Genomic DNA, 60,948 nt, shown 5'->3' on the forward strand with positions numbered 1-60,948 from the left:
CCCCCTCCCTTCCACTCAATCAAAAAAAATTAAAAAGTCAACAGAAAAACATCCTCAGGTGAGGATTAACAACAACAAATTAGTTCTAATTGTAATACAAGTTCTATGGGATTTTGTGTGTGTTTTGTTTTATTTTGTTTTTGTTTTGTTATTTGTGTGGTTGTTTTTGTTGTTGTTAATCTTCACCCAAGGATATTTTCCCATTGATTTTTAGAGAGAGTGGGAAAGACAGAAAGAAAGATAGATGTGAAAGAAACCCCTTGATTGGTTGCTTCCTGCACACTGCCTCCTGCATGAGCCCTGACTGGGCCTGGGCCGGCAGGATCCTGCCACCAAGGTATGTGCCCTTGACAAGAATCGAACCTAGAACCTTTGGTCCACAGGCCAATGCTCTATCCACTGAGCCAAATTGGTTAGGGCATAATATAAGTTATTTGAAAAGAAATACATCAAGAGTAAAAGCTACTATGAGTTCAATAATAATTTGAAATTCACTACCAACATCTCTGTAGTTACAGAGAGAATGGCATTTGGACAGTGTGGGGTCTGTAGACACTGCTTTTAACGAGTGTGGATTCATGGACCCCTGGCAGTATTGCTCTGACTCTGCAGAAGTTGATGGCCTCAAGGAAACTCTGGACTATAACCTTGTGGTACTTAGTAGGGATATTTCCCCAAAACCCCTGATTCTCTTCCTCCTGGGTGTAGGGTGGGATTGTACTTCCCTGACCCTTGGAGTTATGTTGAGCCGTATGACTTGCCTTGGCCAATCAAACGTGAGTGGAAGTTACATGTGCAATTTACTGGCAGAAACCTTTAAGAGCCTGTATGCGGCTCCCTCCTCTTTTCATCTCACTGTTACTAGCAAAGCTCTGGGTGGTAGGGGTCCCGTCAGTCTCTAATTAAGAAAAACATGGAGGAAAGTTCCAACCACTTTGGGCAAACTCAGATAAGTAGGAAGCATTCAATCAAATAAACCTATGTTCTGCAGTTGAGATGTTAAAGCTGTTTGTTATTGCAGCATTACCTAGTTGATGCTGACTTGCATGATCCTTGAGGATCGTTAGTTATTTGTGCTTTATGGATAGATCCTCGAACCCAGTGTCTCAACTACTTTACTTATTTCAAAGTCACATGCATCACTCAGTTAGTCCCAGTTCTTCCTTGTAACCTTTGATGGGCTCAGAAGATTTCCAAATATATTTCTAAACACCATTTTCTTTTTATAAATCTTCTACCTGAACCAGAAAGGTTTTTATACTCGGTAAATTTTTTCTAGTGGAGAGAAAAGGATGTGGGGAAGAAGTAATTAACAACAATAATAAAAGGTGCTGGGCAGATCATGGAGGGAGAGAATGAATACTCAACTCAGATGATACTCAGGTGCTTTGAGAACAGCTTGATCTGGGACCAATTCATTAGTATTTCTGAAGCCCATTTTTACTTAAGACACTTTGCCTGCAGAGAATAGATTTTAATACTCTTCACCATGGACTCTGGAGGGATGTGTTTCTCCCCACCAAGAAGCCTATACTCCACAGTAGAATCTCCTGGGCAACTTTGAGAAATACCGAGGCTTATATACCCCCTGAAAGCAATTAGACCAGACTCTCTGGGGTTATGAGTTTCTAAAAAAAAAATAAACTGTTTTGTTATCAATAGTCTTGAAAAATAACAGGCAATAATTCTGTCCCAACACGTTTTCCTTATTTGTAACTAAAGTTGAAGGAGGAATTCTGCCCCAGCTTCTCTCTAATGAGTTATCCCTTATGTATCTCTCCAGTCCTGGACCAAACTTCTCATCTACATATTACTTGGTTCTTTTTCAAGGTGTCTATTCCTACACAACAAAATATCACAAACTTAATGGCTTAAAACATATATGCAGTGACTCACAATTTCAACAGCCAGGCATCTGGGCCTTGTATTCAGTGTCTCCAAAGACTGCGATCAAGGTGATAGCTGGACTGTTTTCCTTTGTGGGACTCAGAGTCTTCCTCTCAGCCCTTGCTACTGTAGCTGCTCGCTCCTGTAGGACCGAGGTCCTCATTTCTTGTTCGCTCTCATCCAGGGGCTGCTCTCAGCTCCTAGAGACCACCACAGTCTCTCTCTGTGGCTCCCTCACAAGCTCTCCCACAGCACGGCAACGGACTGCTTCTCCTGCCCAAGGCAGGCCCAGCCAGGGCAAGCTCACTTTGCATTAACTCAAACTCAACTCATTTGGAGCTTTAATTACCTCTGGTCATCCGCCTCACCTTTTCTATTCTGTGGACAAGAAGCAAATCCTGAGTCTCATTCATCCTCAGAGAGAAGAGGTTATAGGAGCTCACTGGAGAGAGGGGGTCATTATAGCATGTATGCGCCACATTATTTTTCAAAATCACGATCATTTTTACATATTTTTCTAATATCGTGATGGCTCAAACTGGACACTATCATTATCATCCACATCATCATCATTATCCTTACCTGATCATCGTCGTCGGCATGATGGAGAGAGCTCTGGAGAGATAGATCAGCCCCTCCTTTCTGCCCCTGCTCCTGCTCCAGCTCCCAGCCGCTGCGTGTTGTATTGGGTTTATGGTCAACAGCTGTACGTTGCTGGCTTATATTCAACCTGTTCCCAATTACGACCGCCACCACCTCCCTGTCTTGCGAAAGTTCATATTTAAGATCCATGTGCAAGAATCAAAGATGTTTCCTCCAACTAAGAAGAACTCGCTTGCCTGATGAGACTCTAACAGACCGCTCATCCAATTGATGTTAGGAATCAATCAAAGTTAAATAACACAGATCCTGAAATGATTGTGTCTCCTACAATAGCAAAAGGGTGATGAGTACTGCTCAGCAGAGAAAACGCTAGTTATTCCTTTTTAAAAAAAAATGTATATTTTTTATTTATTTCAGAGAAGAAACATTAATGATGAGAGAGAATCATTGATCACCTGCCACCTGCATGCCCCCTACTGGGGATCGAGTCTGAAACTGGGCATGTGCCCTGACCAGGAATCGAGCTGTGTCCATGGGTTCAACCACTGAGCCACACTGGCCAGGCTGATACTACTTATTTCTTGTGAAAGGTCAGGGATACAGATTAGGAAAGATCTCAATGGACTGATTATAGATACTATTATAAGTAGCAAGAGGAATATTTTCCCTAGTTTTGTTTTGTTTTTTCCAATTTTTCCAATTGTTTTCCCACAAAATACAAAGCAAGGGGTGGGCAGGAATACAGATATTATATATTTGACACTCTAGTAGCAATCATGAAATACATAGCAGCCATTTCTATGTCTAATAACTGAGCAGGAGTAATTACGAAAATAAAGATAGAGAAACATGATAAAGATGTTAGACCATATGCTAAAAAATATTAACAACTGGGGGATTTCTTTTTAAAGTTTCCTCTTTTCTGAGATTCAACATAGATATGTTTTTCTCATTTAGGTTCACTAAGTAATGTTTATTATTAATCCAAATTCCCAATATTGAAGGGGAGATATTTCCCATATGGTTGACATGCTGCTCTGTAGGTTCATAAATTTGGAGGAGTTTTGATTAACACTGACAGAAAACCCTTTGAAAACATATGGCTGCATATACATCATGTCATTCCTAATAAGATGACACATACCTCTTTGCTTTTCCCTAATAAGATGAGTTCAGTCGTATTTAAGAAACATGATAATACTTTGTTGATTTTCCTTTCTGGGAGAGAAAAATTGAGTAAAAATAAACTGTTTGGTTGTTTCAGCAGACGCTGAAAGCATAGCAGAGAGTTTGTGGGAATTAAAAAAAAAGAGAGTGCTATCTCTAATTACTTTTTATAAACCCAATTAACATGTAAATGCGAGTGCTTTCTGACACTCTTTCCTTCTTGGTGACTCTGGTCCCTCGTTCCTTCCAGCTGACTGGGGACCCATCTCACCCTCCCCAGGCTTTTGAACTGCTTTCTACAGTCCTAGCTTTCCTACCATTTGGGCTCCAAAAACATTCTCATCCTTGGTAGCTTACATTTTTCAGATGAACCATTGTCTTGGTTTCTTGGACTGATCTGTTTCCATTTCTTCTGCATCCAGCCACAATAAATTCATCCTGAGAATCCGAACATGAGCTATTTGAAGTATACTTTAAAATATAACAAATATAGAAAGAACATTGGCAACTTGTACCAAGAATCTTTAAAAAAAACACACACAAGTCAATGCTTTTTGACCCAGTGATTCCCCTTTTAGAAATCCACCATAAGGAAGTAATTTAATATGTGCAAAGAGTTTATTATCAGGGATGTTCATAATAGTATTATAACAAAAAAAAAATCAGGAAAAACTTACATGGCCATAAAATGGAAGATGCTTAAATAAATGTCGAGGATCAATTATAAATCACTTGCAGGCTGCAGGACAATAATAAAAAATTAAAGCTGAATTGCTAGAACACATCCAACCGCAGGACCCAAGGAAACACACACAGTTTTTATAAAAGGCTAAAAATGTATCAGCAGCAATTAAACAAGAAAAGGGTTTAATTCCTGTCATAAGCAATTAAAGGTGGGGGCTGAAGAAGAAAGCACGTGATTCCACTGTGCTAGGACCACCTGCGCTCCTCCTCAGCACGGAAGAGAAGGAGGTAGTGAAATGCTGGCATGTCTTGCTTATCCCTTTCCATTTGGAGGGAAGACTTAGGGAGTGAGTAGGTGACCTGGAGAAGACCCTAGCAGAACTCATTTCAAATGGAATCCCATCCATACCACAGCATACCAGCAGAGGAGGGGAGAGGAGGTGCCAAGGCCTACCCTTCCCACTGGTCAGGGGGGAAACAAACTAGTCTACAGGGTACCCAACATGAACTCAGAAAGCAAGAACAGAACTAATTTTTCCCTTACAAGAGCTTCCTGTATTTTCTCAATTCACTCTATGCTGTTAGGCTGAGAAACACACACACACACACACACACACACACACACACACACACATGATTTACAATACTTTCAGAGAGTAGAACATGAAGGGGCCTCAGAAAAGCAGGAGAGGTCATAAAAGAGTAATCACACACTCACACTATCACCAAGCAAGGTCTGGGCAACCATGCAAATATGTGTGGCTCAGTGGTTGAGCATCGACCTATGAACTACTCTCCCCACCCTCCAAGGTCACTGTTCAATTCCTAGTCAGGGCACATGCCCGGTTGCTGGCTCAATCCCCATTGGAGGCTGTGCAGGAGGCAGCCAATTGATTCTCTCTCATCATTGACATTTTCATCTCTCTCTCCCTCTCCCTTCTCTCTGAAATCAATAAAAGTATATTTAAAGAAAAAGAAAAGAGAGGGTATAGATTTTCTGCTATAAGATGAATAAGGAAGGTCTGGGAATCTAATGTAAGACATGCTGGCTGTAATTAATAACACTATATTATAAAATGGAAATTTTGTTAACTGTTGTCACCAAAAATATAAAAATAAGAGAGATAAATGTGTTAGGTGATGATGGATATATTAATTCACTATACAGTGGGAATCATTTTACAATAGATGATAGATAGATAGATAGATAGATAGATACATACATACATACATAAATGAGAGAGAATAAAACACAGGTGATAAAATTCCATCTAGAAACAAAATTAACAGAAGAAATCATTAGGATTGTTTTATGCTATAGAAGAACATGATAAAAATCACTAAAATAAAATAGAATGAAAATAATAACAGAATGAGAAGAAAGCAAATGCTAAAGCAATAATTAAACATTGAGAAGTAAAACAACATCATTGCAATACATTAGACTCAGCAAGGAAAGGACTAGATGTAAATAAAAATTCCACTGCTGGAATGAAGAAAATCTTGAGATCATCATAGTGAACGCAGAGAAAATGTAGAGTAAAGCAAACAGGAAAGAAATGGAGGATGATGATAATCCAACATAAGGATAATTGGTCCCCCTGGAGTTTCTCTACAGAAGGACAGGATTTGTCCTTTTGAGACATCTTAGTGAAAAACAAAAGTATTTGAAAGGAAGAACTAGGTCTGCATATTGAAAGGGCACACTATGTTCCAGAAAGAGGATGAGTCCACCTGGAGATGTGTCTTGATTAAAACAACAAATTCAACACTTTGTCAAGCTGTGAGGAAGTAAAACAAGCTCCCAGCAAAGGGGAACTATGAGGTTGGTCTCAGACATGCTATAATTATCAATGTCAGAAAATGCAGAACAAATTTTACAAGATTCTAAAGAAAAGAAAATGATTTTCTAAACTGTCATATCAAGGCAATTTATTGTTTGCATATAACATAGAAAGACAGATATTCACAAACATGAAAAAACACACAGTGAAATATAATGTCCATAACCTGTTTTTGAAAAGAATTTCCAATAGAGGGAACCAGCCAACCAAGAGATGAACCAAATACAGAATTTATGCATAAAGGGGTTGTGGCTAAAATGACTGGCGATAAATGGTGACTCCAACTAAATATAGTCTAAGAGTCAAAGGGAGAGTTTAATTGCAGAATAAAATGTACACATTATTAACATATAAAAAAAAAAAAACTCTACAAAGCCATAAAACCAATGAAATCAGGAGGGTTGGGGAGAGAGTTAGGAATAAATACAAAGGAACTAACCTTTATAGAAGATGAACAAAATGTGTAATTAAAACACTGGATTCCAATCTCATAATATTTTTCATAATATTTATTTTAAAATTTAGAATGATCATTTAGGAAGCAAATTTTTTATGGTAGGGAAACATTAATCTGAGGCTTAGTATCACTATCTGTTTATTAATTTTTTTTTAATTCTGTTAAAAATAAGCAAAATGTATCTGGAGTGTGCTAAATACAGTATGGTATCCTGAACTGGGTCTTGGAACATAAAAAAAGACAGTTGTGGGAAAACTAGTAAAATCCAAAAAAATGATGAAGTTCAGTTAGTAGTAATGTACCAATGCTGATTTCTTCTATATGACAAATGTACCATCGTAACATATAATGTTCTTATTAGGGGAGTCTGGGTGAAGGGTAGATGGGAATTTTCTGTGCTATCTTTGCCACTTTACAGTAATTCTAAAATAATTCCAATATAAAATGTGTCTTAAAAATATTAGACATCATATCCTTTAGTCTACATCTTTGTGAAAATGTAGAACACCAAAACAAAATATCTTGTTTTGAATACTTTTTTGTATTATTTACAGCAGTTAACAATAGACAAAGTATATTTTGATTCCAAATGAATTTATTCCAAATTTTTAAAGAAATAAATAAAATAGCATCATAGATGAATATTCATATGAGGAATTCTTATGATAGAATTTTTATGGAAAAAATCAGAAGACACAAAATACAGTAGTCATATTTTTATTTTTTAAAGTCTATTTATAAACAAATGACTAGAAGGAAGTACATTAAATTATTGCCAGTGTTTGACTCTAGGCTAGTAAATTTACTTCTTTATTCATTTTCAATTTTTGTTTATTTAAACAATGAGTATACATTTATAATAACTGAAAAACAAACATTACCATTTTCCTGTTATTCAGTGAAGTCAAAACTGGCAGTTGGTGAGACAACTGGGAAAGTTAATTAAAGCAGTGAATCATAAAACGTGATACATACATACCTTAAAGATTTAATTTTAACCTGAAACATATGGATGCTCATTCACTTGCCACTCTTTTGATGTTGAGCCAGGGCCCTTTCTTTGTGTCAACGTCTGCTGATCTGAGTTCCACGCGGTCTTTCTTTCAAAACCACCCATAATGCATCATCCAGAAGCTCCAGGTTTGGAGGTTTGGTTCCTTGAAGGCAGAATGAGGTCTTGAAGACACTTACAAAACAATTTGTCCACAGTTTTACTCTCCCCCCTTTTCTTATGTGTGTTTTTTGAAATTTATTGTAGCAGCCTGTCAATACCAAATTTTTCACCAGTTTACATAGCAGTTATACCAATAGAAAGCATATAATGTTTGCATAAACAGCTGCCAGCACAACCAGCATAAAAAAGTTTGGGAATATAGATGGCTGATTCTTGATTATTACAACCGGGGGGAATAAACTTGGGGGGCTTAATAGAAAGTAGCCTTCACTTCCAGCAATGTTATGATGTGGTCATCCATGGGAAGCTTTTCAATTTTTAAACAATTTTAAACTCATTGTTTAAATAAACAAAAATTGAAAATGAATAAAGAAGTAAATTTACTAACCTAGAGTCAAACACTGGCAATAATTTAATGTACTTCCTTCTAGTCATTTGTTTATAAATATTTACATTAAATTATTACATTAGAGCTGGAACAGAGTTTTACCTTATTCAACAAATCGATGAAATGAAGAAAGTTATGAGAGCTTCTATAAATAGACATAAAAAATGGCAGAGCCCTGGCTGGTGGTGCTCAGTAGTTAGAGTGTTGGCTGACACACTGAAGGGTTCAGTTCCCGGTCAAAGGCGAATAACTGGGTTGCAAGTTCAATCCCTACCCCCAGTTGGGGCAGGTGCAGGAGGCAACCAATTGATGTGTCTCTCTCATGCCAATGTTTCCCTGTCTATCTATCATCTCCCTCCCTCCCTCCCACTCTCTTTAAAAAAATGGGGGGAAAAATCCTCAGATGAGAATTAACAAAAGAAAAATTTTTAAATGGCAGATTTGCCTGGCAAGTGTGGCCTAGAAGGTCATGGTTCAATTCTCCCCATCAGGGCACATGCCTAGGCTGTGGGCTCAATCCCCAGTGTGGGGTGTACAGGAGGCCGCTGATAGATGATTCTCTCTCAGCATTGATGTTTCATCTCTCTCTTTCTCGCCTCTCTCTTCATCTCTGAAATCAATAAAAATACATTTAAAATGGCAGACTCTACTATAAGTCTTGCTGCGTTAAGTGTAGCAGGAGTAGGTTAACATAAGATTTCTTCTTGATTTGCTATTCGCTCCACTTCTCACACTGGATGGCCATGATGCCCTCCTATGAGTCCTTCCACATCAGGGACAGATAAGTGGCAAATAGGTCATTTGGGACTTTCCCAGTTGGCCCCACTCTGTCGGTTGGTAATGATACTTCCATTGTACGGATGAGGAAACTGTGGCACTAAAAAGTGCCCAAGACCTTTGGCTACTAATTGACGGACCCAGGTTTCACACCCTGATCCATGTTCTGACTCCAGGTGCACTGCTCTGCCCCGTCACAGGGGCCTTTTTTTAACGCTCTGGGGTCAGACTCAATAAACACAGATATGTAAGTGCACAGAGAAGGCACTTGAAAAATCGTCATTTACATCTGTCACTGTAGAACAGCTTTGTCTCCATAATATCTGATAGCATCCCTTCATTTTTCTGAGTCAAATCATCAGCGATGCAGAAATAAGGTGAGTGCTATGCCATGTACCTCTGTCCTATATATTCAGAATAATTGTCTCCATCTTTCTATTTGTGGCCTGTCCCATGAGAATCCTATTCATTTTAGGACTATCCATATTGCAGGTGTCCTACATTCACACACACTGTCTGTGGTTCCAACTTATAATATCAGCCAGGGGATGTGCAGTGAGTGTCTCTGACCCCTTTGTTAAGCATCCTGTCAACTATCCAAGGTTTTCTCTAGATTTGCAGTTCTTATCTCTTCTGCATCACAAGTTCCATATCTCTCTCTCTCTCTCTCTCTCTCTCTCTCTCTCTCTCTCTCTCTCTCTCTCTCACACACACACACACACACACACACACACACATTCTCTCTCTCTCTCTCTCTCTCTCTCTCTCTCTCTCTCTCTCTCTCTCTCTCTCTCTCTCTCTTCTCTCTCTCTCAGTAAATCCTCACCCGAGGATTTTTTTTTTCCATTGAGTTTTAGAGAGAGTGGAAGGGAGAGGGAGAGAGAAACATCGATGTGAGAGAGAGAGACATTGATTGGTTGCCTCCTGCATGCACCTCAACCAGGGCCAGAGAACCTGCAACCAAGGTACGTGCCCTTGATCAGAATCAAACCTGTGACCCTCCAGTTTATGGGCTGACACTATCCACTGAGCCAAATCGGCTCGGGCCATCAGATCCACTTTTAAGTGTAGCCTGTGGATAGATTCTTCTTTCCACCAACCCAGGCTTCGTCTAATCCCAGGCAGCACCACCTCACACTGGACTCCAGCACTCACATCCTCTTTGCTGTCCCTGCTTCCCACTCTTGTTCCCTATTCTCCTCCCAGCATTAAGAGCGACCCTTTAAAAACGTGAGTTAGCTCATGCCAAGTCTCTACCCACCAGCTCCTCCCCTCACCTTTGCTGGCTCCCCACCTCCTTCCCAGTCAACACCTGAATCCTTAGAATCACTTAAGAGGGTTGTGCCCTCCTGACCAGACCTCCTCTCCCGCCACCTCCCTTGATCCCCGGGCACCCTGGTCTGCTTGCTCTTGAGACCTTTGTTCTTTGCTTGTCCTCTTCCCCTCCCCTAGAAAACTCTTCCCCCAGATACCACAGAGCAGCCCCCACTTCCTTCTGCTCTGCACATCCCCGCATCCCAGAAGCCTGTGATTCCTGCAACCTTCACTCTCCATCTGATGTCTGTTCATTTGTTTCCTCTCTGTCTACCCTGCTAGATTGCAGGGGGGCGGGGGTGAGGGGCTCTCTCTGGCTCACTAGCATGTCTTAAGAGTCTAGGGCACTGCTCTGTTATTTAGTCCTCACAATGACTGGGCAGGGTAGGTGCCGTTCTTACATCTATTCACAGATCGGGAACAGGAAGCACAGGGGACTGAGTAACTTGCTCCACATGACTGAGCCCTCGGGATGCAAAACGAGGTGGTCTGACCTCACAGCGGGTGCCATTAACCACCATCAACAAATGATTTCTAAAACGGTTGTCGATAATCTCTCCTTGCGCTATTGTCCTTAGGCCCATCATGCAGCGGATAAACAGCTGTTTCCTTTCCTATCCGCTCTGTTCGCTAGCAGAGTAGGAAAAGGCATTAGCCAATATCATATTGTATGAAGCATATTTCCTAAACCATTCATAAACATCACGCTAGGCCTTGAGAAAAAAGAATTAAACAAAGACTATATAGTTGAATTGCTTTCTTAAGGGTTAAAAGCTACCGATTTTCAAAAAGGAAACTCCTGTGTCCTAATTTATGCATATCTATCTATCAACTGTCAGGAGGAATGTGAGAGGTCAGCTCAGACTGCACCAATAGGTGTTTCATAAGCTAAATGGTGATCAAGAATTAGATCAGCCAAAACGCCAACCCAGCAATGGAAATGGATATGCACTTTCAGCAGGCCATTCCTCACAGGATATAAATTATAACCACTTCAAGATATAGTAGGTGTTCACTCAAGTTTCTCGGTGGGTTTTCATAGCCCTGCGACTATTGTGTTTGAAGTAAAAGTTAATAAAAGGCCAGAAACAAACCTGAAAAGGTATTGGTACCAAGAGATTAATTCAAGAGCTTTTAGGGAAAGTACCTTCCACCTTGAACGACTTTGGAATGAAAGAGGAGCGTCAGTGCACATCTGGTCGTCAGGAACGCTCTGGTGCAGAATGGAGGCACGCACGGCGCTCACCCACCTTCTCCCGCAGGAGAGATGCAGGCTGCTCTCCGGCACCGGCTCTTGGCAGCAGGCGCAGAGCACGGCTTACGTGTCCCTCACTCCACCAGGGAGGCTCCGTGGCCTGCGGCCCATCTGCAAAATCACTCTCCCAGCACAGTCAGGCCCACGGAGGCACAAGGCAGAAAGCAACTGAATTGACCTTGATGACCTGGCGACTAGCGGCAGGTTGTGTCAACGGAGCCCAAACACAGTGAGGAGCTGAGACAACGGCCAAGAAGATCATTTCAGCCAAAAGCAACAACACACCTCCCTGAATTCTGACCAACTTCCTCCCCCCAAAAAAACAAACACGTAGGAAAAGTATTGAGTAGCATAAATGACACCGGGGTCGCTGGTTGACTTCACTAGAAATGCAAGGCCAAACAGCGGCACAGTCCTGGTCTGGGGACCTAAAGGCTACTAGATGTCAGTGTTGCGTGGTTAAGAGGAAGCCCAGTGGAAGTGGCGGAGGCCCCACAGGGACCTCCACTGCGAGTAAAATAGACATTAAAATTGAACCAGGGCGGCCTTAGCTGGTTTGGCTCAGTGGATAGAGCTGTGGACTGAAGGGTCCTGGGTTTGATTCCAGTCAAGGGCACATGCAGGTTGCAGGCTCCATCCCCAATGAGGGGCATGCAGGAGGCAGCTGATCAGTGATTCTCTCCATCATGGATGGTTCTATCTCTTTCTCCCTCTCCTTTCCTCTCTGAAATCAATAATATATATATATATATATATATATATATATATATATATATATATATGTATATATGTATATATGTATATATGTATATGTGTGTGTGTGTGTGTGTGTGTGTGTGTGTGTATAAATTTTTTTTAATTGAATCAGTGTAGAAGAGTATGGGGCCAGGCTGGATATACCAACTCACAAACGAAGCTTCAATGAGAGGCAAGACCCAACAATTTTCACGTCATTCTTTCCCAATATGTAACAAATGTTCCAACCTGACACGGCATTTAAAACCTTCCGGCGCAGTGTTATGGGGACACAAAGGCAGCACAGCAAGGATGTGTCTAAGTAAGAGGTCAGCTTTGGAGTTTCACAGTCAAAGTTCGTTTGTAGTTGCCTAATTATAGAAAGAATCCCCCATCATGATTCCCTGAACCCAACATGCGGCTCGATTTAAATTTGAGGGAATTCAAGGTAAAGATGGAGCATCAGTAAGGTCTATGGAATTTTGCCCACATTTAAAACAGAGTCTTCTTCCCAAATCAGAACTCTGAGAACCCCGTGGTGCCGGGCTCTGGAGTCTACAACCAGCCTGGAGCCAGTGGGGGTGATGATCAAACTCCTTCCCAGCGATCTCCTAAAAGGGGAAGTGTCTCCCTCTTCTCTCCGAACGCAGGCCATGGCCACGTTCATCTCACAGAAATAGGAGACAGCCCGCACACGTATAATAATCGCACACACTTCTTCTTCTGTCAACTCTCTCCTAGGGCGCCCCTTGCCGCCACAGAGCTGGGCTGTCTTGGATTATGATCCGACAGTAATCTCTTCCGAGGCTTTCTCTTCGTTTTGTTACATTTATCTAGCGTGCCAGATTCACACTCCCACAGTCACCATATGGGGGAAAGCCACAAAAGCTGTTAAGTACATTTAATTACTGTTTTGATGAGCTCATATTTTAATTATGTTTATTGATTCTGTGTATATTGAAATAGTTTTCACATTTCTAGGAAAAGAGACAACGGAATCAATGTGCAGCAATTACGGAGCATTTGAGGATGGCTGTGTGTAATTAAAACTTTCATAAACTATTTTTGAAGAACACTACCCCCCTAATCCGCCAGCCGGCGGTTAACTGGGTTTCTCCCCTGCTCTTAGGTAAGCGTTGGTGTTTCTTCTCTGTGGCTGGAAAACAGAGTTCAGGGCAAAATATGTTTATAGTCAAATATTTCTGACTTAAAATGTCTCCCTTCCAAAACAGCAGAATGCGCATATTGTACCTTCCTCGATTTGCTAAAACACCGCTAACAATGATAGAACACAAATTTAAACTTCCTAACAATTCCACGCTGCCAGCTCCAAGATGACTCCAACTGTCAGCCATGCATATGTTGTTGCTAAGTGACAGGTTTTTAAAAAAGAAAAGAAAAAAACAGCAACTCAACTCGGCGGTGTCTGCCTCCTCGTGTCGGTTAACATTTTTCACAGTTCTTAGGGGATTTTTACTTGGGGGAAAAAAAAATGAAACTGCATAAGTCCAAGCCCCATGTGTGTCCAGAGAATGAAATTAGTCCCATTTTTGTTTTACCACTCCCAGTCTGTCCAGAAGAAAATGAAGCAAAAATAATAATAATAATAATAATAATAATAGGGAGTTGTCTCTTTGAAAAGTGAGGCCAGCTCCTCTGTCTAGAAATCAATGTTCCTAGAAAAAAAAAAAAAAAAAAAAAAAAAAAAGGCCCCTGGGTGCAGAGGTCAGCCCCTCCCACCTTCATGAGCATCCCCTGGAGCTCTGGAAAGTCAGATTCTTGGGCCCCTCCCAGGCCTCTGAATCCATCTCTAGAGAGCCACCCATCTGAAGGTCAAACACCATTTCCAGGTTAGCCACATGCTCACGGATGTTTAGAATCATTGACCTAAAAGGCTTCTAGTCATCATAACTTTCTCATTCTAAAGTGGACCTTTAAGTCTGCTCCTCAAACCTCCTGGCATTGAACTACCTTGGACAGATGGTCCCCGGAGACAGTTGAGTAGGGCACCTTCATTACCCCAAAAAAGGGCTCAATCTACCTCTGTCCCCCCACACACACTAGGAACTCACCCCAGAAAGGAATTGGGTGTGCCCCGACCTGACCAAAAGCCTCTTGAACACAAGGCTACTCATTTCCCGGGGCTGCCCTGGCACATGATCTTGTGTAGCTAAACGCATTGTCTCCGTTCTGAGGGTAAAAGTCTGAAATTAAGGTATCAGCAAGGTGGCTCCTTCCGGAGCCTCAGAGGGAGTCTGCTCCATGCCTCTCTCATCTGCTGGCAACTCTTGGCTTGTAGACAGGGCACTCCAATATCTGACTCTGTGGTTGGTGGTGTTCTGGTGTCCTCCTGGAAGTATATCCATCCGAATTTCCCTCTTCTTATGAAGACACCCGTGATCGGTGAGGGTCCACCTTAATCCAGGACAGCAGGTGGATTCACGTTGTTTCATTATAATTCTGATGAGTTGCTATAGGAACCTAACTCTTGTTTGTATCAGTTAGCCCAGGATAAAATTGCTTTTGTTATAGTCATTTTCTTAAAGTCACAGAACCCATCAATGACATTGAGTATAACCTCATTTTATCTTGATCACATCTGCAAAGACCCTGTTTCCAAATAATATCATGTTCTTAGGCACCAGGTTAGGATTTGAAGGAATAGTCGGGGAGGGGGACTCATTAATCATCAACGAGTGATGATTACAGTAGATTGGTTGATGAATGCATCTTCTATCCACTCTTCTCAAGTCCCCAGAAGACACATCTAGTCCATTAAAAACTGCCCACCAGGATCCTGGTGCTTTGGGGCCACAGAAATGCTCTCCTGAGCTGAGTTTTAGTCAATTCCCACTGGTCCTTGCTGGGGGTACTGGAGGAGGTGAGCGCCAGTCCAAGCGTGGTGTATAGATGGGTAGATGGGTATTAACTCATCTCAAGACAGTTACAGTATAATTATATATATATATATATATATATATATATATATATATATATGTATGTATTATGAAAATTTTCAAACAAAAAAGAGAGGTGTAACAAACCCTCATATATCCATCATTGAAATTTAAAAATTATCAGCACTTTGCTAATATCATTTACCTATACCCCCCCTTATTTGTGTTTTCTTTTTGCTTATACATTTTAATGTAAATCTCAGACACTTTGCAGTGCTATTGGTATGCATACCATTATCGTAACTAAAAATTAATAATTTCCTAAGAACCATATTCAAAGCTTCCAAAACCAAAGTTCGTTTTGTAGGTGGACTACACAGAGTACACACGTCACATTTGGTACTTTCAGCTCTTAAATCCCTTTTGTCCTGTGATAGTCATTCCTCTCTGTGAAACAGGCAAAAAAAAACAAAAAAAACAAACTGTTTTAACCACTATGTGGACCAAACAAAATGCAACTTTGGTTGGGTTAGTGCGAAAGGCTGACATTTTAGTCTCTGGTGTAGTCCTTTGGGACCCAGATATTTGCATTAAATTTTACTCCTCTGTTAATTTCTGCTTTCCCAAGTTCTGATTTTTAAATTTGACTTTTAGGTTACCAGTTCATTATGTGTGTTTTTGCTAAAGGTGCTCAATTCTTTAACAGGATAATTTGGGATATAAAGAAGTTAAATCATATTAATAACTAATATAAACTCAACATTTTCTTTTCAACTGTGTCTGAGATAAAGTTAGTAAGTTGAATCATGCTTAAAATTTAGAGATAGTAACCAGATTTTGGAATTGGGCATTTGCACATGAATTCAGCACTGAGTTTGATAATAAAATTCTACTGAAAGTAACAAAGGTGGGGTTAAGGAGCAAACATCTCATTTGTTGAAAATTTCCATATAGTATTAAACTGAAATATTAAAACAATGAGATCAAAACAAAAGCAAGACAAGACTTTTCAGCAAAGTTTCCCTGTTGCTTTTTTAAAAAATATTCTTATTGATTTTTAAAGAGAGAAAGGGAGAGGGTGAGAGAGAAATATTGATGTGAGAAGGAAACATGGGTCAGCTGCCTCTGATCAGCTGACTCTGGGCATTGAAAGGGAAACATGGTCATGAGCCTTGACCAGAATTGAACTGGCAGCCTTTCTGTGCATGGGACGATGCTGCCCAACCAATTGCAAACCCCCGGCCAGGGCCCTGTTGCTTCTTATTTTGAGGGCTGGGAGAGTTCCAAGCCAGGTGAGGACACATTCTGCTGGAGGGTTGACCGCTGTGGTAAACAGAGGGAAATCTTTCTTCACAGAAAGATTTGTCACTTCCTTCCTCTCAGGATTCATATGTAACAGATATACGTTTGATAGCCGCTTACAATCTGCTCATAAGGGAAGGACAATGAACACATGCATTGTTTTGACAACAAGCTTTCATTGGCCTCCTGCTGTGTGCTCAGCCTTATCCTAGGTTTTGTGAGGGATTTGAAAAGTAAGAGGTAATTTCTGCTGTCAAGGAATTGACAATCCACTTAAAGAGTGGAAAATAGCACATGGGGCTGAGTGGTTAGATAACATGCCTATTTACCTTTCCAGCTTCAGCTCCCATTTCCTGTTTTCTGTTCCTGTGACACGTAAGTGCACACACGCGCACACACACACACACACTCATACACACACACCTTAAATTTCCTGAAAATCCTCCTCCACAATTCTTATGCTTTTCACTTTCTGGATAGTTGACCAGTATCGTATAAGAAACAGAATAATCTTTGGACCCAAACAGTCCTGAATTTGAATTTTCATCATTTATGGGCCGTGTGACTTTAGGTTGATTTACTTAGATTCTCTCAGCCTCAATTTACCAATCTATAGAATGTGAATAAAAATAATACCCACTCTCAGAGTTGACGAGATCGGAATTTGTAATGTGTGTACTCTGTGGTCACTTGTGATCTTCAACCCGGTAGCCTATTTGATACTATCGGACTGATTTTATCAACACCACCCCCCCCCCCCCCCCCATTCACTCATATCTTTGGACGAAAGTTCAGGAGTGTAGCCTGAAAATGAATGAGGGAGGGTCCCAGACCTAAGAAGACAGAGCAGATGACCAAGTCAGGGAAAAGAAGGAAGCCGAGACATCAGGCTGGGCATGAGGTCAGAACGAGGAAAACAAGCTGGGTGACGGTGCCACAGCCCCAGGTGCTGGTTTCTCACGTTCCTGGCCTCTTGGCTCCTTCCTCTCCCTCATCCATCACCCCCAACCCCAGATGGGGCCATTTACGGCTCCCCAGCGCAACCTCCGCCAGCAAACCACGCTCTCTCGGGCCCTGACTCAGGCTGTTGACAGCCATTGACTTTGCCACTTGACTCCAGCTCTTTAAAAGTCCAATCTCATAACAGAATGTTGTGATCCCAGTGGCATCTGCGAGCCACGGCTGCTGGTGCCTAATCAGGCACAGACCAGCTCAATGTGCACGTCAGGGATTCTGTTCCACATTTTCTAAAAGTTTCCTGAACACCAGCCGACCAAAGAGCACAAGGCAGCAACACTGAAAGGCTTGAGGGTTGAGACAGAGATAGGAGGTGACAGGGGACTCAACCAAGAAACTGAACACGTGCTGAACAATTCTTCTGTGCTCAGAGACTACCTAGGACCCTCTCCCCTAAAATACACCTTTGCTTCCTATATGTCACTATGTGGCCTCGATGCACAAAGACCGTAGAGACAGCTAACCTTGCCACGCAACTCAACTCGTCTTCTGTGAGCTGGCTCCAGAAGCCTTCTCTCTGGTAATGGATAGCACACTTGTGCTCAGACATATAGGGCCAGAAATGATGAAACTGTGAGAAACAGAACCCCGGGGACCGCTGGCACAGGACTCTGATTGGATGCTGCTGCCTGAATTTGGACATGTCGCAGAATTAGCATTTGTGACCGAAGAGAACCATGGGTCTCGGTGTAGCTCAGCCTTCTGGCTTCCTTTCTGAAGTCGTTTTCATTCCCCAAGGGATCCAGTCAGGGCCAAATTTGGTCAAAGAGCCAGCCCAATTTCCCCCCCAGCGCACAACTGGCCAGCATCCTTCATGTAAATGGATTCTGCTCATCAGAAAGGGACCCAGGTCTCAGAGACTGTGCTCCTCACATTACTGGGCGTTTTTCTATAATAAGTGCAGCAGCTGCTATTCGCTGAGAACATAATATATGCCAAGCCCAGTACTAAGAGCCTGACATCATTGCAGTTAAGTCTAATGGCAGGACCATATTCTATTAGAATATATTATATTCAAGAAAGAGCTGTTATTAACATATTACAGATGAGAAAGCCAAGTTCATGGAGGTTAAGTAAAGGACACAGTTAATAAGAGGGGAAGTTGGAGATTCAAACTACACTCTCAATACCCTTGAAGAAGTTAGCCCAAGTACATTCTGTCTCTTGCAACCCACATGAGGCTTGGCTTCACCAGCTCGGAGTTTCCAAAAGTGGGCATATGTATGTCCTCCAAAATGACGTGGTAGGAAGACCTCAAGCCCAGTAGGCCATGGAAGAACTCAGTCCCCTAGAAAATTCCACCAGGTCTATGTTCCTCCCAAAGCAGGTTCCTCATGGTCACCTGGCCTCCTGTTCCAGCACCTTGTCCTTCCTTCTGCAACTCGTGACTTTGTCACCACTCACTGGGTGTTAGTAGTCTCTGCCAATGACTGCCCCTAACACCATGGCTCTGGGGAGGGTGTCCTACTCTCCCTTTCACTGTTCTAACCAAGTGTAAACCAGGCTTTGTTCTACAGAACCTTTAATCTCACTTCAATATTTTTGCCAAATGGAGACAGAATCCACATACATCTGGTACCCCACACAGTCTCTCCCGGAGAATCAGCCTGGGGCTCCAGGAAGGATGGCTGGTGAAAGGAAAGTAGATCCGGGGAAGTGAGCTTTGTACTGACTTTCAAAATTGATATTGGGCTTCCTCGTTGCTAAGATTGGGAGACAAAAAGGGTCCACTCACTGCCTCCATAGCTCACTCCAGAGTCTTGTCATGAGAATCTCTGCTCTGTATTACCTCTCCTCCTAGCTGTCTGATGCTACGGAAACGCATCCTCAGTGTCCTTCCTCTATCATTCTGTTCTCATCTTTCATGTCTCAGTTCTTTCTTAAACTCTCCTCCTGCAGTATATTTCAATATCATCCTCTGGAGTCATTCCTTGCATTCTTGTTTTCAGAATCACCCCTGGGATTTAGACGCTCACTCATTTCAGGTGCCTGGCACATTTGAGACATGATCCCTCTATATTGTAATATGCCTGGGCTTGCACTTTCTGTATGATTAATCAAGTCCTGACCTCAGCAAGGCAGGCCTGTTCCAGACTTTTATAAGATGCCTGGGAGTTCCAGCGCTATTTGGAGGAAGATATAAATAGGAATTGTTCATTTAAAAGTCCTCCCAGGTGTTGAAAAGCAATCACCCGGTAACACCGAGGTACAGTATTAATATTTTTTCCAGAAAGACTCTATTTCTACTTGCAGATTTGCAGATTTAGTACTTTGCAAAGCTGCATGGAAGTCTTCATATGCACATCAATCAACACGTATCTTTCAAACAGCCTTCTGGACCTGAGTCAGTGGAAAATTAATTTCATAATAGAACCACAGCTTTCTTCTTGGGAATTTGAGATGTTTGTTCAGTGCCAAGAGCACAGGGCAATAAAAGATAGACCCTCATGTAACAGATCCTACTTCATAACTTGAGATCAGGGTAATCCTTGAGAGTTTGGGAAAACATTTCCAAACCAGTGGGGCTAAGGGCCACCATAGTATGTCCTTCTTTGAGTGATTGCCCCGGGCAATGGCATAGCCACTTGGCAATGACTCAGCATCAATATCCATACTTGCCTCCTTCCCATCCATCACAAGTTCCCCACGTGAGAGTCCTTCCAATATTCATTAAGAGCCTGCCATGTGCTCAATGTGGTCAATGTCTTGAGCATTGGATGAGCAAGTGCTGTGACTTTTGCCTTGGAATGTCCCCATGTCTCCACCTCTAGCATCCTACTTGGTTTCCTTGACTTGCAGCTCTAGTTATTCCAGTAAATTAAACCAACTACTGCCATCTGCTACCATGGTGATCCCCCCAAACACTCATGGGATAAAATTGGCTTAAAGGCTTGTGTTTCTCCATAGCCTTCCCGAAAATATTAGAACTCCTACCTATATGGTCTTACCTATTCACAGCACCCATCTGACGCCCTCTGCTAGAACTCCAGGCTTAGGCAGTAAGAAGAACATACTATTCCTTCATGTACTATGTATTTTTACACCCACCTGGCCTCTGTCCATGCTATTTGCCCTACCTGAGATCCTTTTCCCTGTTTTCTACTTTTTATTACATCTGACCATCCTTCAAATGGGTTCAAATATTGCTTCCTGTGTCCATGCAGAAGAGAAAGAGTCATGGATGGAGAACCATTCCTTTCCTAAAATTTAATCTTTTAAAATAAACTTCTCGGTAAGCATGTGAGTTTTATCTCCCCTTGCTGAATAATATAAACCCTAAATCCCTCCAAATCAATTTATAATAGAGCTAAGTCACTCACTTTAGTGATTGTACAACATTTTAGAGATTGTACAATAATAGTCCATGATTCTACTATTGTTTTGCTACTGATCACCAATCACTTTACTTTGGTATGTATGTGTGTGTGTGTGTGTGTGTGTGTGTGTGTGTGTGTGTTTAAAAAGGATCTCATAGTAAGAATACTAGAGCTTTCATTTCCAGGAATGGGGTTGTGGAGGGTTTGGAAAGGTGGATTGAGCTGGATTTGAAATAGTCAAAGGCATGGACACTATCCCGTGATCTAACTGGGGTCAGATCACCCAATCCAGCTGCCACGTGGCAAATACTGAAATAGGCCCAGATGCATGCCTTGAGTGGTAGAACTGGCTTGATGCTAGGGCTTCTAGCTCTCTGTCCACGGCTCTTTCTCCTCTTCCACATCCCTACATCCTTGTCTGAACTGTCTGCCTTGATTTTCATGAATGTGAGCTGGTTGTGATGAGAGTAACCATTGTGCCCAACGCCGAAGGGGCATTTCCTCTGTGCTCCAGGTGCTTCCCATCTGATGACCCATTGGAGGGTCACACCTGGTACAGTGTGACATCACTACTGCCATTGTCCCCAGGTTTAAATGAGGGTGAGAGGTACAGAAAGGCCTTTAACTTGCCCGCGTCCCAACTCCTAGGTGGCAATGCCAGTCTGGATCCAGACTTAACCACTGGGCAAACCTGCCTTGCTAACTAGGAAAAGACATGAATGCCATCGCCACACTAGGAAAATGAAGGTTCTCCCTTCTCGGGGCTCCCCCTGGCTTGTGCCTTTCATGACCTGCCCCCACCCTGGCCCTGGGCACCGAGCTGGCTCTGTGTGAACGTTTACTTCAGTAGGCTTGCTAATCCTCACTCTCTCCTTCCAGCGAAAGGATGGAGCTGGGCACAGGGGAGGAAACCAAATAGCTCTTGGTTTATGGAGCTCATGTGCATGGAGAGGAGAAAAAAGGCCGATTTCTAATATGTACCCTATTAATGTTCTTACTGGGCTTTATATTGCATTGTGTAGACTGAGTCCAAAGACTAGAAAAAGCTATTAAGGCTTTATGGAGAATGGAAGTTGGTGTGTTTTTTTTTAATGTGTTTTTTTTTTAAATGCACCTTCTGTATAATGTGCACTTCTGTATAATTAGACCTGCCAGAGAAATGGGCCGTTTCTCAGTTAGCATTCCTGCCGACTTTAAGAGAAGGCCGACTTAACTGCTGCCCCTGCTTGCTCAGGGTACATATTATATATTACATATTACATATTACGTGTGTCACATGCACACTTCCAGCCAGGGCCTGGAAAGTCATAATTAACATTAACACGGGCCTAGACAAGACTTTCGGAGTCCCTTTAAAATTCGATTTCCAGGGCTCACGGGGCACGGGCTTTCTGCTAGGGGCCAGTGGGATCACACAATGAGGAAAGTACTTCAGTTTCAAGATAGAGATCAGAAAGGGTCAGACCTAGGACATCAGAGACATCAAAGCAAGGGAAGGAGGCAGGCAGTCCAGGGCAGGCTAGTGGAAGGCAAGCACCTTGTTTTGGGAGGTCCCCAAACAATCCTTACGGTGGTGCGAGGGAGACTGGAGGCCCAGGGCCTACTCCCGTCGATGGCCTTGAACCTCAGCTTCCCACCTGGGGGAGGTGACATGGTTGGATTATTGACAGCCAAAGGCCCCATCAGACTTGTCCTTCAGGAGCATTTCCAGCTCCTGAAGTTCGCCTTGGGTCCTGTCATGCAGTGGGAAGGACATGGCCTAGGAGCTGCATCCATGACCACCGACTTTCCCGACGACTCACTTCCTCTCTTCACCTCTGACACTGAACTATCACCCAGGTTAGGGTAATTTAGCTGAAGTGTCTAGCTCCGCATTGGCCCACAGTAAGTACTCCACCATTCATATTATTATTTTGGTATTATACTGAACGATTACACATTTAAAGCACGCGATTCTCAAAACATTGCAAAAGTAAAAGGTATACATTCCATTGCGGATACTTCCTAACTCCTCTAACTGTTAAGAAGACAAAGGCACGAGAACAAAATAAAACAAACAACCCTGGATGTCCATACAGGGTTCTAAGCGCTCCAAGAATTCATGCTGCAAACACCATTTCCCCCAACTTTGTAGAATGTAGCTGAAGGTGTGGTTGCATCTTCAGAAAATTCACAGCAAGCAGAGAGGGTCGAGGGCCAGCTAGTGCCTAGAAGTCACCCTGAGTGTCAAAATCCGGCACACCACCCCCGGTGTGTTGGTGCAAAAGAGCTCACTTTATAGTTGCTTTGAGTTGCTGTTGGAATGTGTCTTGTGTGTGTGCGTGTTTCTTTTGCCTTCCGTCAACATACTACCCACAGAACTGAATACCTCTTTATACTACCTGGAGGTCGTTTTCCCTCCCAAGAAACTCGCAGCGGGTCCCCGAGGGCAAGGGGACCCGGCATGTTCAGGCTGATCAGAGAAATCAGAGAGGCCGCACGCTTTGGCCCGGCCTGGCCTGCGGAGGGGTCTCCGCTCGGCAACCCGATAGCGGAGCTGGAGTCCCGTCTATCGGTGTACTAAATGGACGGCCATGAAAAGAATCCTCCCCGGACACAAAAGTACACTTGTTTCCAGATGAATGTACCTTGAATGTAAGCTTTTCAGCCCCTTCTCCGAAGGAGTGAACGCGTGCTTGCTGGGGGCACGGGCGGAGCTGGGGGCAGCGTTATTTTTTCAAGTATTCGCTTGCACAGGTGACCTGACCGCTGGCTCATTAATGCCCTGAAGGGCCGCTCTGTCTAACATCTCGTGATACAAATTCCCAAGGACCCTCAGGAGTTGTTTAAACTGCTGGCTACAGAGAGACCAGCCGGAATGCACACTGGGTGGACATGACATGCCTCCCCCCGGCCAAGTCTGAAGTCAAGGTTAGGGGGCCCTGTTTCCTCCTTCCACCCGCGACACAGCATCTCAGTTACCTGCTGTTAAGCATCTTGGCGTTATCTGTGTGTAACCAATGCCCATTCTCTTTCAAAGATGACTAACAGGAATTCAGGGTATTGTGTTGGATGTTAATGGCTTATTTTTGTTTCTCGTGTGTTGGTTTCTGAAACGTCTCTCTCCCTTGAAAATATGACTGGGAATCCTCATCTCTGAGGTATAAGATTTGGGGGAGGAGGGCGAGCATATGGACACCAATACTTTGCTATGGAATTTGCCAGAAGTCATAAAGTGAGCAAGCCAGGGAGTGGAGACACGTGGGGTGTGTGCCGTTGTGAGAGCCTCTCGTGTGGCAAATGGAGAGCACAGCTAGGTGGACATCCCACAGGTAACAAGATGAAAATTGCACTCTTTCTATCAAAGCCATCTCTAAGCGTTTGATCATTGGTGGAGTAAGTACAGATGTGAATTACGGAAACATATAAGCCTATGTTTTCTTTTCTTATTCTTCCTTCCTTCCTTCCTTCCTTCCTTCCTTCCTTCCTTCCTTCCTTTCTCTCTTTCTCTCTTTCTCTCTTTCTCTCTTTCTCTCTTTCTCTCTTTCTCTCTTTCTCTCTTTCTCTCTTTCTCTCTTTCTCTCTCTCTCTCTCTCTCTCTCTCTCTCTCTCTCTCTCTCTCTCTCTCTCTCTCCTCCCTCCCTCCCTCCCTCCCTCCCTCCCTCCCTCCCTCCCTTTCTTTCTTTCTTTCTTTCTTTCTTTCTTTCTTTCTTTCTTTTTCCCTCCCTTTCTTCTGTCCTTCTTTTCTCCCTTTCTTCCTTCCCGCCCCCCCCCCTTTTTTTTTTAAAAAGAGAAACTAAATTCAGGATTTTGGCTTTAGATTTCAATAACTTCCTACATTTCATGACATGAAAAAGATTCTGTATCCAATGACCTTAGCTTAGGCCAAACTTGGCATAAGTCACGCTGACGCTCCCATGGACAGCCATAGCCTTTGCCACGGTCACCAAGAGGGACTGAGCTCCATATGCATGGCACACCTCTTCCCTGAACAGAATCTGGTCTCATCCCAAGGATAAACTCCTTCCGGTTTTAGAGAAGCCATACTGCCCTGGCTTTGAAAGCAGGGCAATAGAATCAGCCCTTCCTCATGCAATAGTTGGAGCTTTTACAGAGTTGGAGTGTACTATACAATAGTGGTCTTAAATGGGGAGTCAATCTTTCTGCATTCATTGCATATCATTTGTTTTTGTTGTTGTATTTTGTGGGTTTTTGTTTGCTAGGTAAGTTATAATGTCATTTTGATGCATGCATAATTTTTCTTGTTGCTCAAAATCTTGCTTGGATAACTAATATTTTAGACAAAGACAATGTCATGTTTGTAGCTCAACTATACTTTGCATTTATTAGGCACTCTCTGCTGCAATGAGTTAAAGGACTATAATGTCACCTTTGAACCCAAATGCTAGAATTATATATATCAGCCTGTGGAAGGACCCTAAGCTAATACACTGCTTGATGCTCCCATCAGATCAGAATCTCCTGAGGACTTTGTGACCCGGTATCCTGAAAAGTTCTCTTAGTTAGGCTATCAAAGGATCATTCATAAGGGAAAAATAGATAAATGGACTTAACCAAAATTAAGAATTTTCCTCTGCAAAACACCCTCTTAACACATTGCAGATGAATCATGAGAATTCTCACTTCATTTTACACAGTGTTTTACAAAGTATCATACTTTAAAAAGATATTAGCTTGCAAGAACATGTAATAAATAACCTCAAATACAATAGGTATTTAATTTTAAAGCATCCCTTTACCATTTATGTAAAATGTTTTTTGTACTCGTTCAATAGAAACTTATCTGGTCATTGGGTAAAGCTAGCAATGAAACTACTGGTCCACAATGTGCTAAGAAGATAAAATGATAAGCCTCAGACAGGAGTGAAATATTTTCAAAGAACTTGTATCCAGAACATGTAAAGAACTCTCTATTCAACAATAAGAAAACAAAGCAATCCAATTAGAAAACAGGTAAGACTTAAACAGACACTCCACCTCGGAGTATATACAGATGGCAAATGAGTGCACAAAAAGGTAACATTAGCCATTAAAATCATGCAAATTAAAAATCTATGAAGAATCCATTATACACCTATTAGAATCGCTAAAATAAAAACCACCCACGATACCAGGTGCTGGTGATCATGTGGAGAATTAGAGCTCTCACACAGGGGGGAAGGTGACATGGTACAGCCCCAAATAGAAACGGTTCAACATTTTCTATACAACCTTTCAATCACACTCCTGGGTTTTTATTGAAGGGAAATCAAAATATACTATGTTCACACACACACACACACACACACACACACACACACACACACACAAAGTACATGAATGTTTATAATCCCAACGGGAGAACAACTCAAAAGTCTTTGAACCGGTGAACAGACAAGCAAATTGTGGCACATCCATACCAAGGAATACAGCTCAGTAATAAAAAGGATCAAATGATAGAAAATACACAACTTAGATGGATTGCACCAAGTGTAAAAAGCAATTGTCAGAGAGTTACATTCTGTAAGGATTCCATTTATATAACATCCCCAACCTCATAAACTATAGAATGGACAAGAAGTCAGTGATTGTGAGAGTTTAGAGCTGGGTAAAGGGTGAAGGAACATCCTGATGTGGCTTCAGTTACCAGTATCTAAAATTTCATGAAACGTCACACACATAATGTTCACATACAGACGGTTGAAATCTGAGTGAGATTTTTTTACCCACATGGCTGACATTGTACGAATGTCAATTCCTGGTTTCCACAGTATACTCTAGTTATGTTCAATATTATAGCTGATGTTATCATCAGGAAAGCTGGGCGAAGACTGTGTAAGAATGCTCAGTCTTAACTTTGCAAATTCTACTGGGTCTCACTTGTTTCCAAATAAAAATTCATATTAGAAATAGCACATGAATACATTTAAGATCCCAATCACGCTAAGTGTTGCAAAAGACAGATCCAGAATGTTATGAAAGCCCTCCAAAGAGGGACTGACCTGGTTGTGAAGGTCAGGAAAGGCTTGAAAATGAGCCGAGATCTAAAGGAAGTGGAGAGGTTAATGAGGTGAAAAGGGTCAGGAGGTGGAATCCAACCCCCTTGAGTTAGGAAAAGTTCAATAAGGTAGGAAAATAGCTCTTTCCCTGAACCTCCAAAGCTGAAACACGTGAAAACACAGAAAAGCAGCGACTGCCTCACTAAGGGGAGTTAGGAAAGAAGTGCAGGAAGAGACAAGAGAGGTAGCTAAGAGAGGGAGTTGGGTGTACCCCAACAGATAGAGTCAGGTACCCAAGGCGGCTAACCCAGAACCACTGCAGGGCTATTGAGGAACACACTAACCCCTTCATCCCCACCACGGCTGGTGAACTGACTTCCTACCTGGGTGAGCTGCTTCTAATTTTGAAGCAAGAAGAGTAAATGACAGGCTCCTTCCCATTTGAATTTGCCTCCTTTTCTCACACCCCCTCCTGGGCCACCCAACTGGGGAGCTAAAGGAGACCCAGGCTCCAGCTTTCCCATCCATCAAGTGAACTTGGGACCACAGCCTTCTCATCCGGAAAGGGAACTTAGACCACAGGACTTCTCAGCTGACTCCGCCCTTGGCATTCGGTGATTCTGGTCTCTGGCTTTTTTGAACTCCTGACTTCAAATTATATTTTTATTTTTGCCTAATAGCTCACTTTTAAGAAAACTGGGGGACACTGTCATATGTATTTGATGAAAGATGCTTCCTTTTAAAGTCTCCTTCTGCTTGTGGGCAGTGGTCTGCAAACTCATTAGTCAACAGAGCCAACTATCAACAGTACAACGATTGAAATTTCTTTGGAGAGTCAAATTTTTTAAACTTAAACTATACAGGTAGGTAGGTTGTTATTAACTTAATTAGGGTACTCCTAGGCTGGCCTTTGCTAAAAACTCAAGGGACCAAAGAGCCGCACATGGCTCTCGAGCCGCAGTTTGCCCACCACTGCTTTCGAGAGTTCGGTGGTGACCTGGAAGCTCAGGCATAAGGCCGTGTCAGTGGATCCCTGGAAGTGATCTGGTTAGGGAAAGACAAAGACCCGTTTCACTCACTACGTTCCAATGAAAACGAGAAACTGGTGTGCTGTTCCGTAGCCTTCTGACTAAGGGAGAAGTCAGATGTTCTCTTGATAGCTCATTTGACCAAGCTAATATTTACACATTGAATAAAAGTTTCAACCTTTTCCTTAACGTGCTATTTTTCCACCAGTCCTCTGATCAGGAAGATGTAAATGACATTCATTAGTGACATCATGTTCCATGTCTGAAGCCTTCATATTCAAGTGCATCCACCTGACGGGCAGCAATACATCTGCTAACACAACGCGAGAGGGAGACAAGGGAAGGCTGACATTTTCCTATTGCTTTTCCTTCAAGGCAAATGATGGCTTACCTTTCTGATAAAACGATCACAAATATTTTGAATGGTCACATTGAGAGGTGGATTTAGAGCATCCAGCGCTCACAATGGCCCGATCTAGGGATGCCAAGTGGTTATGTACGGTTTCATTTTAACTCTCCACCAACCAAAACATAGGTGTCTGTCTTTAAGCCGGTGGAGCAGAAGTATCTAATTGATTCCACTTGGGAGACAGACGGCGAATAATGGGCCATTCTATGTTGACGAGACACACAATTGCCTTGAACTTGTCAGGAGTTCAGGTGTGGGGATCCAGCTACCTGGGGCCGTGGCTGGAATGTGATGGGGTTGGGAGCTCCTGCTCACGCATCTGCCGGCGGCGGCCTTGTAGGGCCCGGCTCCATTTCAGGGGAATAACTCGCCTATTCATGAACAATGAGGTTCAAATTGTACTTTCCTTTAACACAACATTAACTCTCAAAGAGCTGGAAATTCAGCACTCGGTTCCGTGAGCTTAGATTGCACATCAGTCACTGAGAACATTATAGGAGCAGTAATCCCATTAAATATATCATCTTGCAAATATCTAAATCCAGTTAATTAACTTGTATTGCAAAAGAGCTTGGAGATAAAGTTTTCAGAGAGCAGCCGTACATTTTAGGATCCTAATTATACTTCAAGCAAATTCCAGGCTCTCCTTTTTTTTTTTTACACAAAATAGGGGGAAAACTGCCTTCTAAGGGGGAAAAAAATGGATTGATAGAGGGCTATGTTGATGAGATTTAAACAGAAAGATATTCAAACATCTCAAAAATTAACTGCTTTCTTACATAAACTTTTCTCTTGCACTGGAGGGAGCTTTTTTAATAAAAGGATTAAACAAAGTCTGTCATTTTAATTAAAATTCATAGCAATACAATGTCATCTTTACACTGATTGTAGAAACCAACCAGCTCATGGATTTAGCTATCCTTCGGAGTTCATAATAATTTGACTTTAGCAGGATACCAGAGAGCCCACAATATGTATAAATTTTTTAAATAATCACAGCAAGAACTTAAAAAATAATAATAATAATAATAATTTAACCTAATGAAAATTCCACTACTGAGTTAGAAATATATGACGGTTACTCAATATTTTTCCAGTGGTCAATAATAATCTGGAATGTGTATGGAGCTATACCACCATTGGGGATGCAGATATGAAAGTATATATTTGCATATATCTGTTTTGCATAAAACTTGCATACTGTGTGCCTGTGTTTTCTGATGACACCCGCTCGCCTGGCACTCCCTTTGTATGAGGCCCATACCACTCACCACAGCAAATTTTTGGTGGTTTTTGTCAGTAAAATAAATCCTCCCAATATGTGCTTTTCATTACGCTTCATGAAAAACCCACACCCTCTAAGTGTGAAATTCAACACTGATTTATTTGGAAATAGTTTAAATTGCAGTTTCTCTCGACTCTTGTTCAATGCACACATCTATATGCTTGCTATTCTTCTTAGCCATGAAGGCTACTTTCCATATAAAGAAATAGTTCAAATTCTCATCCTATGTGTAAATCCATTTATATGTATGAAATGTAATGTTTTGTTACATCTCAGCGCCAATGGAAGGCTGGGGACAGACACAGTTTTCACAAGATGTCAACAGGATTGGATCTATTCCTGCTAAAATGGAGGGCCCCATTTGGGGCCCTGTGGTGATTATGAAAATACTCAGAGATTCTTCCTTACAATATCATTCTTGCTATCCAAACGGCACCAACAGAAAACACGGTATCTTATTGCATCTTGCCTGGTACTCAGACAGAAACACTGTGAGGAGCTTGTTGAATTCAAAGCTGACTTAGGAAATAAAGAATTCAGTTCATCAACAAGCCTTCTTTAGGCACCTTAGTAATTGGGAGCTACAGAACGTGGCTTCTCTCTCGCCTCAGAAATAGGGAATGGATGGGAGAGTTTCTTTATTTTATTTAATTTAATACTAGAGGCCCGGTGCGTGAAATTCGAGTAAGAGTAGGCCTTCCTTCCTCCAGCTGCCAGCACCAGCTTCCCTCTGGCACCCAGAACCCGGGCTTCCCTCACAGCCCAGGTCTCATCCGGAAGGTCTTCCTGAAGGACGTCTGGTCTAATTAGCATATTACGCTTTTGTTATTATAGACTATTATAGACTAGAGACCTGATATGCACAAAATTCGTGCCAGGGGCTCGGCCCTCCCAGCCCCCCAGCTTTATCTGGAAAAACGTCCAGAGGGACATTCAACTGTCTGGTCTAATTAGCATATTACCCTTTTATTATTATAGATAGAGGGGCAGGCACTTCTAGTAGACTGGTAATTCCAGGAAAATATAGATGCACTTTAAGAAAACTTTGAGAAACTACCCTTCCACAACCACCTTCTTAGTGTTTGCTGCATGCTTCCTAAGCACTGTTTAGCAATGCAGGGGAATTGTCATTTATTCCTTTGAAGGGCTCCAGATGAGGAAATGGAGCCTTACAAATGTGGAATCTCCTCATGGCCGAACATCTAGCAAACGAGGAGGCTGAGATTCCAATCCAGGCCTATCAAACTCCAAAGCCCCTGCTTTGTCCCTCTGAGCGACATGGGCAAACACACAGCGCTGTGCCCTTACCTTCTGCGTTTGGCTTTGGTAAACACACACTGGAATCAGGAATACCCAAGGACCTTGGTTTGGTCGTCTGTTCCCCACGGGTGTGGAGGCAGTTAGACTTTTACATTCCTCAAGTTCAGTGCCCGTTGGCTGAACTTGAGCGGAACGTGGGTCAGAAAAGCAGTGAAGTGCCACCTAGGATATGGGTAATGGTGGCCATACCAAGAGTCCCTCCCCAATACCTTTTCCCATGGCAACTTAGGCATTGCTTGTTGTGACACCACTTACCTGTAGCATGCGGAGAAGGGCACCAGGCACGTGACCAGTGCCGGAGTTCAATGTTGAGGGCTTCCGTGGTGCTGCATCTGGAGAAAGGGTTAAATGCCTCGGAGGCTGCCCGGCTTCCACTGTCTCCTGGATCATGTGGTCTGAAGGCAAGGCTCCCTGCGCCACGGCCAACCGAAGAGGTATCCTAATGACAGTATAATTAGAAGTATCATTGTGGTAATGATTCTTTTCATCTGGAGCCCCGGCTGCGCAGAGAGGGCCCCTCATTCAGCTCCTTCCACCTGCCTGTCCTTTCGCTCGCCCGGTGCTTCCCCCAGGTCAGCAGCGTGGGGTTAAGACCAGGTGTTTGACAAGTCCTCAGACTCGGGGGCTCATCAAACTAATTAAAGAGAAACACATCCAAATTCGGGTGAATTATTTGCCTCTGAAAAATGCCTCCCATTCATCGGGCTTGGGGGGTTTGATTAATGAAGATGACAAAGGCACCCTTGTCCCCGCAATCCGCAGCCACTTGGTTCGGGTTCAGTGGGCCCAGGCGGAGGCATCCAGGCCTAAATCTGGTCTTTCTTACCTACTTAAAACCCAAAGGGCTGAGAAGTTTCTGATGTTATCAGACCCCGCTGAGGCAGGAAAGGAAAGACAAAAACATCTTGATCCACTAAGCTGACGCGGCCAGGATTTATTTGTTTAACTTAAATACCCCTTAGAAGACTTTCGCGGTGTTTATTTGTCACACGTAGAATAATCAGAGACATTGGGAAAGCATTAGATTAATCAGCGCGGTTTAATATCCCTAAAACCAATAAACCCTAAAGGACGCCCTTCAGAGAGACCTGCTCGGTACCTCTCCCCAGGCCCCCAGCCCGGGACTCTCCAGACACCCCCTCCCCCTTGAGCAAAGCCTGGCTGGTGGAATACAGGATGCACAAGGACCTAGGAGGGTCTTATGTGAGAAGAGAAAGCAGAGGTTTTTTTTTTTTTGGTTTTTTTTTTATTCTTAACGCAAGCGATTTGTTTTAATCAAAGGATTTTTCTTTCTTACGGATAATTAGGCGTCCAAAGTACACCTGGGAGAGGTTGTTTGCTGCATTAGGGAGCTGAGTCTGCATAATTAACTAAGGGAAGCATCTGAAGAGAAATGTGAGCATTTAGATTACATTTAGATTAAAATGCATATGCTCCCGCCAGGTTAAAAATGAAATCCGACAGACAGCTCTACCAATAAATGCACTATATTAAACAAAGCATGGATATTTAAGATGTAGCTTTTAATAACGTTCACCAAATTCAGCATGAGATTATGGCTTTAAAACGCATAAGCCATAAATTCCCTCTCCGAGTCTCCAAACCCTAAAATGCCAAATTATCCAATCCAATATCTACCCACCTGATGCCAAGACATTAAATGACATTTTAGGATTATCTTTAAAATAATTACGTGGGCATTTTTACATCATTTTTAATTCCCATCATTTATCCGAAATACAAGAGAGGTCTGAAATACAAGAGAGGCATTTCCTTTCGGCAAGTCTCTCTTAGAAATTTTGAAACTTATTTGGGGAAACTTCAATGTCTTTTTTTTTTAAATATATTTTATTGATTTTTTTACAGAGAGGAAGGGAGAGGGATAGAAAGTCAGAAACATCCATGAGAGAGAAACATCGATCAGCTGCCTCCTGCACACTCTGCACTGGGGATGTGTCTGGAACCAAGGTACATGCCCTCGACCGGAATCGAACCGGGGACCCTTCAGTCCGCAGGCCGACGCTCTATCCCAGGGGTCTTCAAACTACAGCCCGCAGGCCACATGCGGCCCGCAGAGGAGTCTGATCCTGCCCGCCAGGTTTTTTGGGCAGTGAGCGCAGCCGAGGTGTTACAGTAGGAATTAGTAGTTCATATAGTCCGGCCCTCCAGCTCTCTGAGGGACCGTGATCTGGCCCCCACTTTAAAAAGTTTGAGGACCCCTGCTCCAGTGAGCCACACCGGTTTCGGAGGGAAACTTTAATGTCTTGTTGATTAAAACTCCGTAATGAATAACATCTCTTAACTTCTGCTTTCAGGCCCAATGCAAATCCATGCTTGTCCATATCATCTCCGCAGCTTTGACTAACAATGAGAATTATTGTGTACCTGAGAAACGAATTCGTATCTGCAATCGATGTTCACCAGCTCTTAAATGCCAAGTTTTGTACTTAATCAGTAGGTCCATATTCAGGTAATTCTCTTATTGATCCGAAAAGAAGAGCAACTCAACAGATAGAGTCAATGAAGTCACTTAGGTGAATGTGTTCTAATGGGAGTTTTAAGAAACACCAACTCTGCAACGAGTTCACTGATATTGTGCAAAATACAAGTAAAATTGTTTTTGCTTTAACGCATTAATAGAAACTAAATTTAAAAAGATACAGAAAAGTGAAAGAATAAATAGCTTTAAAAAAAAAAAAAAAAACATCATCCAGGTAAGCAAAGCGAAGCAGCTGCCTTCACTACAGGACTTCTCAGGGCCTTTACTATCCCAACATGCACAGGGAGTTCCCTAGAGCCCTGGCTGGCAAACTGCGGCTCGCGAGCCACATGCGGCTCTTTGGCCCCTGGAGTGTGGCTCTCCCACCAAATACCACTGCCTGGGCGAGTCTCTTTAGAAGAAGTTTAAGTTTAAAAAATTTGGCTCCCAAAAGAAATTTCAATCGTACTGTTGATATTTGGCTCTGTTGACTAATGAGTTTGCCGACCACTGTCCTAGAGGAACAGAAAATGGATCACATTCCAGATTCACCTCCAGCCCCTGGCACATCTGGGGTCCCTCTAAAATACCTGAGATATGTTGGTTTATGGCAAGTTTAGAGGGTCGATGGTTTCCATCGAAAAACTCTACCCCCAAAAGCAAACCTGGTGCCAAACAGGTTTATGGGAAGAAAGATGCTTTGGAAAAATTTTGGCTTGAAAAAAATTCATCCGCCTTTGAAAGGTTCCCAGTGTGAGGTTTACAAAAGAGTTTGGAAGCAGATTCTCTCGCCCTTGATTGAAATGAGCTACCTTGTTCTCGTTGGCAAAACTCTCCTTCCTCAGATGGACTCTGGTTGTTCCAAAACCCAGGCAAGGATTGAACCTGGCAAGAAAAGAACCCAAGTGAATAAAGGTCTTGTTTCTTTTTTTCTTTTCTTTTTTTTTAATCCTACCATTACCCTATAAAGTCCCTAAAAAACGGGGAAATGTGGCAATTTAGATTTTTTTTCAATTTCATGTGAACACTAAGGTACGATTGTTGAGGGTCAGTCAGCTGGAGGCTTTCGCAAAAATTACTCTGAAATTCCCCTTTGATTCTCGCTCCGCGGTAGAGAATCCAATTAGTGCCAAATGTCAAGTCCTGGGTTGTGTTTCCCTGCTTCCTTTTCATGTGAAGAATTGGACTTGGGAGCTCATGGGTTTTCTCGTGGTCATGCTGAAATCGAATTCATTTGTGAGCATGTTGTAAGACACAATGAGAAAACTATTACCTAAAGGCGGTTGTAAAAGTTAAAAAAAAACAAAACATTTTTTAACCTTTATTTTGTTTCACTTTTTGCTATGGACTGACAATCACAAACTGCACCCCCTAAATCAGCCTCGGAAAGAAATCACTAACGTCTTAAAAAACACACACACACACACACCAAATTTTACCTTTCACTCTAATGGCCCGAGTAGTTCTTTTTTCTTCTTTCTTTTTTCTTTCGAGAGTCTTCTTTTTGCCACCTAGGGAACAAAATCCGACTCTGGATTGAAAACTGACAGATTCTGTGGGTTTTACTTCTCGGGGATGATGTCATTTGTGGGGAATTGTTGGGTAAACCATACGCTCTTCCCAGAAACCTGCAATTACCTCTCTGAATAAAGAGATCAATGTCATGTTTCTAGAAATAATGGCTAATGATACGCCTCCCCAAAGGAAGTGGCGTTATTAATTACCTCACTATGAGCACACAGTTTATAGACAGCTCCGAGGGCCGCGCGCCCAATTAAGTATAATGACTAAAGCTTCGGTTGGTCCATCTGCACAGCCTATAGGTTAACAAGCCCACAGCTTCCCGAGACGTGGAAGGCCCCGGTGCAGCGGGAGAGCGGGGAGCGCCAGAGTCCTGGGGGACCGGGTGTCACTGGGCGCAGGACGGGGACGCCCACACCCTTGCGTTTTCCATCCCTCTTCTTTGTATTGATATTGATCGCCACCCCCCCCATGTCCACGCCGAGGCATACTCATTCATAGTCCACATTAAGTACGCACTTAAATGTGTGTAAATGTATTTAAGGTTTTAATATTGCACTTAGGCACTCATATAGAGAGATTACGTAAGTGTAAATATATAAAATTTTAAAATATTATATTTATATACTCCTATGTAGCGATTAAAGCACATATAATACATAGTGATTTATACATCATTATGTCATAAATTTCTATATAAATTAGAAAGGTAATTACATAACTATATATACACATCCTTATATAAAAATGTGGCACGTAAAACTATATGACCCCCCGCTGCATATAAATGACAAGAACAGCACTGTATCACCCAAGGAGGCCAAGGTCAGAAGCTGACATCTACCTCACTCAGGAATAAAAACACCAAACATTTTAAATAACGTGCTGCACATATACATGGACGTATAGAGACAGGGTGTCCCCCCAAAATGTATACACACTGAACAGCTGATAGCTCAATTTGGAAAATGGAGTATATTTTAATAAACACTGCCTTTATAATTATTTGAAGTATGTATATACATTTTTTTGGGACACCCAATATATAGGGACACCCCATACACACACGCACGCGTGCGCACGCACACACACACACACACACACACACGCATTCATTATTATTAAATGCTGTCCTGCTTTCAAGTAGCAGTGTAGGCCGGTTGCCGGGCCCCTGCAGTAAATCAGTGTTCCAAAGTGAGCTTGTCTTTCCAGGGATGTGCTCTCTCCGCCATGGCAGCGCCAACATCATCTATCACCACAACCCCGTCCGCTTTTCCTAATGGGCTACAGCGGCTGCGGGCTGAGCTCTGAGCGAGGACCTGTAACCCTTAGGATGGGTTTTCAAGGACCAAAGCGGGGGACACCTGGGCCCGGGCCCGGCCCTCATTCCAGGCCTCCATGGCTGTAGGCGAGTCCCGGAATCATGCTCTGACACGGGCCGCACTGGACCCAGCAGCATTCTTGCATTTTTGGTTCTCCAGCACTGAGGATCTCTCCACTGCCCTGGCTTACCCAGCCCCCTGATTTATGACTTCCACCAGGAACCAGCCCCTCCCACCCCAACCTGTTGGTAAGACCACCTCCCCCCGGGGCCTGGGCGGATTAGGGACCCCTCTGTGCAAGCCTCTTTGAAATCCCGCAGCGGAAAACAGGGGGCTGGCCTAAGGTCGGGGGCTTCCTGGCCAAGCACAGGATGGCCGCGCATGTCCTCACCGAGGCAGGACGCCTGCTTCACTTTAGGTCTCTCCCAAGGTCAGAAACATGGCGATTCCCCCAGGACAGGAGGCCATGCAAAGCCCTGGCCACCCCCTGCAGCAAACACTCCTAGTGACTTCAGTCTATTCTTCAGCTCTGCTACAAGGATCAGGACCAGGGTGCAGTGGGGCAGGCGGGGCTAGCAGCGAGTTAAAACTAAGCACTTGAACCTGCCAGAGTTTTGCCTTTGTTTTTAAGCACAGTCACCCATTCCATGTCTTCCTTCCTCCCTACACACACACACACACACACACACACACACACACACATATACAGAGAGAGAGAAAGAGAGAGAGAGAGAGAGAGAGAGAGAGAGAGAGAGAGAGAGAGAGAGACTAGCATGTGTCAACCTGTGAGAAGGAATGATGAAGCAAGATTGGAATCCCACCTTCACCACCCCCAACAGTGACCTTGAACAAATTTCTCAACCTCTATGAGCCTCAGTTTGCCCACCTGCAAAATGGGGACAACACTCTCTATGTCAAAGAGCAGCTGTAGAGATGAGATAACAAGATACTACATGTCAAATGCCTGACCATTTGCCTACCAGTTAGGGACTCAATGTGTTCCCTTAGTCCTGCTCCCAAAAGTTGCTCAAAGCATTGTTCCTGTTTGTCACTAAGTAAGGAGGTGTCACACTCCACAGCTCAGGGAATGCTAGGCCCTCCATGGCTCCTGCCTGGGCCAACAGTGGCTCTGATGGAGACGCAGCCTCCTGCGGGCACTTGTCAGCACTCTCTCGGGGCCAGGGCATCTAGATCCTTCCCACATGTTATCTGAGGAGCTGATGTTCAGGGAAGGTGGGTATCCTGGCTAATCCCCAGGGTCAGCAGTCCCTCAAGCTCCTAAATGCTCACCACAAATTCCCCTTATGGACACGGTGTCATCAGGAAGCAAGCACCTGTCTCAGGCCCCGTTCCAACAGCCCGGCCCTTCGGGGAGCCCAGAGGAGGCCCCGCGTCACGCTGACCCACCTGGCCAGCAGAGGAGTAGACGATCCTGAGAACCAGAGCTGTGAGCAGAAGGAAATGAAGGGGTCTGTCTGGCTCGCAGCGCAGATGGAGAGAGCAATGCTTTTCCAATCACACTCAGACCCTCCTGCTCTCAGGCCGGCGGCTGAAGTCCCGTAGTCGGACAAAGAGCACCTGAAGCAAAAGATCCTGATGAGAAGCGAAGAAATGCTTGAGGGCGGCTCTGACTTTTCTATTATTTTTTTTTTCTCTCTCTTCATTATAGACATTAAAAAAGTCATGGAATAAAGTGGAGGAAACGTCTTAAACTGTAATTTCACTATCCTACTAATATTGTCTTCTTTATATAGTTACTTCTAGTCTTTTCTCTTAAACTTTTTTTTACCTCGTTACAACCCTATATGCACATACTTGTTTTTAAATTTTATATTATGTCATAAACACTTTTCCATATTCCGCCCAGCTTTTATAGCCAACAAAATAATAACTCCATCATTATATGACCACATAAATGTGCCGTGATTCATTTAAACAATACCTTTCTTTTGGACCTTGGAAGGAGTGTATTTTACCAGTGTGGATAGCCCTGCAATCGAGATTTTCATGCATATAAGTTCTTTCTCTCGAATTTTGTTGGAAATTTAATAGTGTTAATTTTTTAATAGATTTGCTCATGCATATGTGATTATCTCTCCTTACAACCGTCTGTTGTTTTTTTTGTTTTGTTTTGTTTTGTTTTGTTTTGTTTTGTTTTGTTTGTAGAGAAACTTCTAAATGCAAGCAGGTGAGTGTGAAGCTGCCTGTGGTGAAACATTATCTCTTGTAACGACTTGTGATGCTAAAGGTACAGACGTGGTTTTGCAAACTTCCCCGTCCTGACTGACCTGCTTTTTCTTTGTTGAGGAGAATTTGGGGCAGAGGGTCTTAGTCTCATTTCCTGCATCAACTTCTTCTTAAATGATACCGTCTCTCCTGATGCAGCTTCATAGACTGAAGACAGCACCAGCCTTCCCTTGGGAGGCGCGGGGAGTGGGAAGGGACCTGTCCTTAGACCACGGTGGCCTGTCACCTGGAAGGAGTGAAGTCCCTCCGGCCAGTGCGGTGGCACCTGCGGGTTCTGCCCTCCCTGGAAACCGCTCACAGGCACACGTGCTTCCTCTGCTGGTGAGAGGCATCCGCCCCTCAGCGGGCTTCAGACAAGGACAAGCAACTTCCCTTCCTTCGAAATCTGCGTTGAACTAATCCTTAGCACTTGCAAACAAGGGCACCCCAAACCCACGTATTCCATTAATGGGCTTGCTCAGAGAATGTCCCTGAAGATGTCTCTTCTTTGAAGGAAGTTTTAAAAAGGAGGTGGGGAGGAGGTCAATTCTGTTAAGATTACCTACGCTGTCCGGCCATCATGGTTGAGTGGTTGAACGTTGACCTATGAACCAGGAGGTCATGGTTTGATTCCTGGTTCAGGGCACATGCCCAGGTTGCAGGCTTGATTCCCAGTGTGGGGCATGCCAGAGGCACCCGATCAATGATTCTCTCTCATCATTGATATGTCTATCTCTCCCTCTCCCTTCTCTCTGCAATCAATAAAATATATTTAATAAGTAAAAAATTAAAAAAAAAATAGATTGCCTACTCCTATTTCTAGGCTCTCCTGCACAGATGGAAGTCTAAAGCATGTCATTTCTGAGAATGACTTGTATCAATCTATCCATAGCTATCAACAGAGAATTCATGTTCCTGTAAAACAAAAAGTGCTAAAGAATTTACTTCTTTATGTCAAATTGAGAGTTGATGGAAGAAACAGCCAGGCGATTAATTATATTTAGGAACCATGCATCTTGGCTTTGAAGTTAAATGTATTTCCCTGTGGCTTTATATTGAGAACAGCTTTTATTAAATTCAATTACTTTTCCCTCTGGTCTGCTCCATAAAGGTGCACTCCCGGAGAAGGATGGCTCTTAACGGAATTATTTCCACTGGAAATGCCGAGGACCGAGTAGGGTTGGTCACTGGAAAGCGTTGAGTCGTTCATAAGTAAAATCACAGGTGAGAGGGTGTGTTTACTTCCTCATCAGCTGGAAAAAACAAATAAGGGGAAATGGAACGGCCTCCTTGCCTAGATCACCACCTAATGCTTTATCCTTCCCAGAAGGGACCACCTCAACACATCCACCAATCCTTGGGCCATAAGACTCCTCTCAGGATGCTCCCAGAGTTATGGCTTGTTGGCGTTGGAAAGAACAAAGAGCAAATGGCCCGGAATGGTCATGGGAGTGAAAGTCACCAATTCTAGACCGCTGCCTCTAGCCAGTCGAGACCTGATCAGTTCTGTTCCCCGAACCTTATTCCTTCCTCTGACCAGCAGGCATGATAACTGGTGCCCGTGCCATGCCATATGGCTGTTACGAGGATCAAATGAGATGGTGAGATAATAAACAAGTGATAATTGCAAAGCATTGGCAGAATCGTTAATAATAATTTATGAACCAGCAAATTTCTGCTCCAACGTCATTTAAAATAGACCGTGGCTTTGCTGAAGAATTGTCTGGCCCAAGTGTGCGCCTTTGTATGTTGCTCTTCATAAAGAATGACTTTCTCTCCCTGAGCCACACAAGCAATGCTGTTTTTAAAAACCTAATATAATATTTGGGTAGAAAGTGGCTGGGAAAGCTGACTGCATCACCGGCCAATCAGGTGGCAGCTCCCAACGGGGCATTTTCTAACCAAAAGTATAATGTATTTCTGTAATAAAATGACCGATTTTACAAGTCCCAGGCATTGCTTTAAAAATGGTTGTATTAGGATCAAAAGCTTCAGCGCCACCTGGGACCAATAACTGGTCTGTTTCCTTCAGAAACGTCACCTACGTTAGCTCCAGTCCTACAGTTCTGGCTTAAGAAATTAAGAAGCATGAAAAGCACAAGGCGAGTCCACAGGGCCTGTAGAAGAATTATGTAGGTAAGATTCAATATTACCAGGCGGTAATTCCCCGGCTCCCCCCCCCCCCCCCCCCAGTTTGTTACAGAAAGAAGCCAAGGTTCCAGCTACAACCAGTTTCCCTTCCACCAACAACACACTTTCTGATGCTCAGCAGCACACTCTACCAGTGGCCCGCCTCGGTGGCCTGGCCAAATGCCACCAGATTTGTTTGTTCAGAGTCATGCTGTCCTCCCTCTGTGTTCATCGTCGATACTGTTGGGAAAATGAGCTCCAAGCAATGCCGGTGTCTCGGGCACATCACAACCACTGCTTAGGGAAAACCTCCCAATGACAGATGGCCATTAAACTGCCACAGTAGGACTTCCAGTGGATGGAACATATCTTCTGGCACTTTCTTTGGGTACATTGGACCTGGCTACCCAGTTGGCTTGAATGAAAAAACTTAGACGCTCAGATGTGCTGACATCACAACACAGCAATGAAGTCACTGAAAAAGTGTGTGGGCCGTTCAGACAAAGGGATCGGGTGGGCACCGGGGATGGTTCTGAACTTAATGAAACACAGCATTGCCCTAAACCGGTTTGGCTCAGTGGATAGAGCATCAGCCTGCAGACTGAAGGGTTCCAGGTTCAATTCCAGTCAAGGGCATGTACCTTGGTTTCGGGCACATCCCCAGTAGGGCTTGTGCAGGAGGCAGCTGGTCGATGTTTCTCTCTCATTGATGTTTCTGACTCTCTATCTCTCTCCCTTCCTCTCTGTAAAAATCAATAAAATATATTTTAAAAAAAGAAAAGAAAGAAACACAGTGTGACCAACATGGAAGGAAAAGCAGCCACACGGGTGGCATCTCATCATCAAATGATTTTGTTGATTGTCTACCGAGTGCAACGAGTTTATCTAAGAGGCTGGGGAAAGACATAAGAAATCCATGGGAGTGAGCTGCATTAGGTAAAAACCATATCTTTCCTGTTAACTTATGTCTCCACAGGGAAAAGCATAGGGCCCAACATATGCTAAGTGTTCAATAAATGTTTATAAATAAAAGGATGAACGAACTACTGATACTTAGGATGTTAGGGGTAGGCCTCCTCCTCTGAGATGAAATGTGTACACGTGTCTAACCTCTCCCTCCAACATCAATCGTCCAAAAACACGAACAAAGGCAAACCTGCTTAGGGAACTAAGGGTGCCAATCCCTTACCAAACACCCCCAGGCCTCTTTCACCTGGAGGCTCCTCAGACTGGACTGAAGGAGAAAGACAAGCATCACTCTAACTGCACTTCTCGTGAGAGAGCAGCAGGAAGGAATCGATGAGCCTTACCATGTCTCCATTGATAGTCCCCATTTGAAGGTCAAGGGCTCCTATTGGGGTCAAATCATGAGAGGCTGGCCCAGCAGGGTTCCTTTAAGGGCAACAGCTCCAACAGAAAGGCTGAAAGCTGAGGTGACTCCCTGAAGGGTTAGAAGACATCAGTCCTCCCTCTAATCCAGATTTATGCAAGAAAACTTCATATTAATGAAGATTCAAGAGGACACGGAATCTGTAAAATGAAAACACCAATCATTAGTAATAAGCCAAGATCCGGAAAGAGTATAGGGACATTTAAAATATAATTGCTCCATGGGGGGCGGTGGGGGGGGGACTTTGATAGAATCATTAGCAAGAAACTCAATAATTTAAGAATTCAAATTAGCAACATAGAAGAAAAACTCAGTGACTGCTCAAGGCCACACGGCTAGTAAGCATCAGAGTCAGGGTTCAAATCCAAGCCGTTGGCTCCCGAGTCCGTGTTTTTAACCATTACCTTGTCTTCCCCATCGTTCAGAATTCTCATACCTTATTGCTTTCACTCAAGTTTGGGGGGCGGCTAACCAGTTCAGTAACTTCCCTCGGTCATGTGACTGATGATAAAAGAGGATAACAAAGGCCAACAAAGAATAGGCCCTATTTTAAACCATTAAATATAAAATTGCTCATGTCATACAGAAACACTGTGGGGGAGATGAGGCTTGGAGAGTTTAAGTAATCAGCTCAAGGTCACTCAACTAGCTAGCATGGAAGCCTGGGCTTGAACCAGGTCTCTTGATGGCAGATCCCATAACCTTGGCCACTAGTCTATGGAAAGTTTATATTTTTTTTGGTCCCTTGATCACGCTTAGGTCTCTCTCAGAAAACCTTTCATTATGCTAGGGGTCCTAGGAGCCCAATATTTCCCCAAACTGATGCATCGACTGGCTGGGTTTTTTTGGAGATCCAGTGTCAGGTGACACCATGAGATAGGAGGAGTGGCTGGATTCTGATCTATGTAACAGAAGGCCATGATAAACTGGCTTTGCAGAAGAAAGAAAACACCCATGTTATATGCAGCATAAAACTAAGGTGTCATACAATATACAGGGTACAAGTCAATGGAGTCCAAGCAAGATACCAAGTGAGGAGCATAATATTGCCACCTTAGAGCTGGGTTCAGGCATAACATTGCCACCTTGGAGCTGTAGAAATCAAATACCACCCAAATTAAGAAAATGCCATGTCAAATGAGACGATGTGGTAGGGGAGGGAGCGGTGGCTATTTGTGAACCATGAAGTTCAGTGCATGTTTTGGTGGTGGTGGGCAATGGATGTCTCACAATTGGCATAACCTTACCCTTTCTGATTCTGAACTCGGGCCATTTCACCCCACCCACCCCTCACTGCTCCTCTCAGTCACCCATCTCAGGAATGGCCTCACTGTCCACCCAAGTTCTCTGTTCAAAAAATAGTTATTCTTTTTCTTTTCTCTTTTTCCCTTCCTGAAGTTTTATTTGCAAAATCTGGCAACTCTACCAACCACCCAAGCAGTCCCTGAGTTCCTCTCCGCCATGGCTCTTGGTCTGTTTCCTCCACTCACGCAGCACCATGTCCAAGTGCAGAGTGGTATGCCTGCCTGGTAATGTCTGTGTCCCCACCTACACTCCAGGTTCCCTAAGGGCAGGGCCTCTGTTTATTTTATTTATCCATTTATACTCAATAATTAGCACAGTGCCTAGCATGTCACAGAAGCTCAATACGTTTTCAACAAATGAATAGACATGTATTATTTTAGCTCAAGCATCCTTCTCTCTAAAAAAAAAAAAAAACAAACAAAAAAAAAAACTTCTTCAAGGTAACGCGGCAAGTTTTCACTTACAGAAAGTACACTTCACAGACCAAAACAGTCGAGTGTGTAATCATCATCCATTGAGCCCAGTAATTAGCCTTAATGTGATGAAATTCAGCTGACGGTGCAGAAGAGACGAGGTGTTGAGTAATGCAAACACCACCTCGCCACCTCCCCAGATGATGAAACCACGCGCAAAATAAAGCAGGAGGAAAGCAAGGATGAAGAGGGGCATCAAGGGGAGCCCACGGGAGCAGGAAGCTCAAGTCAGAAGGTCAGGAGGGAAGACAAGGAAAGACTGAAGCTAGTGAAATAGAAAACAGAATAATCCCCCGCAAGGGGGTACCAGGGAGAAGCTGAGAGCACTGGGCCGAAGCAAAGACCACAGAGGGAGACACTTTGGAAAATCAAAGGGTCATTAAAAAAAAAAGCAAAAGTCAAATAAATAATAAAACCCGCACTGGGATCCTGATGAATGTAACGGACACATCCCAGGGAAAGGGCAGCAGAGGAGGAATGCTAAGAGACAGAGAAAATGGCCAAGGCGAAGAGGTTTGCGTTCAGAATCTGATTTGCTTGCTTATTTTTAAAAGGAAGGTGAGCACAGATGTTCAATGACATCAGTTCCCCAGGAGTGGCTGGTGCCTATTTGCATACCCTCAAATAAAAATAAAGAGAACTCGCTAAATTCCTGCCCTATTTAACCGTGGCTTTTAAGGCAGAGCAAAAGACACGCTCTCTCTGAGCGGTGATGGCATAGGATCCAGTACCAAACAGTCAGTCTTGCTGTTGAAATGGTCTTATCATTTTCCGAGGGAGGCGGGGCTGCTGGGTTGTATCTGTGGTCTAGGGGGAATTAGTTTAATTACAAATTCACCCTAAAGAACACATTCACCGAGGGCTTGCTATGGAGGATCTATGACGCAACGACTTTGTCCTGGATTGTAATGTGCTTGTAATGCCGTAGGAAGTTCTTCCAGCAATGTATATACTGCCTGGGCCAAGCAAAATATAACATTTTTACGTCCTAATTTGGTCCACATGTCACCACCATACAATCTCATCTGTGTGTACACATGTGTGCACATGTGCTTTACATATTTTGGGGAGGGATGGTACTTTAAAATGCAGGGATTTGAGGTCATCACATTCAGTTCATAGTGCACTATTATTCCATACACTATTGTTTTATGCATGGCCCTCTGTCTTGTATTTTTTAATTGCGTCATTTATTCCTCATTCTCTACTTCCAACACCCATCCCACCATATGCAACCACTCTGATCGGCTGCTTTTTTGTATGTATGTTTTCCAATGTTTCTGTATATTGTTAAGTTACACAATTGGTACTGTCTTATAGATCTTATTCTGTTTCTTGCTTTTTTTGGTCAAGACTGTGTTTTGAAGTCAATGTCTCTTGCTGTGGAGCATCTAAGGCAGTGGTTCTCAACCGTCCTAATGCCTGGACCCTTTAATACAGCTCCTCATGTTGTGGTGACCCCCAACCATAACATTATTTTTGTTGCTACTTCATAACTGTAATTTTGCTACTGTTGTGAATTGTAATGTAAATATCTGTGTTTTCTGATGGTCTTAGGCGACCCTGCTAGTGGTTCTCAACCTGTGGGTCACGAACCGCTGCTGAGGAGCATGGAGGGGTGAGGACCGCCTGACTAGGCATTGGGCCTCCCCTCATTCAGCTCAGCCATCTCATCACTAGCACATACTTCCTGGGTGGGAGCGAGACATACTTTCTAGTGTGAGGTTGTCAATTTCATGAAAGTTGTATAAATAGATACCCAAGCCTAGTTTTCAAAATGAACCTTCTCAAGTGACTTTCAAAAAGAAAAAAAGAAAAAGTGCCTGGATGGTGTTGCTCAGTGGTTGAGCATCAACCTACAAACCAAGTTTTGATTCCCAGTCAGGACACATGTCTGGGCTGTGGGGTCGATCCCAGTGGGGGGCGTACAGAAGGCAGCTGATGCATGATTATTTTTCATCATTGAAGTTTCTACCTCTCTCTTCCTCTCCCTTCCTCTCTGATATCAATAAAAACATACTTTAAAAAAAGAAAAGAAAAAGTCACAGTCTCAATTTGAGATGAAATACCCTCTGGACACAGAGGTCACTGTAAACTAACAAGAGAATAATGTGATTATCTTCTCCGGGCCTGAATGCTGTGGCCTTACCGTCACAGAAGTTGTTTTCTTCCTTTCTAGAATGCTATGATATAATCCCCTGACACGGAGGTACTTAAGCGCCCCTCCCCCCACCCCCCAGGAAGCAGGAGTGATTATCATGGATGATAACAAATTAGTCAGCATTTAGTGCATCAATGTCACCAATGTCACTCCTGTCAATCCACAGAGAGGCCTGCCTGTGAGCTGAAGAGGCTCAGCTGCTACTGAGGCCCCCGGGCTGTTGGGTGTGTGGTGTGTTTTGTTTTCTGTTCTGACATCACAAGAATATGATGGGTAATTTAATATTTGCTAAAATATTGAAAATCCCTCTAATTGAATAAAGTTACTGGAAAGCTGCATAGATTTCAATGGTCTCACGAGTCATTTACTAGAAAAGATTGATTTCTTTAAGAGGATCCAGCTGTAACTTGCCTTGAGCGCTGTGCAAATTCTTTAGGGGAACGGATGGCTTTTTTTCCTTGTCAGTCCAGTTGAAAATGATACTCGGTAGTTCCCTCTATCAGTGGGGAAAACTTGTTTAAACACATTCAGAATGCTGCTCCTGTTGTTATTGAATCTAATTATCCTGCTTCCCTTGTTAGGAAGGTTTTAATATAAACACAACCAAATTTGTTCTCTGTGAGCTGCTCAAACCCAACAGTGATACGAAGAGGACCCAAATAGCTCTGCCTTCATTTGTGTTAGAAATGCAATGCTATTTATTCATAGGACAGAAAGCTAATACCCAAAGGGATCAAAAAGAGAGTGAGGGAGAGCTCTGCTCCCAATTAAAACGAATACAATAGAATTTCATAAGCCTAGACTGCAGGTTGCTTGGGACAGAGACCACATCTTAACTTTCCTTATAAACACAGGTCCTGGGAATGAGCTTGGCTGCCCACAGGTATCTGTTGATGGACTTATTGGAACTGCAGGGGCCACAATAAATGACACCTTTTTCTCTCCAACCTGAGACACATGGAGGAGTCTGACAACTCCAGACAAAAATTTCAACTTTATTAAAGACTAGAGGCCCGATGCATGAAGATTCGTGCAAGAATGGGCCTTCCTTTCCCTGGCTCAGCACTACCTTTACCCTGGCCAGAGCGATCTTTCTACCTTCCCACACTGCCCAGAGGCACAAAGCCTGCCCCCAGCCGCTCAGCACCTGTGTATGCAAATTAACCCACCATTTTTTGTTGGGTTAATTTGCATACCCACTCCTGATTGGCTGGTGGGCGCTGTGCAGGTACCATCAATTTGCATCTTACTCTTTTATTAGTGTAGATAGAGCTAAGTTAGAGGGCATGGCTGCATTGTGTATCGAGAGTGGGCTTTCCAATCCTTCATCCTGAACTAGACGGGGTTGGCCCCTCAGTCAGGGGCAGCTCTGGCCAACTGGAGGCTCCCCTACAGATGTGGGGCCTACCCATGAGCCCACTGCATGACTGCGATGCCCCGGGATGCATCCTGTGGATAGGCCACCTGGAAGAATGCTCAGCTCCCTTCCCAAACCTGCCCATCAGGTAAGCTTCTGCTAGGGGAGGCTCAGACAGAAGTTGAAGATGTTCCAAATGCTTCTCCCTTCAGGAAGCACAGTGATCATCAGAGCCCCAGAGCTGGGGAAGTGAATGCTTAGTAAAATGGGGGAGAAACGTGGTTTCAAAATGTTTCATTATCTGTACGGGCTTCACCAGGGCTAGACTTCCAACTCTGTTGTTTAACTTTTGGTAAATAGCTCTAACTAACTAAAATTCATTTCACTACTTAGATCCATGTTATATTTTATTTTTTTAAATATATATATTTCAGAAAGGGAGATAGGGAGAGAGAAACATCAAGGATGAGAGAGAATCATTGATTGACTGCCTCCTGCATGCCCCACATTGCGGATGAGCCTGCAACCTGGGCATGTGCCCTGACTGGGAATGGAATTGTGACCACCTGGTTCATAGGACGGCATTCAACCACTGGGCCACACTAAATCTCTCTTCTATGTAGATTAAATTATGTTACTGTCAGAGGAATTACTTGATCAGACTTACTTATGCACTTGCATCTTTCTTCTGTTCCCTGACAGGATTTGGTACATTCTTTTTGTAACCTGTTGCTGGGGCAACTCAGTAGTTCTAAGCTTAGGCAACTGTTTGAATCAGGACAGCGTTCTTTAATAGCCTTAATTGGCTGGAAAACAAAGTCCTTCTTATAGTGCTTTCTATTCTGTTTTGGGTTTCAGAACTTCCGGATGTGTGACAAATATTAAACAAACGACCACTTTGATTCGGGCTTTCGGGCTCAGATCAAAGTGGCCATCCTCAAACACGGAGGGAGAGGTGATGAAACCAGGCGCTGTGGTGGAGGGCGCAGCCGCGCAGGCTGGGCGGCCAGGGGCGTGCGGAGTGGCTCCTCTGAGAACCGGATCCATAGGAAGATGCCTGGGTGTTGACGCTCTGCAGGTGTCTCCCCCACACTCTGGTCTTTTCATCCGATTCGTTTTATGTTATCCTCCTGGCCCTGGGTTCAGATCAGGTCTGATTCCTCAACATGGAGCTACTGGACTTAGGAGAGACAGAAAGACCTCCCCTCAGCATTTAAAAGGCTTTTCTAAAACAAACAAAAACAAACAAACAAACAAAAACAAACAAACAAAAACAAAAACAAACACAAACAAACAAACAAACAAAAACAGGGGGCCAAAACCGGTTTGGCTCAATGGATAGAGTGTCAGCCTGCGGACTGAAAGGTCCCAGGTTCGAGTCCGGTCAAGGGCTTGTACCTTGGTTGCAGGCACATCCCCAATAGGGGGTGTGCAAGAGGTAGCTGATCAATGATTCTCTCTCATCAATGTTTCTAACTATCTCTCTCTCTTCCTCTTTGTAAAAAAATCAATAAAATATATTTAAAATAATAATAATAAATAATAATAAATAAAATAAAATAAACAGGGGAAGAAGGTAAAAGCCCAGGCTACTGTGTTTTAGAGCAGTGAAGTTTTAGGGCCCATGGAAACTTTAGAGGTCATTGAATCTGCCAGCCCCTGACCCACTTCTTCGTTTTACAAAATGGGGAAACAAAGGCAAAACATGTCTAGGAACTTGAGCAAAATTACAGAGCTCATCAATAACGAGGGTGGGACTAGCACTCATGTTTTTCAGATTCTCTAGCTTTATTAATCTCTGCTTCTCAAATGTTGCAAACATTGGGAAAGAAGACCTAAGAGTCAGTAGAAGAAGGTAGTTTCAAGGCTCCTTGGTTACCTGTATTCCATGTGGAATGCCACGATACTGGAGTATTTAACTAAAGCCCACAATGAGTTACAAATAAGGTGCTCTACCCAGGGTCGGCAGACTGCGGCTCACAAGCCACATGCGGCTCTTTGGCCCCTTAAGTGTGGCTCTTCCACAAAATACCACAGCCTGGGCCAGTCTATGTTGAAGAAGTGGCATTAGAAGAAGTTTAGGTTTAAAAAATGTGGCTCTCCAAAGAAATTTCAATCGTTGTACTGTTGATACTTGGCTCTGTGGACGAATGAGTTTGCTGAACACTGCTCTAGGCCCAAGCATGACTGCCCCTTGGTTCCAAGAGCTTTCTAGCTTCCGTTTCTCTTCCCAGTCCATTTTACACGTTAGTCACTGGACTGAGCATCCAACCTCCCTGGGCAGGTCACAGCTCTAATCTGGGAAACCCAGGTAAGAACTGATCCATAAACTTGCTTCCTTGCTTGAGTGGGACCCTGAACGTAAATCATTCCATGGCCTCCACTGTTGAAAATGTATCTGTTTGAGGTGCTATTTGGGGGTGTCCTGGGGATGCCGGTGGAATGGTAGGGAAGGTTTTGGCATTAAATTTCAAAGCGTGAAAGTGAAAAGGTCAATAAATGAGGGTGAGGAGGGGCGGGGAGGGGGGTGGCAGGAAGGAATAGACAAAGGCACCTTTCCCGCCACACAGGCTCCTGAGAAGGGAGTGCAGGTGGCTGGCAGCACCTAGGGGCACCCCCCCCCCCCCCTGGAAGCCAGATCTGGAAAGGTTTGAGGTGGTCTCAGCGGGGCCTCCCGGGCTCTGAACCAGGCCATCGGCATTCCCATCCCAGCCGAGAGCTGGGCACCTGGAGGGCCACAGACCCAGCCCGGAGGAAGGGAGGGCAGGAAAGGCCAGGGCTCCTGACAGGAGACTCCTGACAGACCCAGAGGGGAAAATGGGAAGAAAAAAAAACAAAACACGCAAAGAGGCCCAGGAAGAAAGACTGCCAGGTGGCACCACTTCAGCTTAATTAGACAAAGGCTTGGGGGTGGGCCGCGAGGTCTGAAAGCAGAGACACCTGGGAGTGGAAGAAAAGGGGGGTCAGGGGCAAAGGTTAAGAAAAACAAGCCACCTGGGACCCTGATTGAAACACTCCCGCCCCAGCGAGGTGTAAAGGAGGCAGGTCAAGGAGGCTGTGGAAACCGGAGCGGAGTGGGAGGAAGGAGGGGCAGGGGCTGCGCTGCCCATCAGGCTGCCTGCTGTCAGTCAAGGGCAGGCAAGGGACCGGGGAAGGACCAGGACCTTAGCTAGGGATGTCCTCAGCTGGGAATGACAAGGGACACATGTCAAATCAGGAGGGATGGCAGAAAGGAAGAGAATCCAACCTTAAAAGTCATTTTTCTTCTTAAAAAAAAATTTTTTTTTTTGCTATAAATATCTGTTTATAAACCCTATGATTTAATAAGTCAAGGCAGATTTTTTTCCTCTCCATTTTTTCTCTTTAAAATTTCTAATTTATGGGAGAGTTGAAAGAACGATGCACTCTATACACATATATCCTTCACTTTGATTTACAATGAATGCTACATTTGCTGTAGCTTTTGAGCTATATCGGAGCCATTTTAAAATAAGTTGCAAACTTATTTGAAAATGCTTCACTCCTAAATACTTCAATGTGCACTTCCTAATAATGCAGCCATTCTAGTATACACTTGGAAAAATTAACAAATTTTATTTAAAATTCAAACTAACCAAGAAGGGTTTATAAAAAGTCCTATTCTTCAGAAATAACCACTTCATATTTAATTTTCTCAATTACCCCCCGCCAAAATATCTTTATTTGCTAAAGAAAATTCAGAATCCAGAATTTGTACAGTTGGTTATGTCTCATTAATCTGTAGCTATCTTCTTTGTGTTTATTGTTTTTCATGATATTGAAGTTTTTGTTTTGTTTTTTAAATATTTTAAATACACTTTTATTGATTTCATAGAGGAAAGGAGAAGAAGAAGAAAGAGAGAGAAACATCAATGATGAGGAAGAATCATTGATTGGCTACCTCCTGCATGCCCCCTACTGGGGATCGAGCCCACAACCTGGGCATGTGCCCTGACTGGGAAATGAACTGTGACCTCTTGGTTCATAAGTAGCCACTCAACCACTGAGCCACACCAGCCAGGATATGAAATTTTTTTTAAAGGTAACTGACTAGAATACACTACACTCTGGATTTGTCTGATTGCTTTCTCATGAGGAGAGCTGAGTTAAATGTCTTTGGCAAGAATAATAGCATACCTTGCAGGTTTCCATCTTACCTATGTGACAGCAAAAAAATCCTCATTCGAGTGCCATTAGCTGGTTCATTTCTTTACAGTTGACGCTGATGTCATGGTTTCTACAAAAAGAGGAGGGAGGGAGGGAGGGAGGGAGGAAGGAAAGGAGAGAGAGAGAGAGAGAGAGAGAGAGAGAGAGAGAGAGAGAGAGAGAGAGAGAGAGAGCGCGCAACAGAATTTCAATAAGTGTTTTTGTCATAACCAAATCAATAAAAATACTTTTTTAACACCCAGTAATGAATTGAACACTGAATTGGATGCTAAGATTTCAGGCAAAGAAAGCAAATTGATAAAGAAACTGAATCTAGACTTGGCTGTCTAACTCACGCAGAGAATGTGAAAAGCAACTCCTGGCCGGAACTCTGTAAGCACGTGTCATCAGAAGCATGCCGGGCATGTCCCACGCGGCGGCAGCATCCATCTTCGGGGACAGCCTGGGTCTCGGGGATGCTGTGCGCTCCCGGGAAGGGCCCCGCGTGTTCTGGACGCCAGATGTGCGAGTGGGAAACTGACAGTTTTAAAAATGGAGGAGCCCAACTCCGATTCTTGGCCAGACGGTGAACCACTCACCTCGGTGGGGAAGTGGCTTACTTGAGGCTCTCTATTTATTATTGTCCAAATACAGATCCCCAAGTATCTAGGGCGTCTGAAGTCTGAAGTCAGAGAATAGGCAAATATTACTGAAATTGGGCAAAAGGTGTGTCGTATTTAATTCTGCAAATGGCCTGTGCATATGCTGAAAAGTTATAACAGACCAAGAAGGGTTTATAAGAACTCCTGTTCTTCAGAAATAACCAGAATTTCACATATTCTTCCTGGAGAGTTCCTGCAAATACACATCTACCCATCCATATTTTACTAGGCAAACTCCTGGAGCACTATGCTTTTCTGCTGCCTTTTCCTTCCCCATTAACAAGGTATCTTGGCTACTTTGTCATATCAGCTTCATCTCATGCTTTTTACGTGCTGCATCATATTTTTCTATTGAATACCAAGTATTGTTTGACTAGTCACCAATTTCAGATGTCTTGTTATTATCAATAATGTTGCATACATCGTTGTAGCAAGTGCATGCTTGTTTACATTTCAAAATATGTGTAAGGTAAACTCCTAGATTAAAATTGCTGAGTCAGCATGGGTCCCGCATTTAAGATGTTCATAGGAATTGTGCAATTGCCCTCCAAAGAGTTTGTCTCAGGTTATATACACTCCAAATGCCTAGGACAGTGGTCGGCAAACTCATTCGTCGACAGAGCCAAGTATCAACAGTACAATGATGGAAATGTCTTTTGAGAGGCAAGTTTTTTAAACTTAAACTTCTTCTAATGCCACTTCTTCAAAATAGACTTGCCCAGGCCGTGGTATTTTGTGGAAGAGCCACACTTGAGGGACCAAAGAGCCGCATGTGACTCGAGAGCCACAGTTTGCTGACCACAGCCCTAGGAGCGTACCAATACCCTTCTCTGGGCCTGTCTGTTAGCAGCACTGAGCAATCTGGTAGGTGAAGAGTAGTGTCTTCTTTGCATATTCTAATTTGCAGATGTCTAAAAGGTTTTGGGGATTTCCTCTTCTGTCTGTTTGTCTTCTATTTTCCTATTGGTTCATCTTTTTCTTATGGATAAATATAGGGTGTCCAAAAATGTATATATACCCTTTGAATAATTATAAAGGCAGTATTTATTAAAATACATTTCACTTGCAAAATTGAGTTATCAGCTATTAAAGTCTGTATACATATATGGCTCATCTATAATAATAAAAGCATAGTATGCTAATTAGACCGAACATCCATCCTTCCAGATGTCCTTCCTTCCGGACAAATAAGCCACGGGGGAGGGGGGGGGTGGCTTGTGGCAGGCAGGGCCAAGGACCTTGTACAAATTTTGTGCATCAAGTCTCCCGTGATTATATAATAGAAAATTAGATCTTGTCTGTCATATATGTTGCAACCTTTTTCCCGTTCTCTCATTTGCCTGTTGACTTTGTTTATAGGATTCTTGGTTGTCCACATGCTTTAAAAGTTTTATGTAGTCAAGCACATCTTTTCCTTCAGAGCATTTAGGTTTTGTGACTTGAATTGCGAGGATTTCTCTGCTCTGAGATAATTATTGATAAACAAAATGGAACAAAAACTCCCATGCCTTTTTTTTTGGTACTTCTCATATTTTGTTTAAATTTTTAATCCATATAGAATTTATTTTGGTACAAAGAGCAAGATATGGATTGGGGTTTGTATCTCTCCAGATGGCATTCAGTTGCCTTAAGTCCATTTATTGATTGACCCATCTTTCCCCCAGTGCTTTGATGTTTGTGTTTTATCTTTTGAAGGTAATTTTCTCAATAAGAAGGCTAAATCAAACCTCACTAGGTCCTGAGTCTGAACAATTTTCAGTTAGTTTATTCAATTTAGAAGCTACAGGGGGAAATTCCTTTTATATGCATTCTTATTCCATTCAGTGGTTTGGTACTTTTCCCCCTTCAAACTGGAGAACTTATGCGTTGTAAATGTGGATGAGGGTTTCTTAAATAAAACTGAGCTTCATTAATATTTCATGTCTAAATGACATGGTTGGCATTCCACAGGTGGAAGGACAGGAAGTTCTCTGCATTGCAGAAAAGGGTAACAAGAGCCGTTTGCATCCTTATCTTTAATTATAAAACTCTAGAGATGATTCTGCTTTTCCAGTTTTACTTGGAAACATCTCCCAGGTTTCAACCACATTTTTTCTTCAAATTTAAACTCATGGATTAACTGAAAGAATCATGGGAAAATTGCATAGGAACTCCTCATTGGTTCTTGAAGCTTTTGGATAAAGTCAGTATTCCTCGGATAACACAAGGTTCTACCCTCGCGAGAAGATAATACTGAATTGCCCTCAGTAGGTGCTGCTATGATTGACTTAAGAGCACTTCACCGGTTACTGCAACTTCAGTAGGCCTTAAAGATCCAAAATTGTTCCTTAAAAAATGTGGGGAGGAGGAGCGCATGGACTTCATGAGCGCTTAGTAGACAATACTCGTCACCATTTCCATCTACCCATCTTGTTCGATTCTGTATCATTCCAGTTGAGAACAGTGCTTTCCACACAGCAGATAATGAATTTGTTGAATGGAAGGAAGGAAGAATGGATGGATGGATATTGGATTGGATCAGTGGATGGATGGGAGGGCCCGAAGGAATCTTTACCAACATCCACAACACAGCAGCACTGTTAGTTGATCAATTAACACGCAAGATGAAATCTGTTTACCTTGCTGTCTTGAGGTTTTATTCTGGACTCATTCTTCCTGACCATTCAATGAGATATTATATATATATATATATATATATATATATATATATATATATATATATACAATATATATATATATATGTCTCAAAGCACTTCAGTCAGAAAAGCCCATCTTGCTTAATGCTCTCCTCGAAATAATTTTTGTATCATGATGTAATTAAGAAAACCGTTTTGTATCCAGAGTTTCCATAAGACTCCCAATCAGAATTTGATTGATGTACCCCCCATTTCAATTAGGGAGCACTCGAGGTTTCTTTCTCTCTCATTAATTACAAATATAAGTCAAATTAAAATGGGACTCCTCCCTTCCCCGAAGACAACAGACAGTGTTTTTGTAATAATCCTGGTTGCTGTATTTTAAAGTGCAGATAATTAAAATCTCAGCATGCTGCCATCCAACAAAAAAGTAAAACCTTCTTACACAGTATTTCAAAGAACCTGCCACCAAACTCCTCCCTCCCCTTCTCTAACATGCATTTACTGAGGGCGGGAGTGTGACCTGTGGCCTGTGAGTGGTAGAGAAGCAAAGTGAGCAGCTATTTCGTTCTGCCTACAGCCGAGCAGGTGCATAGGCAAGTGAACAAGGATCTGCAGTAGGGTATCATAAGCCCTCACTAAAATAAAATCAATGGAGAAGCTGATTAAGCAGGTTTCTCAGATTTTGGTAGACTGCCTATAATTGGAGATGAACATTTATTTCTGTCTGGCAATGTCTTTGAAGTTATCATTTCTCCTCTAGGTTCAACTTCCAGTGCCTATAAAAAAATAAAAAATTTAAAAAATATTAAAAAAAAGGAAAAAGAAAAAAAACCCTCCTATTTTATTCATTTTTAAAGGGGGCTCCTTCATAAGAAAAAATACCATTGCTTATAATAGATATTCATAGCAATCATACAGAACTTAATAAAAATAATCCAATTCTCATTCAACAAATATTTGAGCACCAACTACATCCCAGGCCCAGCACGGGGTGTCAATGTTGAGGCGGTGATGACTAGAGGCTCAAAGTCTTTGCTAGGAACTCTGTATATTTTTATTTAATTTTAATTTATTTCATTTTTGACTTGCTCAGGGCTTTACTGAAACAAGCCCCTAACAGATGACTCATCACAGCCTTTGTATATTAAAACAAACTATTAGATCCCAAAACAAAGCCAAATAAATGTCCAAGATGGGGGTTGGCCGGAGGTCAGCAAAGATCAGATGGGGGACTCTTCATGGAATAGAATGAGCAGGATTGGAACCAATGCCAGAGAAAATAATATTTATTCATACGATGCTCCTTCCCACAAAAGATCTAAGGTGATGGACAAAGATAGAGACAATGCAAAAGGATTCAATGAGCCAGGGCAAGGAGAAAGGTGGACGTGAAAACAACGAAGGTAGGGGAAGTGCACCATTCAGAAATGCACACGGAAACTCACTTCATCACTGGATGCCAACCACGAGGGCCTGCCAGACTGAGGAGTGTCTCTGGAGAAGGCTGTCCCACAAGCCACTCACGCCACAAGTGAGAAGAGCTTTGTGCAAAGACAAGGATGGGCATTCATACAACTATTGGGAGTCTGTGGGGATCAACAGAAGGCAGAGTCCCCAGTTATTTGAAGTGAGTAATAAAAAGTCTGTCATAATGTTGAAAGATAAGGATCATAAAAATGGTTAAAAGTATAGGCTAATATCGTGAAATAGTGATACCTATGCAATAGCCAATGAGAAAGATGTGTTACCCTACTGTGATCTTATGGCTTTAGACCACATGTGTCAAACACAAGGCCCTCGGGCCAAATCCAGCCCGCCAGGCCTTGCAATGTGGCCCGCACCGCGCTGTCATCACTGCACTCCGCTGTCAGTTTATGACATTGTCAGTTTATGACTGTTCAGTAAACCATTCGGCCCGCGATTTTGGCTGGATTTTAGATTTTGGCCCCTTCTCTGATTGAGTTCGACACCCCTACTATAGACAGACGTGTTGTGCACGTGCGAGGGACACTCCTGACACGGAGACCGGTAAGTAACAGGCACTAAAAAGGGAAAGTTTGATTCCAAGGAACTTGTCTGGTTTAGGCCTCAAAACACAAGCGTGGAAAGCAGTTAGAGAAAGGAGGCACCTCTCGGAATGGCAGGGTTAAGACTGACAAGCTGCCGGACACCCCTCGGTGGCGGGAACCAGGTGTTGTCCCATGCCCATGCCCTCTGGGACATTCTTAGAGGCACCTCGAAGAATAGGTGTCCAGGCTGCAGCTCATCAAGTGGTGTGACCTTGAGGTAGCAACAAGCCTCCTCAGAGTGAGCTGGGCTCCTGAGAATCACTCCTGGCCGAAAGGCCTAGGCATCCAGGCTGAGACACTTAGGAAATCTCAGTTTCCATTCACAACACGTGATGGGACCCACACGTGACGCCCATCTGCCCCCATCCTCCACCCATTCCGAGGAAAAAAGAAACACACACCCTCAAGCTCTAATCTAACGGGACTCAAGGATTTTCCAAGGCCGGGATTCCAGGCGGGTCACAGCCCCCAGCTCAGTGATTTCCCAAGGCAGCCCAGCTAACCCCGGGGCTCCCCTGGGGGTGTGGGGGGGAGACCCCAAGACCCCGAGGCCCGGCCCCCTCTCCGGCTTCACCAAACACACACTTACCGTGCCCCGGCCCCCGACACGGCTCCCGCAGGAACTTCCCACACCCGGGAAAAAGCTCTTCGAGGCGCAGTTCTAATTAGTATTAATTCCAATATTTTTATTTAAAGTCTAGTCACTTGAAGTAAAAAATGACAGCTTAATGCCATCCCCGCGCGGCAATTTGCCCGGCATCAGAAGAGAGCTTCATTTTTTGGAAAGACTTACTGCTAGATCTCAGGCAACAGCTTCTTTTAATTAAAATACATGGATTGTCTTCGCAAACTCTTCCTGAATATTTCATGTGTTCCGAGCGCTATTTGCTGTACATAGCTTCAGAGTGTGCATATTATTCAAGTATTCCTAACAGATGGTCTCAAGTGCTACATATTCCATAGCATTAAGTGAATAGCTTGGTAAACAAATGAGTCAAGGATTAAAATATTTTACAGCTTATAAATCATGAAAGATGTGCAATAACAGTACATTAATAATAATAAAAAAAAAACTTTAAATGTAAACACAAAAACACTAAATAAATGCACTGGGATCCGTCAATGGGTTAAGACAAATGAATTCTTTCCCAAAAAGAGGTGCTCACTCGAGGTGATCTCAGAGATTACAACCCGACTTAATCGGAGGTGGACAACTGGTCTACCTGTGGGCCGGGCCTACTGTCTCCTCCCCCCAATCCCAGGGCTGCTCTCTGCCCTTTCTCCTCGTTAGCGCCTCCTTCATCACCAGGAAAGGAAAGGAAAGGAGATTCCTAAGCCAATTTTGTTCCTCTCTAGCTACACTTTGGAGACATTTTGCAGAAAGAGGGTGAAACGGCACCACTCAGATTGAGGATTCTGAACCAGCGGTGATTCGGATGATCTGAGTTCTCTCTCTCTGACAGGCTGATATTGGACATTGAAACTTGGCCTGATGATTGAAAACAAACACAAATTTGAGAGACCCAAACCCACCAACGTGGGCCAATGCTCCGATGGTCTTTCCATTTGACACTGTTAAGGTTCCAGCCATGATTTCACTGAGGAATAAAAGCCAATGATATACTCTCCCGTGGTCGTTCTCTCTCACGCCACTCTTATTGGAGTTCCGTTACTTATCCTAGTGTGGAAGGGCCTTTTCCTAACCACCAGGTGTTTCTAATATTTGTACAAGATCTGGCACGACTTTTAATTTCACCCTTAATTTCCCTAGAAATGAGCACTCAGCCCAGTATTGATTGTGGAAAGAAAGTAAACTTTTTAATGAACTATTTGCTAAAATGATGGTAACTAGCAAAGCTACAAGTGCCTGTTCAGTAAAACCTCTCACCAGAAGTCACAAGTTGGCTTTACTTGTTATATTAAGGCTCATTACCCAATTTCGCACATATATTCCACACTCTGTTCTACCACATTCCATGTGTGGCTGCACTCTGTTTCCTCTCCCGCACGAGCGTCTGTGACCTCAGCAGAGACCCCTGGGAAGCTGAGAAAAATGCCCCCCTCAGCCAACATGGCTCACCCAGGTCAGAACAAGAGGAGGACATTCTGGCAGTTTTGAATGACGGCCCATGTACGCGTTTTCCTCCTCAGTCATAATACCCAATCTTCCCGTAGCGAGCAAAACATATCGCGCCAATGAATCAACAGTATTTATGTATCTACTCTGCATAAGGCACTGTGCATATCTTATGAACATTCTACCTTTTATGAGGTTTCATCATGAAGATTAAGTTTCTCTAAAATACAAGATATTCATGCCCTGGCTGGTGTGGCTCAGTTGGTTGAAGCATTGTCCTGCACCAAAACGTGACAGTTCGATTCCCAGAGAGGACACACACGCAGGTTGCAGGTGCAATGCCAGGTCAGGACAGGTGCGGGAGGCAACAGATTCGTGTTTCTTTTTCACATTGATTTTCTCTCTCTCCCCTCCTCTCTCTACAAAAATATAAAAGGTAAATATAATATGCATTTAAAAACTGAAAAAACAGGTTCACAAATAAATGCAAGAATGGAAAGAAAAGATACATTAAGTCAAAGGATTCTGTAAACTACATTAAGCTAATAATGGGTGTGTGTGTATCTCTTTCAGCGGTTCTCAGTTACACATCTTAAACAGATGGAGAGCTTGTGAATAGAGCTGAGTCCTACCGTCTGTCCCCCCTCCCATTTCTGCTTCATTAGGTGTGGAATCGGGCCTGAGAATTTGCATTCAAACAAGTTCCCAGGTAACACTGACCTTGTTGCTCTGGGGCAATACTTTGAAAACAAGTGATCTAAACCATCCACCTTTCTTGATCAAAAAGGATGGTAGGATTTTAAATGGTTGATGTATAAAATCACACTATGGAAACAATAACCACTACATTTTAATTGAAATGTGTACTTTGTAAACTAAAAACCACAAGAAAACATATTAACTTTATATGACTGGGAATTATCATCCACCACATGCCACTGGACCTGAACACAGCACAGCATTAATATTGTGTGCTACACTGATCTTTAGGACACTGATGATTTTTTTGTACAATTTTTATCAGAAGGCAAGGTTACTGTAAATATTAAAAAATCATAATTACTACAAATAAGGTTTGGAGCAGACCCTGGATAACAGTCAAATGTGCTAAACGGACTATATTCCCTGTACTGTTCTCCCTCCCGAATGCACTGCAGTCACACTCAGGCACAGGCATACTGGAGAACGTCTTTTCCCCCTTCATTGTAGTCAGAACATTTACCCTAACCTCGTAACAAAATGTTTAAAAAACACTTTTATTGATTTCAGAGTGGAAGGGAGCGGGAGACAGAAACTTCAGTGACGAGAGAGAATTATTGGTCAGCCACCTCCAGCACACCCCCAACTGGGGACGGAGCCCGCAACCCAGGCCTGTGCCCTGATCAGTAATCCAACTGGGACCTCCTGGTTCATAGGTCTACACTCAAGCACTGAGCCGCACCAGCCGGACTTAATGCATGTTTCCGTGTACAAACAGCATTGCTAACTACGGGCTCAGCTGTCCAGGCTCTCTAGGACTGACTCGTCCTGCATAACTGAGACTCTGTACCCACTGAATAGCTATTCCTCCCCCCTCCCACAAGGAAGTCTGAGCTGGGATTCTGCCTTACGTATCTCACACACCCCATAAGGCCTGGGCCAACCCAGACTTTGAATAAACACACCACCACTCGTGGGAGAAGTAAACCACCACCATACACTGACTTGTTCTCCCACGATGATGATGATGAAGATGAGGAGGAGGAGGAGGAGAAGGAGGAGGAGGAGGAGGAGGAGGAGGAGAAAAAGGAGGAGGAGAGGATGACTGGTCATCAGAAACAGTGACTCACTAAAGAAGAGATTGCAAACTGGTGGCCTCTGACTTTTTGTTAAAAAACTAATTAGTTTGCAACATTTGGAAATCATATTTCACAGAAATAGCCGTATTTTCAGTTTCTCCAGAAAGATCACGTTCAGCAGCCCTGGCCGTGCGTTCCCCGCCATATGGCCTCGATGAGCCGGAGCTGCACAGCTGCTGCCCACTTTCATGGGGGAGAACAGGCTATCCAGATCGCCACTGTCCCGAGGAATCCCTCCTCTTCCCACCTGGCCCGCCTCCTTCTCCGCCGTGCCTGCCTGGCTCCCTCAACATCTGA

General features: G+C 43.3%; 1 long non-coding RNA gene across 1 annotated transcript; it reads right to left on the reverse strand.

Annotated features, from left to right (window-relative positions):
- Nucleotides 1-34,807: 34,807 nt before the first annotated feature.
- Nucleotides 34,808-53,144, reverse strand: LOC311632794. Its single transcript, XR_014796828.1, has 7 exons — nucleotides 51,723-53,144; nucleotides 51,378-51,457; nucleotides 47,870-48,377; nucleotides 41,827-42,046; nucleotides 40,642-40,756; nucleotides 37,568-37,738; nucleotides 34,808-34,828 (listed from the first exon to the last, which is right to left on the reverse strand). It is a non-coding gene; the product is annotated as an uncharacterized lncRNA (long non-coding RNA).
- Between the last annotated feature and the right edge of the window lie 7,804 nt (nucleotides 53,145-60,948).

The sequence above is a fragment of the Pipistrellus hanaki genome (genome assembly GCF_964339955.1).
Source record: "Pipistrellus hanaki genome assembly, chromosome: 14".
NCBI classification, from domain to species: domain Eukaryota; kingdom Metazoa; phylum Chordata; class Mammalia; order Chiroptera; family Vespertilionidae; genus Pipistrellus; species Pipistrellus hanaki.